This window comes from Pseudoliparis swirei, chromosome 6 (assembly GCF_029220125.1).
Source record: "Pseudoliparis swirei isolate HS2019 ecotype Mariana Trench chromosome 6, NWPU_hadal_v1, whole genome shotgun sequence".
Lineage (NCBI taxonomy): Eukaryota > Metazoa > Chordata > Actinopteri > Perciformes > Liparidae > Pseudoliparis > Pseudoliparis swirei.
Genome location: NC_079393.1, coordinates 3,944,438 through 4,015,311, shown reverse-complemented (window position 1 = coordinate 4,015,311; position 70,874 = coordinate 3,944,438). Strand labels below are relative to the sequence as shown.

General features: G+C 43.6%; 3 protein-coding genes across 4 annotated transcripts; all 3 read right to left on the bottom strand.

The window, feature by feature from the left end:
• Window positions 1-23,031: 23,031 nt before the first annotated feature.
• borcs5 (BLOC-1 related complex subunit 5) lies at window positions 23,032-27,145 on the bottom strand. Its single transcript, XM_056417865.1, has 4 exons — window positions 26,735-27,145; window positions 25,708-25,851; window positions 25,142-25,299; window positions 23,032-24,279 (listed from the first exon to the last, which is right to left on the bottom strand). The coding sequence occupies exons 1-4, from the start codon at window positions 26,790-26,792 to the stop codon at window positions 24,043-24,045; spliced, it is 597 nt and encodes a 198-aa protein (XP_056273840.1). The 5' UTR covers window positions 26,793-27,145; the 3' UTR covers window positions 23,032-24,042.
• A 1,353-nt stretch (window positions 27,146-28,498) lies between these two features.
• smc1b (structural maintenance of chromosomes 1B) lies at window positions 28,499-44,493 on the bottom strand. Its single transcript, XM_056416165.1, has 25 exons — window positions 44,385-44,493; window positions 43,864-44,052; window positions 43,226-43,338; window positions 42,399-42,602; window positions 39,358-39,596; window positions 38,883-39,141; window positions 37,846-37,986; window positions 37,226-37,308; window positions 36,884-37,091; window positions 35,875-36,060; window positions 35,543-35,734; window positions 34,416-34,562; window positions 33,993-34,130; window positions 33,753-33,869; window positions 33,551-33,657; window positions 33,021-33,162; window positions 32,719-32,864; window positions 32,139-32,292; window positions 31,778-31,876; window positions 31,514-31,670; window positions 31,214-31,368; window positions 30,479-30,630; window positions 29,669-29,738; window positions 28,659-28,769; window positions 28,499-28,576 (listed from the first exon to the last, which is right to left on the bottom strand). The coding sequence occupies exons 1-25, from the start codon at window positions 44,491-44,493 to the stop codon at window positions 28,499-28,501; spliced, it is 3,696 nt and encodes a 1,231-aa protein (XP_056272140.1).
• Window positions 44,494-45,313: 820 nt separating this feature from the next.
• LOC130195984 (carboxypeptidase A2-like) lies at window positions 45,314-58,691 on the bottom strand. Of its 2 annotated transcripts, none has more exons than XM_056417857.1 (12): window positions 58,675-58,691; window positions 54,534-54,808; window positions 51,941-52,022; window positions 51,334-51,468; window positions 51,158-51,256; window positions 50,925-51,026; window positions 50,740-50,841; window positions 49,705-49,815; window positions 49,533-49,623; window positions 48,686-48,885; window positions 48,501-48,585; window positions 45,314-45,612 (listed from the first exon to the last, which is right to left on the bottom strand). In XM_056417857.1, exons 2-12 carry the CDS (start codon window positions 54,596-54,598, stop codon window positions 45,425-45,427), a joined length of 1,260 nt encoding a protein of 419 aa, XP_056273832.1. In that variant the 5' UTR covers window positions 54,599-54,808; window positions 58,675-58,691; the 3' UTR covers window positions 45,314-45,424. The 2 variants fall into 2 exon arrangements, 1 of the variants encoding a protein (XP_056273832.1); XR_008832142.1 differs by lacking the exon at window positions 58,675-58,691 and adding an exon at window positions 47,827-47,982 and having other exon boundaries at window positions 45,527-45,612; window positions 54,534-54,890.
• Window positions 58,692-70,874: the final 12,183 nt, after the last annotated feature.

Below are 70,874 nucleotides of genomic sequence, written 5' to 3'. Positions count from 1 at the left end.
CAGAGGCCAGATTGGCGGAGGCCAGACAGTTGGAGGCCAGACAATTGAAGGCCAGACAGTTGGAGGCCAGACAGTTGGAGGCCAGATGGGCTGAGGCCAGATGGGTGGAGGCCAGACAGTTGGAGGCCAGACGGGCAGAGGCCAGATGGGCGGAGGCCAGATAGGCAGAGGCCAGACAGTTGAAGGCCAGACAATTGAAGGTCAGACAGTTGAAGGACAGACGGGCAGAGGCCAGACAGTTGGAGTCCAGATAGGCGGAGACCAGACGGTTAAAAGCCAGACGTTTGGAGGCCAGACAGTTGAAGGCCAGACGGGTGGAGGCCAGACAGTTGAAGGCCAGATGGGCGGAGGCCAGACAGTTGGAGGCCAGACAGTTGAAGGCCAGACGGGTGGAGGCCAGACAGTTGAAGGCCAGATGGGCGGAGGCCAGACAGTTGGAGGCCAGACAGTTGGAGGCCAGATGGGCGGAGGCCAGACAGTTGGAGGCCAGACAGTTGGAGGCCAGATGTGCAGAGGCCAGACAGTTGGAGGCCAGACAATTGAAGGCCAGACAGTTGGAGGCCAGATGGGCGGAGGCCAGACAGTTGGAGGCCAGACAGTTGGAGGCCAGATGGGCAGAGGCCAGATTGGCGGAGGCCAGACAGTTGGAGGCCAGACAATTGAAGGCCAGACAGTTGGAGGCCAGACAGTTGGAGGCCAGATGGGCTGAGGCCAGATGGGCGGAGGCCAGATGGGTGGAGGCCAGACAGTTGGAGGCCAGACGGGCGGAGGCCAGATGGGCGGAGGCCAGATAGGCGGAGGCCAGACAATTGAAGGTCAGACAGTTGAAGGACAGACGGGCAGAGGCCAGACAGTTGGAGTCCAGATAGGCGGAGACCAGACGGTTAAAAGCCAGACGTTTGGAGGCCAGACAGTTGAAGGCCAGATGGGCGGAGGCCAGACAGTTGGAGGCCAGACAGTTGAAGGCCAAAAGTCGCAAAAAGTACTAGTTGTATCATTTTAAAGGGAAATGAATAGTACCATGTCACTCTGCAGGAATGTTTAGTGACATTTAAAAACTTTTCAGATTTCAGGCGATACTATCTCAAAAGTCATCTCAAAATGTTTCTGCCGAATAAATGAAGCAGTTTATTCTCTCTATCGTGATTATGATATGAAATAACTTCATCCGACCGCGTGGAACCAATTTTATTTGAGGTTAACATGAGGGCGGTGCTATCACGCCAGCTGGGTCTACATTTCTGTGACTGGCAGCAGAAACATGCATAACGACTGACAGAGGCACTTTGCTTCAGGTGCACCGTTTCTTTAAGTTCAGCTCTCAGCCAATCACGATCCGGCATGGTCAAGATTTTGAAAACGGACAAAAAGAAGAAATATTGACATTCCCGTTCACAATGCCGACTTTTGCCCCAAAGGCTTTATTTAACTCAAAGATATTTTAGTGCTGCACGATTTTTTTAATTTTTTATACACATTTTTATTTCTCCAACCGAGTTCCGTGCTCACTCGATAAGTTTCCACATTAACACAACGACACTGATTTGTGAGGCGACCCGCTGCCGCACAAGTTGTTAAATGTGATTACTAGCCCCCCCCCCCCCTCGCATTGTTTCTGCTCCGCTATCGATCCTCCTCGTGAGATATTATCGCCCGGCTGCAGCGCTGAAACTTTAATATGAGCTCTCGGAAATTAGAAAGGACGGTGATTTAGGATTTTTGAGCTAAAAAAAGAGAGAAAAAAGCAAGAATAAAAACATCAGCGAACTGAGTCGTAGAAGATGTCGGGGGATATTTCTCTCTGGAGGTCATTCTAGGTAACGGCCATTTTCCGTTATTGATCGACTGCATCAAGCCCATAGCAATCACAGCGGAGGGGAGGCAGGTGAGGAGGAGCAGACGCAGGTTTCTATCAGGGATGTGGAGAAGGAGAGAGAGAGGATCTATATGAGAGGGATAAATCTCATATTTTCTTAATTCGATCACGGCCCGCGTCGGGGACACACATATCCCCCGGAGTTGTCCTTTACGGTGAGGAACAGAGAGAGAGGGAGAGAGTGATGGAGGTGCCCACAATAAATGTAATTTCGAATTTTAAAGGGTCCATTAATTCTTGTTCAGCACCTCCTCTGCCAGGAGGAGTTGTGATGGGGGTCACGAGGAGAGCGAGCATTAATAACCGCCGCCGCCTCACGTCCTGGATGTTGGCGACGGCGTCCACCGCGTTGACAGTGTACGACGCCATTAGGTGCCATTACAGGTCAAGACCCACGAAACCCCCCCCCCCCACTCCGGCTGACGGGGGAGCGACAGTAAATCAGTCTAATCCGGGGCGAGAGATGAAGGCAGGTTATTCCCACACCGCCGAGGGGATGGGGGGGGAGACGGGGGGGGATTTGTGTCACAAGCTGAGCTGCAGTTTACCAGCTTGAGTCTCGATGGGAGCTGTGATGGAGCTCAACTGTCACTCGGGAGGCCTGAGCCTCAAATCTCTGATCACCTGCCGTCTGAGCCGCCAACAACAACACGGACGCCGGGGGAGGGGGGGGGGGGGGGGGCAAGGCTTATTTGAGCAGGTCTCTCTCTCTCTTCCCTCTCTCTCTGTCTGCTCAGATCAGGATCATCAGCCGATGATGCAGTTACCCTCTTGGTCCATCACGCAGAGATCATCAGATGACCTCCTCCTCCTCCTCCTCCTTCCTCCTCCTTCCTCCTTCTCCTCCCTCCTCCTCCTCCAGCCCCAAACCGTCAATATTGAGATGCACAAGATGCCGCTCAGGCTGTCGGGGAGAGGCTGCGGCACGCCGTTCACACTTTGCACCGCGTCCCGCCGCGCAGCCGGCGTGAGCACCAACTACCAAGAGGGAGAGGAGCATGAAAATGGGTGGGAGTCGAGGAGGAGGAGGAGGAGGAGGGGATTCAACAAGACACAAACTCTGCAGAAGTTGTTTGCTCCTCATCGCAGGAGACGAGGAAAGAAGCAGATACAACTGGGAAATGTACACCCAGAGAGAGAGAGAGAGAGAAAGCGAAAGAGAGATAGAGCTTACCTGCTCGTGGCGCAGACGCACAAACGGATCCGTGGATTTTCTTTTCCTTCTTCTCCTCCGCAGCGCTCCGCTCACATAAATCACTTCCAGGACTCACGCAGAGGGAAGATAAGCGGCTCTCGGGGAAAGTGGAGTCAGCGCTGGCCGCAGGAGGAGGCAGGCAGCAGGGCGCTCGCTGCGGCGCCGCTATCTCTCATCCTCGTTCCTCCTCCTCCTCTGTCTCTTCCTCTGCTTTGATCTCTCTCTCTCTCTCTATCCAGCGGTGCCCCCCTCACTCTCCACCACAAGGTGTCACAAACAGAGTGAGTCTGCACCCACTGCCTCTTATTGGTTCTCACTTCTTTCTTCTCTAACCCTCCTCCCCTCCACCGCTCTCTCTCTCTCTCTCTCTCTCTCTTGGCAATGCATCACTGCAAAACTCGTCCACACTAGGTTTTCAAACGACGACCCACAAACAGCTTTCTTCAGGTCCTGTACAGCGGCAGAGCTCTCCTAAAACTCCTAAACAATAAGACAATGACTCAATCTGTTCTTCCTCTTCCTCCAGCCCCAGTGGCAAACATCTGGCTTAGAGAGAGGGGGAGGAGTTAACTCACAATGTTGCTGTTGTCTCTTAAGGGCAAAATAAAATAGGGATTTGATTGCGGGTCATATCTGTGAACCCAAAAGTCAAAGCGTAAATATTGTATAAACATTGAATGTGTAATCTTATGTTTTTAGGGTTGTTTTATTCGTCTGCTTCTCGGGACTTCAGATAAAAATAGCCTCTTGGCTAATAACTCTGGTACATTTACAGAAATGTTTTTAGTAATGTCCCTCATCAAATAAACCAAAGTAAAAAAAAAAAAATATATACATACTAGGGCTGTCAGCGTTAACGCGTTAATCTATGCGATTAATTTGGCCGCGATTAACACACTAAAATATTTTACCGCAATTAACGCAACTTTGTTTACTTCCGGTGTCGTTGACGTTGTTTCACTCCTCTGAGTGTCGAGCCGCGGCAGTCCGCCTCCTTCCTCCCGTCTTCCTCCATATTCACAGAGAAGCAGAGGGCGACGTGTCAGTGACGCGGGGCGGAAGGTAAAGGGGACTTTTTGTTGTTGTTGCTCCGCCCCGATGCGCGCGCAGACACGCCGGCATGGAGCTCTGCGGCGAGACGGAGAGCCGAGAAGAGTGACCGACACTAGAGACAGAATGACATGCTGCTGGAGAGACGATCTTGTTCTGCTGTTGTTCAGTGTTAAAGATGACAGGACCAATGGGGTCTCTAATACACCTTTGTTTACTAATCTGGATGTTTCACTGATATTAAATCCCTCGCTGACACTTTATAGGTAGAAGCCTCTTTGAAAACACAGCTCTGTGAAGTTTTGTCTTTAAAAAAGAATACAATTAAACAAGTGTCTAAAATACACGCTGTCTGAAGGGATTACTCGTTCATTTAGAAGATTTAGTCTTTAGAAGAGAAAAAAACTTCTAAATATGTGATTAATTAGTTAATTTTTTTTAATCGATTGACAGCCCTAATATATATATATATATACAACTGATACGTGAGCACGTTTACACTCGATTATCACTGCGAAAAGCGAAAATCCTGAAGAGAGAGGTCGGAGAAGCGGTGATAGGAGAGAAATATTATTTAGGTTTTTTTTATCGATTCGCGGCGTTTCGTATTTAAAAGTGCGAAGAAACAGAAACGCGACCTCCTCACAAACGAGGCGGCCCGAGAGACGCCAAAGGGCCGATGTCTGACCCCGGAGTGAGGACGCTCTGCTCTGGACACACCTGGGGCAGGTATTTCAAAATGATCCACCAGGATTAATCCTCCTGGATTGGATTAAATCCTGATCAGATCCCAAAAATGGGTATTTCAAAGCAAATCTGATCCTGAAGATTCAGATTCGGATTTGGTAATCCAATCCTGCCTTTTATCCGGATTAAACACTGCTGTTGGGTATTTCAAAACTTTGGTGGGAAATCTGGATCAGTTTGATCCTAAAAATCAGGATTACTCTGATCCCACCTCAGAGGTGGATTTGAGGGAGATTACATGAAAAGGTTGGACCAGCCGAAGTGTAACTGCTCCCAAAGTTCATTGTTTGATACAGATATAGCTAGACTGCTGTTTGATCAATGTTTATTTTCTTTGCACGTTCCTTTCTTTTTCAGAAAACAGTGAAAAATTTAAGTTTAAAAAAAAAATACTACGTATTCGTTGAAAATCAGTCAAATGTATTTATTAACATGCATTCAGCACACACACTTAATGTTCAAAACTATTACAACTTAACAATAGCCAAAGCTTAAACGGTTATGGCATTTGGAGCAGCTCTGTGTTAACGGTCTGTCTTCTCTTTCCACAAACATCTATAAAGAAAACGCATATTAAGGTTTTATCTCTTTTGTTGACAACTGTTTCCTAAAAATGCAACTTAATTGAGTTTATTTTGTATAGCCCATTCTCACAAATTACACATTTGCCTCAGAGGGCTTTACAAACTGTACAGACATCCCTGTCCTCACATCGGAGACATGTACAACACATTTTAAAATCTACACCCAATGCATTGCAAGTAAATGCTTTTACAGACACTAGCCTCTTTACGAGTTTGTTAGCTCCTTAACACAGAAGTCAATGGAGCAGCGTTAGCTCGCGTTAGCGCAAACTCGGCTTTATTTGACTTCGCCGAGCTCTCCTTTCAACTTTGTGCGGATTTACGTAATTTTTTAACTCTATATAGTGATTGCCTTTCATCTCGTTTTAGGACGCATCAACACTGACCAATATTATACTTAGATTTAGAGACAACAGTAGTGCCAGCTTCTCCTTTTTTCCGTAAAATGTTCGCTCCACTTCCGGTTACCTGTCTGTGATCCAGGGGGCGGGGCCGGATTTGGAAATCCCAATCTGCCGGTATCTGGATCACTCTGATCCAATCCCGCAAAGTTTTGAAATACCGGGATGGATCAGGTTGATCCGTGGCTGAGGAAAGGGGGATTTGGTTATCCGGATCATTCTGATCTGGATTACATGTTTTGAAATACCGGCCCCTGATGATTGAAAGGAGTTATTACCTTCGCATTCGAGAATGCGGAAGGTTAAGTTTTGATCGCTGTGTATTTGTGTATTTATTTGTATGCGTGTTATTCGCATAACTCAAAAAGCATTAAACCGAATCGCATCAAATTTGGTGGGATGATTGGTTATTATCCGGGGACCATTTGATTAGATTTTGCGATCGATCGGGTTAAAGGTCAAGGTCATGAAAAGGCTGCGGCGAAGGTATGCGCTCCACCGAGTGCCCGTTCTAGTTTTTCAATGTGTTGTTGAATATATTTTTTTTCCCCACATCTTTACCCCTCCTCAACCACGTTGGGGTCACCATCGAGACACGACCTGCGTCACAGGAGACAACACCTGACTCATCGAATGTGGACTGTGGGTATAAGATAACAATGACTGCCTATTTCACAGCAACACCTGTGCGTGACTCTGGATATGCATTTTTTCCTTCATATTCACTCTGGAGACCGTTTAACTATTTCAAATGACTTTCTTTGGGTGTGAAACACCTTAAGGGATCAGGGTGCTTCCGACAGAGTTGTTGATCTGAAGTCAGTTTTTGGGGGAACCTGCAAGGAAACGTTATTGTGGCTTAACACAGCGATTGCTCAGGTGTAGCGAGGAGGCGGGATTTGAACTCTCAACTCCTCTCTCTCTCTACGACAGCCATCTTGGAGTGGACGACATGTTGTAGCTCGTTTCATTTATACGCCGACCGTAACTCTAAAAAGCGAGCCCAGGCGGCCTCCTCGTTAGGAGGTAGATTTAATCCTAAAAATGTGTTTCGGAGCAGCTCTTTTCATTTTCAGAGGGAAATCACAATGGCTTGTTGAAAATGTCGCTAATGGCAGCCGTCAGGTATTTTTAATTAGTGTGTTTAAAACCCTCGAAACAGTACGAAGAATCCAAAAGCTTTCACCCTGCACGCATTTGTGTCCAGAATCTCTATAATTAAAGACATTTATTAAAAAATATAAAGCAGATGTACTTCGCTGCATGAGATGCAGAATCCATAATAATAATTTAAACTAACAGACTTCAATGATCAGTTCAAACTGGGTCTGCACGCCGAAAGAGGGCCAGGAGTCAAGTCGCCAATTTGCAATTATAATTAGCCTCCAAGTCCCTTTAAAATGTAGATTACATACATTATCCGTGCCCACGCCTGAAATTTGTTCTAATTCGGCGTGAAAAACAGAGATTGTGCTCGAGTGTTTTGAAAATGTGCTGCAGCTGTTCCACGATGTAAGTGGCCCTAAATCATTCAGACGCCGCCGCGTCACCCACACAGGGGCCCCCGCTGATACCGCGCTCCCGTTTGGCATTCGCTCGGTTCAAGAGCGGCAGCTTTGGATACGAACAGCCAATCGGAGAGGAGAACATCTGTTGTCTGCAGCCGTCTCATTGTCCTCTTGTTAGACGTTATTTGTGGGGGTTTTATACAACGCTCTGTCTGCTCGTCTGCAGAAAACACAGTCAAACAAAGACGGAGGGAGGTTTGGTGTCAAAGATTTGGATCTGGATATTGATGCATTCAATGATCTCTATTTATATATTTTTTAGTCATGAGATCATGGAGACTGGAGTATCAGATATCGAAAAAACATAATTTGTTTTTAGTCTGAGAGGAAGCTCGACCGCTGTAGATGTTGTCATAAAACCATTATTGCGCAATTATTATTGACTTGGAGCAGCTGTGTGATATTTTAATAGATTCACATCCTCCCTAAAAGATGAAAATCTGCTAGTTCTGGCGATCAATGAGGTCTTTGGGGAAATTGAACAAAGATTGTAGACATGTTAACACATTTATAATGCCCCCCCCCCCCCATAGAATACCCTGTTGTTAGATTTAATATCATTTGGCATTCTCGTTATATTTCTTAAAGGGGCAGTGTTTCGCATCTAGTGGCATCTAGTGGTGAGGTTGTGGATTGCACCCAAAATGAAGAGCGTCGGAGAACTACGGAGGCAAAACGTGAATCTCTCTCTCTCTAGTGTTTGGGTTGCAAACAATCTATAAATATATATATATATATATTAGGGCTGTGAAACAATTAAAAAATGTAATCAAATTAATCACAGGTTTCTGTGGATTAATCATGATTAATATATACCGATATTCTCGGTATATTTTTGTGAGAACATAAAGATTTATGACAAAAGACGGATATATACATTTATATACAATCTTGACGTTTACTAGAGTTTATTAGAGTATCAACTGAGATATCAGGAAAGAAACGCTAATAAACCTGAAGGCTGAAGTATCTGAAGTGTAAATCAGAGCGAGTTGATGTCACTGAATCCTGGCCAAGTCTTTGAGCAAAGGTTTGCTCTGGAGAGACGCCAGCAGGAATGTAACGCCAGAGCAACCTGTAGTTAATGTGCAAACCGCTTTACGGCCCTTAAACACGTTATTAAACTGTGATGTGATCTTAGCTATAAACCTTGTGACAACTCTCCAGCAACTTGACACTGTTTTTGTTTTTGTATTACAATTGTAATCGAAGTTGGACGTCACACAAGCCTCCGTGTCAAATAAAAAACAAAAAGGGAGATTATTATTATTACTCTCACTCCTAATGCACAAAATATTCATGCCATCTGTTTCCTGTTGTATTCTGGTGTCTTACGCCGGTCGCCAGCTGGTCTGCTATGTACAGGATAATGACAGAATAACTTTGTGCTGGTTTAGTGAATAACTTACTGACTTTTAAACTATTTATATTATATATATATACATATTATTGGGGGTTACCCAATATTGCTGATTTGCGCAGCTACTGACCGGTGGATGTTATATTATTATTATGTCATTTGGCCGGAGTGCGTTTGTATTTCTTAAAGGGGCAGTGTTTAGCATCTAGTGGCGAGGTTGTGGATTGCACCCAAAAGGAAGAGTGTCAGAGAGGCCTTCTCTCTCTCTCTCCCTCCCTCTCTCTCCTAACCCCCCCCCTCTTATTTCCTCCCCATAGAATACCCTATTGTTAAAATATTTTCTATCTTCTAAGCAGCCATAATTTCCAGTCCTCAGGGAAATGACCCAAAGACACTATATGAGCGTGATATAGATTTTTCTAGAGTGCACGCAGGTCGCCAGGTGTCTCTACAGGTGTGCGACGGGGGGGAATAAGCTCCTGCATCGAGGCGGCGCCGCTCGGCACCGAGAGTTAACGCGTCGATTGCGTCATCCGGCGCCTCAGGCGACATCGTGCGGTCCAGCCGAACAGAAAACAGGCTTCAGCGAACGCGGCGCCGACTCCAGATTCACCGCACGCCCGATTAAAGCCAACGTTTACTGGATCTCGTCTCGGGGAAATGTAGCTGTTGATTCAAATTTTCGACAATCTTCTTTTGGGGATCGACTTCATCGCCGCGACGATATGAGTGACAAGTCAGCTGACTAACGATTCACCGAGGGGAACGCAATAAAACATCCGGGGGGCGGGGTGAGCGTACTTTAGATATTCATGCCGAGCTAATTCATGAATAGATGAATAAATCAATGAGAAATTGATGAGGCGACTCAAGAGTCATCCGCGGGCGGCCGGTCTCTTGGCGTTGCGCCGCGTGACCTTCTTCTCCCAGATATGAATATGGATTTCCTGCCCGAACGCGTCAAAACACGTCTTAATGAACTGTTTTAGAAGTTCAAGTTGCTCTGACGGCAATTTGAGGTCGACGGAGGAGGAGGAGGATGAGGAGGAGGAGGGGGGGGGGGCTGCGGTTTGACTCCTGCAGATGATTGTTTCCTCCATCTGGAAGGCATTAAAAAGAAGATCCTCTCATATCCAGAGTCGGGACTTTGACTATAACTTAGCGCCAACGCCACGATCCGATGTGTTTCGCCTCGTTGGGTCATCGCTGAGAGGGTTTGAGTTTTTAAAGTTTGCTCTCCGACTTTCACATATATATATATATATATATATATATATATATATATATATATATATATATATATATATATATATATTTATATATCTATATTATAGATATAAATATATATAAATATAAATATATATATATACTCCGCTACGTTAATCTGACTTTTCTGTTCGCCGTATAAAATAATTTGTTCAAGATTAAAGGCGTCTGGTTGTGTCTCCTGGTCACATTCAAGAGGTACACAGAATAATGAAGATGCCATCTTAAAGAGTTCTACAAAGAACCTATAAAGGTGTCTCAAAGAACCTTTAAAAAAATTGTTCTTTAAGGCACCATATCTGGTTCCATGAAGAACCTTTCAAACCAGGGTTCTTTAAAGAACCATTCCCTTAAAGAGGTCTTTAAAGAACCTATAAAGGTGTCTCAAATGACCTTCAACAAATGGTTCTTCAGTAGTTGAGGGTTCTTCGTAGAACCACAAAGCTTTTGAAAGAACCATTATTTAGCTGTGAGTTTGAGTCGTTTCGTGCAGCAGCTCTACGGAGGAGACAGTTCACATCTAAAATGCGAAAGCTTCGGAAGTTTTTTTATTTAAATAACTATTTGAGGCCCTGAAGAGGTAAAGGAGTTTAGATGAATCTGGTGATCTTTGGAGGCGGGGCCTCGACCCCTCGGTCGGGAACCGCTGACTTCATTCTAAACGAGTCGGAACCTTCTCTACAGTAAATGTGCTTGTTGCGGTTTTAACAATCCACTAATGCAACACAAAGAAATAAACCAGTTAGCGGGGCGTGAGTAAAGTACATCTATCAGAAAACACTCAAGCGCTGACGTAGAATTTTAAAAGCAGGACGTCGGAGTATTTTTACCTCGCCGTATTGGTCGAGTGAAGCGCTGCACAACATCCATCCCCCGAGGCCATGCATGATTAATCCGGAGACCTGGAGGAATGAGAGCAGGTGATGATGCGAGGTAAAGAAAGTCAATACTTTCCCTCATCTGCTCCACGCGTCGTGACAGTTCCAATCGCGGGCGGAGCGCCGTGGATCACGGCGGCGGTTGAGGTTTTGGCGCTTTATACATCATCAACGCACCGAGCCCGCCGATCTATAAGCTTGTCAAAGAAAAACTTTGAATTGGAATTGATTCGCCCCTCGTCGTAATTTATTCACCCGTCTCGATTGTTTATCGGCGTGACGACGGGTTCGCATTGGGTTTGTTTTCCTTTTTGGGGGGTTATAATTCAGATTAAGGTGCGAACGAACGTTAAGTGCGTCTGGTGTTTTTCCATTTCCCTCCAAACTGATTTACGTTTTTGAAACGATGCTGTCGTTGTTCCAGCTAACGAACAACGCCAGGAGAGCTTTTTAAAAAACGATTCTAAAGGTCGACGTCGGGTTCCTTGAGTGAGTGACGGGGATCGAAAATGGAGACCGGCCACAAAATAACTAAACCCAACATGGCGGAGGGGCTGATGGCTCGTGTCACTGGGGGGGGAGAGAATGAGGAAGAAGAGCTACATTTATTATCTCACGCTGAGAATGTGAAACAGGATGACGCGGTACAGAGGAGGAGGAAGAAAAGGAGGAGGAAGAAGGAGGAGGAGGAGGAGGAGGAAGAGGAAGAAAAGAAGGAAGAGTAAAAAGAGGAGGAGGAAGATGAGGAAGAGGAGGGAGAAGAGGAGGAGGAGTAGGCAGGAGGAAGAAGAGTAAAAAGAGGAGTAGGAAGGAGGAGGAGGAAGAGGAGGAGAGAGGGATCCTGGATAAATGAGTCCTCGACTGAAAGATGGAAGGAAGTGATGATGGTTTACAAATTTTTTAAAAACCAAAGTGTCTGCTGAAGTTCGTGACACGTTGACTTTTAGATATTTGTCCCTCTCAGGTGTGACAGCCGCGGTGGAATCAGAGCCTCGGGTTCGAGGTCGTTACACGACGTCAGGGACGGAGGTGATGAAGAACGCTTCAGAGACCGTGTTCAAACTGCCGCGCGCTTCATCAGCAAAACATCCAAGAGGTTCAAATGTTACTCTGTTCACTTTATTTGTCTATTTATAAAAATAAAAAATGCAAAGTTTACAACAACAAAAAAATAGATAAAATCCTAAACTCAATTTGAATTCTTTAACGGGCAGAAAAGGCCTGTGATGTTCTTAATTGTTTCCTTTTTCTTCTTCTTTTTCTACTCGCGGGTAACAACTGTAACCACGCCCACTTCGCCGGTCGCTGTATTTTCTAACGACCGGCGCCATCATCCGTTACACGCCCGAGCGACGGCGTGAAGGGTAGCCATTACCGTCAGCCTCGTCGGCGTGGAAACAGGTGAACGCGGAGTTGTGACATGAGCTGAAGGGAAAAACTCTGTCCAAAGACCCCCCCCCCCTCTGCGCCCCCCCCTTCCCCAGATGAGGTCTGAATATTTCATAAGCGATCATTTGATTTGAAGGGGTTGCAGGAGCTCCCAGCGTGACTATTGAATATTCAGTGAACTGCGACTCCGTTTTAAACCCGTTGGAACGAGATGAAAGGCGCCATCGAGGGGGGGGGGGGGCAATTAATATATCTCTTAATTGATGGAAATGGTCTCGGCCAATAGGAGAGCAGGGAGGGAACTCCGGGTTAGAGGTTGTTTTAGTGGCTTTTAATCCAAAAAATACATATATAAATAAATATATTTATATAAATATAAATATAGAAATACATTTATTTATATAAATATATATAAATAAATGTATTTATAGAAATATATATATATAAATAAATATGAATACATATTTATATATATAAATATACATAAATAAATATGAATAAATATATATATAAATAGAAATATATATATATATATTAAAAGACTAATGAGGCCGACGGTGTTGCCAATCATTACGAATGCAGGTGTTTTATTGGCTGTTCCAGAATACAGATTCTCATGCAGGTGTTTTATTGGCTGAGGTGCTTTTTACGACGCGCATCGGCTTCCTGTCCCGACGTCGCCGTCAGCCAAACCGTGAGAAGACGTTTTTGTTTTTCACGTCGGACGTTGCTCAGACGTCTCAGGGGAACGTTTTCTACTCGACTCGAGAGACGTGACGGGAAACACGGGGAGGCTCAATGAAAGGTTCCCGGGCCTGGACTCCAACCAGCGGTGCTGCGATTAACGGTGGGTCCTCAAACCCGTCCCTGATTAACTGCTGTTGTAAACCTAATGGATCTTTGTTTCCTATATATTTAAGTTAATTAGAACAATAGGCTTGATGTAATTTGTTGTGATAATCCATACGGAGGATCCTGAGGACATGAAATGCAAATACAAAGTGTTTTTATTTAAGCATTTGCTTCTTTGACGAGCACTAGCCTCCTAAACTAAAGCAAAACAAACATGCACTCACTCTGTCACATATTCGCATAGTTATTCTGACACCTGCTACTTTTGTTATGTACTCACATATTTTATTGTCTTGTTTTGTGTCAGGCTGTACATTGTTTTTTGTTGTTGTTTTCTTAATGGCACATTGACATTGAGGTGCACCATGCCTGATAAATAACTAAACATCACGTGACAGTGAACCGACAGGGGAACATCGAAATAAATAAATGCTTAAATAAATGTATAAATGCTTAAATAAATGTATACATAAATAAATGGTTAAATAAATGTATAAATAAATAAATACAGGAATGAATAAATATAAGTTATAAATCAACAGGACATCATTAAATAAATATATTTTTACATTTCTGTATTTCTTCATTTATTTATTTCTCTATTTATGTGTCCACACGTATTTCTTCATTTATTTATGTGTGACATTTACGTGTCCGTATATTCAAATGAGTGTATTTATACATTTATTCTTGTATTTATTTATTCATACATTTATTTATTTATTCCTGTATTTATTTATACATTTATTTTTTATTCTTGTATTTATTCATGCATTTATTTATTTATACTTAAGTCATTTTAAGTCCTCCACATCGTTGGTCATGTGATGCAAAGAAAAAAAAGGATAAATGACGTTTTAAAAAAAGGGCCCTTGAACAGGCACGTGCACAGATAGAGCCCTAGTGGTGCTCAAGCACCAGCCCTTTTGCCCTGGATGAGTAAAGAGCCCTTTTTGCTGGAGCCACTTTTTTCATTCATCAGTATTTATCTCCCCCCAAATGTGTTTTAATATCCGACGGGGCATTTATTTGAGTTCTTGGGAGAATTTCGCCCCGACATGCTCCGCGGGGCTCACGACCCCCCCCCCCCGCCTTCCCCTCCCCCCGCCCCTCCCTCCTCCTCCACTTGGTGCTCGCGCAGTGCTCCTCGCGCCACCAAACGGCTGCACCTCCTTCTCCTCTGACGCGCAGCATCAGACACACAGATCATGACGTTGTTTTGTGATAAATCGACCACAACATTAGCGCTGCTGAAAACATGACGTCACAACTGGTCCGACGTTTCCTAAACAAAAATTACAAACAAAAACTCACGAAATCCGTGATTTCAAAGCCTTGCAGCTGCTTACTGACGTTAATTATGTTTAGAGAATAGAGAGAGGGAGAGAGAGAGAGAGAGAGAGAGAAAAGAGAGAGAGAAGAGAGAGAGAAAAGAGAGAGAGAGATAATTCTTATTTTGTTCTCTTTAACAGGGGCTAGTCTAGGATTTGCGTGGCCAGACTGAAAAAAAAATCATAAGGCCTCTCTTAGCAGTGGTCCTTAGTTTGAGGACCACTGCTCTTGGCTGTTGATGTCTATCAATATCGCTCATTTTTAAAATGAGGTCAGAGGGCAATACGGATCCGTATCAGACCAGCGAGGAGGGCAATACGTGGCTGGCATGACGACCCATGAGCCAATCAGAATGCTTGTACTGTTGTTGCTATATAATAATTCATCTTTATTCATAAAGAAAATGTAAACTAGCTGTCTGATGCTGCCCAGAGGAAACGCAGGTCGAGGACAGCATCATCAGTGTATTGCTGCTTATGCTTCAACTCTGTCAGAATTTTTTTTGGCAATGGGTGCCCTTTTTTTTGGTTTGAGCACCTGCCCCCCAAAATGTCTGTGCACGTGCCTGCCCTTGAAGTATCCATCCGTCCGTAACCTTGACGACGAAAACGTCAAATGCTGCGCGGCAGCTTTTAAAGATGATTCAGAAACACAGACAGAAGAGTGTCGTGTTCCCCCCCCACCAGACGGCTCTGTGGTGGAGTGAGTCAAACTGGAGAGAAACAGAGCGCAGACTTTAGAACTCTAACTTCACCAAAAACATTTCTGGTAAGTGCTAAAAAATAAAATGGAGATAAAATGCAGATGAGCTGCTGAGTCATGAAAGATAAACGGAATGAACATGCAGTCATTAACATTTATTACAATAATTTAACAGCTCAGACCGTCAGTGGCACTTGACACCCATAAATGAAGACGTCAATCACGATTCTATTTATTAAAAAAAAAGGGATAAATAGGCTCTAATGTGTTTTGGCTCTGTAGACGTTACTCAATCGGGAGTAAATCGTCTTCTTGGGGACTATTTTCATGAACACACATTTAGGCTCTCGTGGGTATTTTCAATGGCAGGAAAATGAAAACCGCCCGTCTTCTATAACCGTTTTTAGTGTTTTACAATAGTTTTACTTTGGTGATTTTATGTGTTTGTAAAAGGATAACTTTCTATCCTATCGATGCACACTTGTGTGATTTTAGAGTTAAATGTTTAACAAGACGTTCTGCTTTCACCTCTTCACACATGGGAATGTGCTGTTGAATACTATTTGTGAGAAATATGTTTGTAAGTAAAAATATGTGCTGTATATGGTTTTATTGTGACCTGGTTCTAAATTCAGTGATTTCTTTCGCCCTCCTGTTTACCCCCAATAAACTAACATCTTTTACCGTCGAGGTCAGTTGGACTGCAGCCATTTAAACCTCCAGAAAATTATTCTAATTCCAATTAGTTCCCGTGTTTAAGCGTCAGGTGCGTAATGTGTGTTTGTTGATACCTAAATAGACCTTAAATAAAACAGTGTGTAGAAGGCTGCTGTGTGAACTTGTACATGTTTGCCCCTCCCCCGCGTCATGTGTGAACTATCTGTGGTTTGCTGGTTATGTTAGGGCCCAAAACCTTTTGGAAGATATTAAAAATTGCATTTTATAGTTATAATGATCTCAATATCATCCAAAACAACCCAAACCTATAAAATAGGTCTATACAGTGTTGATATCTCAGCCTGGGGTCAGATTGACCCCAAAGAACACCGATGTGCACGAGTGTGTTCAGGACGTTGAAAACATATCATCATGTTCATTTCATGTTTACCCAGTCGTCCTCTTTAAATAAGGAAAAGTCGTAAAATATGAGGCAGAAAACATGATGTCAATCATATGTTTTGAGACTTTAAACATCGAATGGGGTCAAATTGACCCCAAAGGCAACAGGAGGGTTAGACCGTCTTTCACTCAGAAGTTGAATAACTAATTCTCAAGCATTTCATTCCAGGTTGGAATTGAATACGCGACTGCTAGTAACGCCATTTTATTACCTTCGCATTGAAAATGCGGAAAGTTATGTTTTGATCGCCGTGTGTTTATTTATTTATGTGTATGCGTGTTACTCGCATAACTCAAAAAGTATTAAACCGAATCGCATGAAATTGGGTGGGATGATTGGTTATTATCCGGGGACCAGTTGATTCGATTTTGGCATCGATCGGGTCAAAGGTCAAGGTCATGAAAAGGTCAACATCTTCTTTTTACCATAGCGCAGTCAATTTGTATCCAATTGGCATGCAACTAATGCCAACATGTTCATAATTCAATGCCCCATCTTGTGATATGCGACGGTATGCGCTCTACCGAGTGCCCGTTCTAGTTTCATCTCTGTTTGTTTTCACACAAAAAAAGATCCTGCGATGCAATAAAAACATTGTTTGTTAACAAGATGCAAGATGGAGGGATTTTAGTGTGTTTTCACATTAATTGCATTTTTTATAATTATCTGGATCGTATCGTGGTTCTCGATTCTTTCGGGCCGAGACGAATCCTTCAATGACGCAACTCGACGTTTCCGCGCGACAACGCGGGGGTAAAAACGCTCTCCGCTCCGCATTTAAACGCCGTGCCGCGCAACAGGAACGCAGAAGCTGTGACGCCGCCGGGCGTTCATCAGAGTTTAGGAAGCGGACCGACACGCGGTCCTCTTCCAACCTCGAGGGTCCTCCAAAAAGCTTTTTTCCGCCGGCGTACGCCGACTCAGCGGCCCGCCGCGCGCCTCTGGAACAAAGCGTTTGGCTCAGCCTCTTATCTGGTCATCAATGTGAAGAGACCACTCCACATAATTGATATAGGATGGGATGTTTAGTTTTTTTGTGTGTTCTCTCCCATAAACACACATACACACACACACAAAGCTGGAGCATTGCTGCAAAGTGGAGACTTAGTTAGAATTTGCATATGAATATCGGCGAATGATGAATTCCTCCCACGGGTTATTGTCTGAAGCCGTGCACGTGTTCCCTGTGTCTCGTGGGAGAGGCGGCGCCATTGTGCCTCATCGGGGAGCGTTAAAGAAATAAGAGAATCTTTTGTCAAACGGGTACTTTGTCTCTTTACACACGCTGCAGGTCGTCTCGCCGGTTCTCAAACCAACTTTACAAACTGTGAGAAGTGAATCTGAAAAAGGTCGGACCGTCACGTGAATTATTATCCACATAACCCGGAAACCTCTCTCTACCTCTACCTCTCTCTCTCTCTACCTCTCTCTCTCTACCTCTCTCTCTCCACCACTTACTGCAGATCCTTCTGCCCACTGCAATAATAACACTACATAATAGACAATCACTCAGCTGTCACACCGTTACACTATTGTTTTGTTTGCTTTGTTCGTTAATTAAATGTAATATTCTGCATTTCTCTAATTACTCTATTCTTTTTTCCTTTTCTTTGTGAATTTTTATTTAGATTTCTTATGCTGACCTGTACGCATAAATGCTGCGGCAGCGGAAAAACATCCCTTTATGGGATGAATAAAGCATCCATCCACCCATCCATCCATCCACTCATGCATCCATCCATCCACCCACCCATCCATTTATCCATGCATGCATCCATCCACCCACCTACCCACCCATCCATCCACCCACCTACCCACTCACCCACCCACCCATCATCATCCCCATTATAAAACAGGACGGCGCCTCTCGAAAGGGTTCGAGAGAATAATTATGAAACAGATGGAAGGTCTGGAAACGTTCAGGATTGTAATTCACAAGTGGAGAGAAACAGCCCACTGAAACCCCCTGGTCCGGGTGCCGGTGCCAGAAGTGCTTCGTGTAAAACGGGTCTGGATCTCTTCTCCCGAACAAACGGACCGCTCTTCGAGGTCGACCCGACTCTCGCAGAACAAGTGCATCCAGAGTTCAAGTACCTCGTCGGTTCGACTGTGGCCGACACGTAAAGAAGCATTCAACATTTTATGGCAGCAGCACACACACACTCTCTCACACACACACACACTCACACACACAGACACACACACCCCTCTCCACACACATTATGAGGCAATGTCACCTCTCTTCCAGACTGTAATGAGCTGCTGTTTGTTTGGCTGCAGGCCGTCCCTCCGACGCGGCGCTGTCACTCAGCGGCGCCCCCCGGTGGCTCCGAATCGCCGCCTGAGCCTCAGCGGCTGCTCCGAGTTCTCCAGCAGCCTCCGGTTATCTCTCGTCTTAACCCGAATGGCTTCATCTCCTCCTCTTTTATTGCCGCCGCTAAAACCTTGTATCCAGCCAGGGCATCTTCGTATTTACACAAACGGCCCGGGCGTGTCACACACACATCAAACACACATATATTAATATTGCAACAGCTGCATCTGCAATGATAATATGATGTGCTGCTGGCAGGCTTCGCTAGTTGGGGGCAGAGTGCCATGCTCAAGGGCACATACGTTCCAGCTTCTGACCCTCAACCAGACAGCCTGGAGGGGTGCAGTTTAAACTGAGTTTAATGTGTTTAATCAATTGTTAAAAGACCAACGTTGAGTAAAACAAGTACAATTCAATGCTTTTAAACATGCTTTGATGGCTTGGATATAACTACTCTGTTTGCTCAAACATGTACTGGCAAAAAAAAAGCATCTTTGTTATGACATTCGATGTTCCAGATTTGCACTCGACCGCCCACGCACAGTTTGCCGCTAATTCGCGACGACAGAGTGCATCCGCGTGGGCGCGTATCGTACCGTCATTACGCAACACCTGAGCGGTAAACGGCTTAACGGGTCGGTCGGTAGAAGAAAAGGTGAGGTTTTATTTCTTCTTATAGCCGGAGCGAGTGTTTACGTTGAGTTTATTTTTTATGTCGAGTGCACATCTTTTGTGTGTTCTCCTGTTCAAAGATCCTCTTAGGAGGCTCGTGAGCTTTCGACCCACTTCATTTGGCAATTGAACAACAATCCGAAGAGGAGGGAGAGAAGGTCAAAGGTCAGACCATCAACTTCGAGCTTCAGATGTGTGAGCTGTTTAAATGCTTAAATAAATGTATAAATAAATACAGGAATAAATAAATGCTTAAATTAATGTAAGAATAAATACAGGAATACATTAATAAATGCTTAAATAAATGTATGAATAAATAAATGCTTAAATAAATGTATGAATAAATACAGGAATACATGAATAAATGCTTTAAATAAATGTAATAATAAATACAGGAATACATAAATAAATGCTTAAATGAATGTATAAATAAATACAGGAATAAATAAATGTATACATAAATAAATACAGGAATAAATAAATAAATGCTTATATAAATGTATGAATAAATACAGGAATACATTAATAAATGCTTCAATAAATGTATGAATAAATACAGGAATAAAGAAAGAAATGCTTATATAAATGTATGAATAAATACAGGAATAAATAAATAAATGTTTTAATAAATACAGGAATAAATAAATAAATGCTTGAATAAATGTATGAATAAATACATGAATAAATAAATAAATGATCCAATAAATGGATGAAAAAATACAGGAATAAATAAATAAATGCTTCAATAAATGTATGAATAAATACAGGAATAAATAAATGCTTAAATAAATGGATAAATAAATACAGGAATAAATTAATGCTAAGTCGTTTTCCTTTCCTCCATACTAAGAGTCTCAGTGTCTCTGAAGCCTCTCAAGCTGTTTCTGACGGGGTGTACTCATCCCTTTAAAAAGCATTTAATATCTTCGGCCCTTGTCCAGATGTTTGCTGCTTGAGCAGATTCTTTTAAAACCACTACGAACACCACGAGAGGAGTGGTACCTCACGGAGAGGCCCGGTACGCTGTAGCGGCGCCATGTCCTTGACAGCGCCGCTGTGCATTGAAGCAACAAAGTGCTTCATTAAAGATCCCCCGATAGATCTGGTCTGAGGGGGAGGGATAAGGTGGGGTGGGCGGGGGGCGGGGGGTGTTATCTACCGGGTATCCATCACTGGAGGTGACTGGGTGTCAAATGAAATAGCAGTGCTGGGTAATTTTACAGGATGAAAGTCAATACAGTCGATGCGGGCAATCATCTGGGGAAGGTCTCACACTTTTTCCTCAAGACACTCGCTGCTACTGTATGCATACACACACACATATATATATATATATCGATAGATATTTATTAATTTATATATTTATAAATGTATATATATATATAGATGTATATTATATATATACATACATATTATATATAAATATATATACATACATATATATATAAATATATAAATTATTGACGCTGTCCGTGGTGCTGAAGTAGCAGATGGATTTGTAATTGTATTCTCAGAGTCTGTTTGACTTAATATATAATATTTTCTATGCTAAGCAAAACGGCTGCAGATCTATATTCAGTGTACACAAAAACAAACAACCTCCCAAAACGTTAAACTTTTTCTTTGCAAAGATTGGCTTCTAGCAAGGGACTGAGAAGAAACATTTGGTCTATAAAAGATCATAAAAAAGTTTACAAATATTGGGTATTAAAGTTATTCAGTTTACCGTCAAGCGTTAAAAACAACAACGAAGAAACAAGCGGCAGCGACCAATCGATAAACGGACCAACCTGAAGTCAAATCACATGAATAATGAACATTAAAAAAGAAAATCATCATCACCAACGGGAAGCTGGACCAACCGCATGTGTGTCATCACTTATTTTCTCTTCTAACCTCAGACGGAGGTGTGAGAAGTACGATTTAAACTCTGATGTGACTCAAAAGTTTTTATATTGAGTGTGATGTGATGTGTTGTGTCTGGAAACTAAAAAAAAAAAGCCACTCTTCAAATCGCAGAAAAACAACCGGCGTAGATTTTGAGTTTTACCCAAAAAGATGACACGGATAAGAGGCTCAGACTTACTTTCATGTTTCCAATTTTGAGCGAGCAAAACAGGAGCATAAAAAATTTAAAAAAGGAGAGCAAACCAGCTTTTGATTTATATTCAAATGAGAAGTATACAGGAGGAAATTGGATTTCTCTTTCATTTCAGAGAATGAATTTCCTGGTGGCGGATCGCATTGTATCATCTCGTGGCGTTAATATGCAGCTCGGAGCGTCGGGAGATTTTTTGTATTTTTTTCTTCATTACAAAAGACTCGGGAGGAACTTTTACACCTCAGAATGCAGCGATCATTTACATCTCTGGCCCAATGTTCAAACAATACCCCCAAAGGCCATTTAAGAATAGTTTTAATTTACACATAAAAGACGACAACGCATCAAAAGGAGTCCCGAAGAAAACGTCGTTTTTTACGTCCCTTACGTAAACGAACTGGGCTAATTCTGCTCCTCAAAGCCAGCCGGGCCTGAGGGGGGGGGCTTTGAGTTCAGCGTGTTACACCGAGCAAAGCATTCTGGGAAAAATCCCTGAATGCCTAATTGTGATTTGGTGTTTGATGCATACTTGCTGGACTCACGACGTACATGTGGCTCGAGGACATCGCTGATGACATCATACGGATCGGTTTTCACAGAGAAAGAGAGTTGGGGGGAAAAAAAGCAGTCATTCCCAAAATGACATGGCACCCAAGGGTGCTTTAGCGACTGGCCATAAGTATGGCAATGCAAGTAAATAAATAAATAAATAAAAGTATCAAGATAGAAGTGGTAAGTTATGTGCATTTGTCCAACAGCCAATCACATGACGGCTCAGAGTTGTGTGTAGGGCTGATTATTGATTTATATGCAGATTATTATTATTTATTTCGCCAATTGTTTTTTTTATACAATTTTTTTTGTAAAAAGTGATATCCTCAAAATACTTTGTTTGGTATTTATTAGCAAATTCACCTAAATGACAAGTTGGAAGCGGCATGTGTGCATTTAAAATGTAAATAAATGATCAAAACAGATGTTGATTCGTGTTGCAGCTCGTATCTTTAGGGTTTGAGTCCCGTGACCCCAAACGCCCTGCAGCATGAAACAGCTGTTTGGAGACTTAACCTTAAAATCCATCAGGAAGCCACGAGTTGATTTATCGCCCACGCCACCTAGTGGTGGCTTTACAGAAGCACACAAACAAGACCACTGCAATCAATCTAATATTTTTCTTCATTTAAATAGTCTTGTCTTTATTATTGAAATACTGCAAACTGACTTTAGTAGTTTAAGTGTTTGTTCACCCAAATTAGTAAAAAAATAAAAAAGACCTGTTCTCAGAGTCAGAGGAATTTAGCCATGCAAAAATAGATTACATTTAATTTGTTTAGAGGTTTCTGCTCCCACCAAACACAACAAAGGTGATCATAATCTTATTTTGTGAAGTGTGTGGTGCTCGCAGTATCCACAACAATGTCCTGGTTACTTTTTAAAAATGGTGTTGACTCCTTATGTGTGCATACATTTTGATGATTAAAAAAAAATTATATTCTATTATTTTACACACATATTGTAAAGTATTGTTTTGTTTGTTGACGCCAAAACTTGGTAAAATACTGTTATTACATGTTATTTGTCTGCCCGATAAAGTTTTTGGTTACAGTGAAACATTTCTCCAAAAGATGTTTGTCAATTCTTGTAATTATTTTATTTCAGTGTAAAAAGATGTCAGTCAGAATCCTGGACAAATGAAACCAAAACAGATGAAATGCATCTTGTAAGAGAATTTTTTCAGAATTTGGTTGAACTGACCTTAAACCTACTGAGCTCAGGATACAGAAACAAATATTCAGCAGAGGAAGCCGTGACGTTCACGTCATCAGAGACCAGAAGCTGTGACTGACTGGCCATATTTATTGTTTAGGAAAACAGAGGACTTGAGACCCTTTGGCACGTATGAGACACACACAGACAACACACACTCAACACACCTTTGTACAATCCAAATAAATAAAAAGTCTTCATCACAATAGTTCATGAGGATATTTCTCATTTCATTCCCGCGTGTAATCCAAAGCTGATAATCCGTCCCGGTTCTTTCCCCTCGCGAGTCTCTCCATCATAATATTCCCAAAAAATGGCATAAAAACGATATTGTTCAGAAAAAATTAAAAGCAGTCCATCTGCATGCTGGGAGCGGGAGGAATATCAGGGTCACAGAAGACAAATATTCAATCCATAATCAATCCACGGCGCCAACAGGAGGCGAGCGGCTTGATGCTCCTGCAGGTTTGCGCCAGAAAAATCCACTCGCACACATTTGAGTCCTGCAGGACGAGTTTTTAAAAACACACACGGAGTTCATTCTTACTCCATCAGAAGTGTGTGTGTGTGTTCCCCGGGAAGGGTGAGGAAGGTGTGTGTGCCTGGAAGGTTGCCAGTTAGATAGAGATGTAATGACCTCCGAGCCCTTTGCAGTCGGGGCTCGTGAGGTGGTCAGGTGTGTGTGTGCGTGCGTGTGCATGTGTGTGTGTTGAGCAAAATATGCAATGGTAAGTATAAAGTCACATGCTCACACATTGACACCTCCCTGAAAACAAAACAAACATCTTTACAAGCTCCACCCCCCCCCCCCCCCCGCAGCTGGACAGACCTGCACTTCCTCGTGGCCCTGAAGGGCCCGCTGCGGCGACTACTTGCTGCTGGCAGAGTCCCCGTCGGGCCTCATGCTGAAGGGCTCCAGGCGCTCGCTCTCCGGCAGCATGTTGTTGAGGCGCTCCATCAGCGGCACCGTCTGGTCGATGCCCATCTGGATGCGCCGCAGGATCATGGACATCTCGTTGACCTTCTGGATCTGCTCGGCGTACTTGGCGTAGCGCTTCTGCCGCTCCTGCATGATGCTGAACAAGGTTTCCACGGACAGGTCCATCTGGAGGGAGACGAGACGGAGAGGCAAGACTGACTTTTTGCCGAGTCATCTTCAAACAGCGCGTACTAATTCTCCATCAGCAACACCGGAGGCATGAATATGATTAATGTGATGGAGAAACGCACAGAGCAAGCATCTCTCAACACATCAGGAACATTTTAATTGAAGGAATAAGAAGCGTTGAGGCGAAATCCTAACGGTACCAACTGCCTGAGGAATTTGGAGTTCATTGAAAAAACTTCTTCACATATTATATATATATATTATATATATATCGTGGGGCATTTCAAATGTGTTTTATTTTCCATTTTCTTTCCAATTAAATTAATCACTCATTTATTATAAAATGTCCCAAAATAATTTTCACAATTTCCACAGCCAAAGTGAATGTCCTGAAATAGTTTGCTTTGTCCAATAAAATATATTCATTAGTAAATATTATAAAACAAAAAAGAATTAGCAGACATTTTTTACCTGATAATTACTGAAAATGTATAAAGATTTTTCACCCTCTTCATACAGACACACACACAGACATATATATATTTAAATACATATATTTAAATACATAAATATATTTAAATACACATATATATATTTAAATACATAAATATATTTAAATAATATATATACACACATATATATATATACACACACACACACATTAAACACTTTGAAAATCACTCAAATATTTACAAAACTTGTTCATTTTCTAATTAGCGAAAACTTTCTGCACAACTTGAAATGATCCGAGATAAATAAGAGATGTAAGAGGATTCTTTTGTTTCACTATCACTCATATGGTTGTTTTGGGATAGAGAAATGAGAAACTCTGCATGGTTAGTCCACCCCGCTGCCTCACCTCTTTGATCCTCTTCACCAGGGCATTCTGGTCGAAGGCCACGGCCTCGGCGCACTGGTGCAGGTGGTCCTGGTAGCGGAGGCAGAGCTGCAGAACCTGAGCCGCGTCGAGCCGCTCCAGACAAACACTGCTGGGCGACGTCTGGCCACTCAGCATGCCTGTGGAGCGCAGAAGGCAGAACGGACTCACACGGGCATGTTGGGACACTTGACAATTATTTGTATTTAGTGACGCAAAGGATGTGACAGGATTCACCCTCTGGCATTTCAGGAGTGTGCATCATTACACACATTTTAACACGGTGCTAATGGGACACAGCAACGAGTCCATGAGGGTGTATTTTCACACTTAACCCCAAATTGCTCCCGTAACCCTAAACTGGGCCTATGGCGTGTGAATGGGCAGGTGGTGCCGACCATCAGTGTATGAATGGGTGTTAGTGGGTGAATGACAGGTAGTGTCAAAGCGCTGTGAAAGGTCTTTAGACAAGTACAATAGTCTTCCATCAGAAAAAATATGGTATACATCTATTAATTCATTCGCTGGAAGACTCGTAAACAAGTTACCTTTTAAAAGTGGCTGAAATGTGGGTATCTCTTGAAGTTTGATGACATCTGGGTCGTTGTGGATGTTCCGCATCGACTGGGTCCCCTGAGCCACGACGACGATGTCATCCATCTTTGCTTTCTGCTTCGCTGGAGACGGCACCACTGCAACGACACAATTACTGTGAATACCGACAGGAAAGGAAGCAGTTACTTCACATCAGCTCACGTGTTGCCGTCACATCACCGGCTGGTAAATATGAGGTTTTAAGCACTTTTTTTAATCCAAAGAAGTAGTCACAATGTAAAAACACACCATAACAATATGCATTATTTGACTTCAATAAAGTAACATAGTAGTTATAAGTATTATTTAGTTAATATAAGCACAATAACATAACTTTTACATGTAACTGGCAAGTAAATAGAAGTAACTTCGAGATGTATATTAACCATAAAATGAGATTTTAAAAAGAAAGAAATAGTCAGAGTAAGGTTACTTTAGTGAATTTAACCCTCCTGTTACATTTGGGGTCAATTTGACCCCATTCAATGTTTGACGTCTCTAAAAAAATGACTAACATTATTTTTTTTGCTTCATATTTCATGACTTTTCCAAATTTATTGGGGACAACTGGGAAAACATAAAATTGATTTGATTTGATGAATGATGATATGTTTTCAATATCCTGCACACAACTTGTACGCATCAATTTGACCCCAGGCTGTTTTTCACTGTGTAAAACATATAAGAAATATCAACTTTTTTATATATTTAAAGGGCTATTTAGGTAGTCAACAAACAAAAAGAAAGTACCTGACATTTAAACTTGGGAAACAATATTAATTCTAATCATTTTCTGGAGGTTTTAATTGCTGGGGTCAAAAAGGGTAAAAGATGTGAGTAAATTTGAAGGTAACAGGAGGTTTAATCACATTATATTACCTTGCATCCCTCATAAGCTAAGATTCTCCTCCACTGTAGTTCACTTCTCTATGCACATCACTAACTCACGTATTCTCTTTAATGTGCCAGGAGTGGTCTTACCCGCAGAGCTGTAGTCGGAGTGTTTGTGCTCCGCGTCTCCGCTCTGCTCGGCTCCCATGATGCTAGCGGTTAGCTTCAGTCAACGATACCGGAAACTCAACAAATAAGCGATAAAGTTCAATTAACCGAATCCAGCGAACCCCTTCAAACGACCTCCCGCGCGCTCACGACGAGGCAACCGCACCCCCCTAAAAGGTTGCTGTTGTTGTTGTTTGTCGTTGTTGTTGGCTCGGGAGGTTTTATGCTAGCTCGCTACGTTAGCTGACGTCGGTCAGCTCGCACGTGAGCAGAGCTTCACGTGAAGTCACGTGACAGCCGCGCAGGCTTCTAGAGTGAAGCCGAGTGGAACCGAGTGAAAGCTTTTAAAGTGAAGAGCCAAAGATGTTTACGTGACGCGACAGAAATGCTCCATACGAGGGGCAACACTTCCGTAAATATTGACCACGTGGTCCTCCTCCCGCGCGCGTTGATTGGAGCGCTACCGCCCCCTACCGGTGGCAGAAAATAAACACAACACTGCAAAAAATGACTCATAGGGGGAAGAAGTAGTCAAGGTTTTTACTCCAATAATTACAAGTATAAATACAACAATGTCTCGAAGCTTGGCAAGAGAAATACAAGTTGAGGGTATTTGTTAGTGGTATGTAAAAATACTTTGACCTAAAGAGGTTTAGTTTACGTTATCAACATGATTCAGATAATAACATTTATGCTAAATACTTAGATACTATACAAACTGCTTATATTTTGCAGGAATATACTCAGTTAAGAGCATTTCTCTCAATTAAAAGACGCATATGTTGTTCATATGGTTGATATGATTTGAGTATATTAATATTATGTGTTTACGTATATATATGTATATGTATGCATCCAGTATATATACATGTTGTTAATTTAAGAAATGGATTACTTGTTTTTTATTTTATTTCTAACTCATTTTGAAAGTGTTTGCACATATGTATCACTCTTGGTTATCTGTGTTGTAATGAACACTAAATAATAATAATAATTATAATAATATTAATAATTATAAAACTACTCGTTCTGCATTAAAAATATCACTTAAGTAAAGTCAGCAAAACATTTCACAAGTAAAATGCCAAACAAAAGAAAATGAAAAATGAAGTAAAAAATGTACATGAATTTTATTTTTAAATAGTTGCCTATTAATATACATAAGTAGTATTTCAGAGCTCAACTTGTAACAGAGTATTTTTAAATAGTTGTTATTTTTACTTAGACCATATTTCCTCCGACACATCTTTTAAATGGGCAACACTTTAAAACGTGTTAGTGTAACAATAACAAAACAACACAAAACAACAGACATCTTTAACTCTGTAGATTTAATGAACAGGACAAACGCTGTGATTAAAAGCACAACTGAAATACATAAAACACTTTGAGTAACAAAAACAAGTAATATGCCGACACGTGGAAGTAGCACGGACACAAACAACAACGAGGATTATCTCGTTCTCTTTTACCGAATTAATGAACGAGCCAGTTTGTGGAAGTAAAGCGGTCTTTGTATCTTGTTATAGACAACAGAATTATACTGACAACACTTAAAAGGAATCTATAAACACAAAACAGGCTCATAAACGGACAACAATCTCTTTAATGCAACAGCCTGAAACCGAACACAGTGATGAATGCGATGATAAGATGACTGGAGCCTCTGAGAACACGTGGAACGGACGAAGAAGGGAAGTGAGAGAGACGTACGTACGAGGGGCTTCCGCGCTACACCAGTCCCGTCTAGTCGCTGTCCTCCACGGCCAGAGGGTAGGGGCGCAGGTCCAGGGTCAGCATGCGGCTGCACATGCATTCTTCAAACTGCGAAGGAGAGAGCGCCGCATCGTCACAACGCGGAGACGCCAACGACTTCTCCCTCATCTTGTTGTGTGATAAGCGTTACGTCGGAGTAGACTCCCAGCAGAGCGTCGGCCTTGGAGAAGAACTCCTCCTTCAGGGAGATGACGATGATCTGCATGTTCTCCTGGGACTCCTCTCTGATGAAGCTGGTCACCTGGACGCCGACAAGACACGGAGGGACGCAAGAAATGAGGCAGCGTTCCTGTGCAGTGGGTTTGTGCGTCATGATGCTGTGCACAACACAAATAACGTTAAGAGGAAAACTCTTTTCAAGCCTTCTGTCTGCAGGTTTTGTTATTCTGGAAGTCCAAAGAACACAAAGGTACAACTGTGCCCAGACGAAACAACGCAGCAGTTCATATCAATGTGTGGGTATGAATAATGTGGTTTATTTGTGTTATCAGCTCATTTGTTCGTTGATGTAATCTATTTATTTATCTTTTACAATATGAAATGTCAGAAAAAGTGTATAACGGCCGCCGCAATTCTCCTTAAAAGGAGCTCGGCAGGTTTTTCTTTATCGAGCTGAGATCAAACTAGATCATTGCACATCCTCTTGGCTCGATTTTCAGGCTTTTGAAAAATCTATCCTCGTAAAGAGGGCGTTCTATTGGCTGTTGGCACGCCCCTTTGTCAAACGCCGGATTTAAAGGCTAAACTATGAGCAACATGTCGCCGATGGGAGTGTTTGCAAAGGAAGACAATACGGCGGTTCCAGTAGATTTGCCGCCGGAGCATCCAGATGTTTAAAACCAGCGACTGTGGCGCGTGTGAAGCGTTGCATTAGTCGTGCTCCTCTGGCGTCGAGGAGAGCTGCAGGAGGCCAGCCTCAACTCAACCTCAAGATGTTCTACACTGTCCGAGGAATGGTCCAAAACTCAAAAGTATTCCACCAAATAGACAAAGCAAATCCTCACATTGGAGAGCAAGGAATCAAAGCATATTAGCATTTCTTATGAATGCATAACTTGCATAGTACATGGCTCGTTTTGCATTGTTTCAGCTCCATTGGAGACATTGATTGTAAACCCTGGGACGCAGAGGGAGCCGCACCTTGCTTATGTTCGTGTTGTCCAGCGCTGCATCCACCTCGTCCAAGATGAAGAAGGGAGCAGGACGGAAGCTGAAGGAGAAAACACAAACCGGGTTAAAGTGTACGGACTCGGCGACCCAGAGTTCGTGGGTCACATGTTGGAGCCACGGCCATTAAAAACTAACATAAGTATTAGAAAAGAGGAGATGCAGTTCATTTCCTAAGGAGAGATTCCCAGTGTCTCTGCATAAAGTTAATGGGTGTGAACGAGGAGAGGATCGAGCCTCTACTTTAATAGTCCATTCATCAGTTTAAAAACTAGCCGTTACGAGTTAAGCACCCAGAGTCTGCCGGTGTTTCCCCCTGGAAAAGTTTCTGAAAGATGTTTCGTGGCGTGTCAACAGCTGTGCTCATTATTTTTTGCTCTCTTTTCTTTTCTTTATAGCTGAGAGACGTAATTATCCAGCTGTCCAGCTTACAGATTTCGTTAAATGATTTGGGGGAAATAGGATCTTGGCGATTCAATCCGTCAGTACAGATTTATTAATTGTTATTTGGTGCTTTTCATGTGCAATATTTTGTACCTTGAGTTGATGCTTCTACACCAAGCACAGTTTCCCCTATTATAATGTCATTTGAATGCATTTGCCCAATATAATAAATCACTAATGTGCCTCTGAGGGCGTTGCGATCTGTACAGTGCTCCACCTCCTCTGTCCTTGGGACCCTCGGATCGGAAAAACATCACCAAGGAACTCTTGGATGGGGGAGCACATGACGTAATCTCCTGTCTTGTATTTGTATGGTCTAGTCTGACGTGAGCGGGTCACCTGTGGATGGCAAACACCAGGGCGAGGGCGGCGATGGCCTTCTCTCCCCCGGACAGGTTGTCCATGGACATGAAGCGTTTCCCCGGCGCCACGCAGTTGTAGTTGATGCCTCCGAGGTACGGCTCGTCTGGGTTCTCAGGGCTCAGGATGGCCTGCGACACAAATGGCAGGATCTCGTCATTCAAGTCCAGGTGGTAAAGAGAACTATGTGTAGTTTTACTTGTAATACTGTAATGTGGAGTAAATCACATCTGGAGAGCACAGAAACCCGACGGGTTGGTTCAGTAAAAAAAAAGTGGGTTATAAGATGATCCTTTTTTACTTATTTTCTCCTCAACTTTGACCCGCGAGGCTAAAATAAGGGTGCGGTTGATTTGGGGGATTTATTTTCATCCCCAGAAATAAACACGCTGAATGCACGAGAACACGCACTTCCCCTGCTGAACCGTTTATTACCGGAGGTCGTTTCGAGAGTTTCTACCGATTAATTAGCGGCGGTGTCTTGTTTAAGATTTAATACTACTTTTTTATTTTTATTAAATAGATGTGAATTTATAGTCTGCATTTTACGGTTAAGCTGAGTACATTAAAAAGTACTTTTAAACAAACATGCATGTGGGGGAGGAGAAGAAAAACGACTCAACAACCAAAAATAAACCCAATGAAACCAGAGAACGCCGAGTGTGTGTGTGTGCGTGTGTGTATGTGTGTGTGGTTGAGGTTGCGCCGCCTCACCTGGGCGCTGTTGTTCCTGCAGATTCTTTTATAGATCTGATCGATCACGACACACACGTGTTCGAAGCACCGGTTGAAGAGGTCCAGGCGCCGGTCTTTGACTTGCTCGAACTCCCGGCTGCATTTTCTGGCAGCTTGGGTGCTGGCATCGAACGCTGAGCGAGGGACGGGAAACACCGGTGACTCGGCAGTTACGGGTCCTTTAGCTATCGCGCTGCAACTTAAGTCTTATAGCATTTAGACGGATCTTGTAGAGGAGATGTTTGACGTATAAAACATTCATTAACGTCGAGACCGTACCGTCGGTGACGCCCTGTAGCATATCCTTCACCTCCCTCATCTTGGCCAGAGCCTTCAGGTTTGGCACCGTGGTGCGATGCAGCACTCCCTCTACGGAGGAGAGGGACTCCCTCAGCCTCTCCAAGAAGGCCTCCGCCTCCTTCTCCATCTCCAGACCCTGTACACACACACACACACACACACACACACACGTCATATAGATGTGTTTCACAGGAACAGACGACAGTGAGAGGAGGTTATGACGATGAGGCTTGATGTCCTGACCCTGAGTTCTGCGTCCAGGTCAGAGTAGTCGATGACGAGTCCCGCCTCTCTCTCGAAGATGGTCAAGGTGGTCGACGTGCTTTCTGATTCAGTCTCCAGCTGCACAGCGGAGAGAAAATCCGCCGTCGGGTTCGACCGACGCCAAAAGCGCGTCAAGTCACTTTATTACTTTTTTTTTCTGTCTCTCAAAAACCAGCAGTGGTCTCAGACATTATTACTCCAGTGTGAGCAGGTTTCTGACGCTTCTTTTATTACAAAATCTGATGATTCAAACTTTAAATTAACGTCTGGTGCTTTTTCCCCCCCGAAAGCTGCGGGCGTCGTAATGGTTATCGCAAAAGAGAAAAGAACGGTGACTTACCTGCACCTGGCTGACTTCATCCAGGTTCCCCGACAGCAGCGCGATGGGCAGACTCTGGATCTTGCAGGCCAGCAGCATGTTGTGCCTGAACAGGCGCTTCTGCTCCAGGGCCGACTCGGCGGACATCACCTCCCGCTGAAGCTTCGCCAGCTCTCTGTGAGTGGGGGGGCGGATTGGGGGAAGAGAGAGAAACACTCAAAAGCCAGAGAGTAGATCGAAATGTTATCTGGCCCTGGAGGCGAGGGATGATGGCAGAACATCTCTCCACCGCCAGGAATAGAGAGCAGAGACGGATCCTATGAGTTTAATTGATTTTGAATTCAGTCATATCGTCTCATCCTCGAGTCTTATTGCCACATCCTCTTTCAAGCGACTTCCAAAACATCGTTTCCCAGAAGAGAGCCAGAACCCTTTGGCCACGTTGACGTTCTCGCACGACAAAGACGTCCGAGTTCATATTCATTTATGTTCATATTAATATAACCGTTGTTTACATTGTGTTTCGTGCCGCTCTAATGGATAGATGGATTAGCGATAGAAAACGAGCCGTTAGTGACGCGGTCGGCAGTGCCGGGGTTACTTGTTGGTCTCCTTGAGGCTCTGGGTCTTCTGGTCCAGCTCCGCTTTGGCAGCGGCCACCTGGCTCTTCTTCGACAGCAGCTGGTCGTTCAGCTCCAGCTGTTTGTTCTGACCGTCCTCCACCGCTGACAGCAGCTTCTCCTCATCCTTGAGGGGAGGAAGGGGGGAGGGGTGGAAACATGAGGGTTGAAAAAGTCTTTATTTCACACCAGCAAACTGAAACGTCCCCAAACTCAGGAGGAATAATTCAAGCCGTCCTTCTGGACCCATTTGACCCGTCCGACGGTTGGTTGAGTCGACTACCTCCCTCTGCTCGGCCATGGTTTTCTCCCCCTTGTCGATGGTTTCCTCCATCTTTCGGAGGTTATTTTTCTGCTGTGTCAGCTGCTCTTGTTCGTACTCCAGCCGTGCGTTCAAGCGGGTGCACTGACTCTCAAACTCCAGCCTGAGAAGAGAGCCACGTCGCAGTGTTTATGGAGTGAAACTCAACGTCTTAAAAAAAAAAATTTATTTGAGGTAACACAAGCGCTAAATCTCTTTAATCGAGTCTGTGCGTCGCTTAAAAGAATAAAGAATAAACAACCCATGAAATAGTAATCTCACGTTATGCATTGAAATGCATTATTATTGAGTGAGTCTCAGACAGATGTTTGTCGATGTCCCGGGAAATTAAACACAAAGAAGGAGATCGATGGAAAACAAAACTACGTCTTGTGTTTTGCGATCGTTTGGTAATCAAAGATCTGATTAATTCTGCTTTCCACTCCGAGCTCATCGGGGATTGGCTGGTGAAGGTTCACGTGATGAAGATGGCGCCGCGTGGGTTCTCCTACCGCTTCCTGTCGAGCTCCGTCTGCTGCTTCAGGTGCTCCTGCTCGTATTCTCCGATGCGGTCGACGCCGATCTCGGCGCAGAAGTCAAAAAACACCGTGTCCTCGATCTAAAACGCCACATTCAATGTAAAGTATCACGAAAGACAAGGTGATGGAGATACACCACGGCCAGGTCGGATTGGCTGTCGCTGAGGTGCAGTACCTGGTCGATCTGGTCTCTGAGGCTCTTCATCTCCGCCTCCTTCAACTCCACGCTCTCCTGCTGCATCCGGATCTGAGAGTCCAGGTTTGTCAGTTCGCTCTCCAGACGAGAAATCTCCTGAAAGCCAGACGGCGGGACACGTTTAGCTTCCCGCGTCCCGACCACCCGGTACCACGCGTTGTACATCTCGTGACCCGCCGGCCTAAGAACGCGGTGTCGGTCGTGAGGCCCTCCCCTTACCGCGTGGCAGTGAGGGATGTTTTTCTTCTGAATGTTATCCCTGTCTGCGTTGGAGTATTTGAGGCGGGTCTGAGCGCCCTGAGCCTGAGCCACCGTCTGCTTCAGGTCAGAGTCCTTCCGCTTCAGCTTCATCAAATCCTGCCGAGACACGGGGAGTCAAAGGTACCTGTGAGTTAATGACGCCTGAAAGGTGATCAGCCCGTCTGTGAGTCCGGTTCTTGACAATATAATCCAGCCATCAATACACAGTATGTTTACGACATGATGTATAGCAATAACACAAACAGTGTTGAGTCATGTGTCACAGGGCAGGACATGAACCTAAGCAATTTACGTCAAATAAACCTTTACATGGTACGATTAGCCGAAATATGTGACATGTCGTAGAGCATCCTCCTCCTCCTCCTCCTCCTCATGACTTACGCGCATCTCTGCCATCAGCTGGTCCTTGCGCGCCTTCAGCCGCAGCATGTCCTTCTCGTCCCAGCACCGGGCTTTGGTCCGGAGGGAACTGGAGCCTCCGGAGATCACGCCGGCCTTGGTGAACAGCGTCCCGTCCAGCGCCACCGTCTACCGGGCACACATCGGGTTAGCAACACTTCAGGCGGGGAGCAGATTCGGGGCTGCGGGTGGTGATGTTAAGAGAAGCCGGTTTGGATTTTGGGAGATTCGTACTGATGCCTCTTTCGAGTAATTATCTGTTGACCTTTTCACCTGCATCATTTGTTATTTGAACCGGCATAATGTATTTTATATTGGAACAACTACTGGATGAAGCCGTGAGAGACAACATACACCGTTCTGTAACGCTGCATTCGGGTTCCGACACAATTTCCATTTGATTTCCCCTTTCCAGACGGAAATGTCCAATTGTTGCAAGCTACTGCAGCTCATGCAAATAAATTCAACGGACATCATTCTTGCTACCAACAACGCCACTGCCCTGTTGAGACTCCGCCCACTGTTGAGACTCCGCCTACTCCTCCTCTCTACCTCCATCTGCCTGATGGATCGTGGAGGTCTCCATCGTGGAATATGCCTACTATGAACTATTCATACTCTGTCACATTCATTGAATGTATTTTAACTCTAAATCTGTCCTTCTGTACACATTACATCTATTGTCCTGTCCATCCTGGAGAGGGATCCTCCTCTGTTGCTCTCCTGAAGGTTTCTTCCCTTTTTTCCACCTGAAGGGTTATTTGGGAGTTTTTCCTGATCCGATGTGAGGTCAAAGGGCAGGGATGTCTATGTGTACAGATTGTAAAACACTCTGAGACACATTTGTAATTTGTGAAATTGGGCTATACAAATAAACTGAATTGAATTGAATTCTCAGCTGCGACGCTGAAACACGGCAATGTGTTCCATCTTCTGTTCATCCTGAGCCCCAACAGTAACCGACGGGTTGCTCATATTCAGAGCGACCATTGACTTTGTGTCTCGTGCTTCTTGCCTTTCATTTGATCGGATTAATCTCTCTCATATCGTGGTGAATACCTTCGTCTCCACACTCTGCTCACCTGAATACTTAACCCCAGAGGGCTTACCTTGAGGCGCACGGGTCCGTCAAAGGCCACGGTCCGCGCTTCTTTGATGGTCTCGCACACCAGCGCGTTGCCGCAGACGAACTGCACCACCTTCCTGAGCTGAGCGGAGCCGCTGGCGTTGTTGACCTGCACGACGTCGACCACCATCTTGGCGCCGGGCACCTCCCTCAGCCGCTCGTTCAGGGGACTCACCTGGGCACATGCAAGGTTGGGACGGCTATCACATACGCTGTGTTTATACTGAATGTTTGTACTGGGGGGAAAAACACACATCACCTTCTAAACTATTTTTTTTGGTGCATTTTCAGCCGTCTAAAGAAATAATTACGTACGTCCAGGTAGTCGATGGGCAGGAAGGTCTCGCGCTCGGCTCCCTCTTCCTTGATGAACGAGATGCAGTCACGAGCCACTTTCTCTGTGGACACCACGATGGCGTTCATGAAGCGGCCAAACACCTTGATGACAGCCAGCTGGTACTTCTTATGGACGGGGCTGCACAAGTCGGACAGGCGACCAAACTGGGACAGAAAAATATGAAGAAACGGTTTAAGAGTCATTTCCACGGAGAAAGTTAAAGGCTTTATGAACCTCACAAATAGTGAATATTCACTGATATTTATAAACAATGATGTGCTCCACAAGGTTAAACCATAATACTATATGAATGCTCTCGAAAGCAGCAGCTAGACATTATGAGTTCAGCTTGAAGACAGACAAGGGACTTGAAATGATTAAGATCTGCATTACAAACGACTCGCGTGTGGATTTATAGCCGCTGTAAATTTTAACGACGCTTGAAGGGAAAAAAAGTATTTTGATTTATAGAGATTATATGAAGGGATTCATTACCATCTCCCGGGGAAACTGAACTGAGCGTGAGAGGTGTACGATATGAAGGAGTCTCCAAGGCGCTGATCTTGAACTGAATTGTGTGAGATAGACTTATTACCTTCGCATTGAAAATGCAGAAGGTTATGTTTTGATCGCCGTGTATTTATTTATTTATTTGTATGCGTGTTACTCGCATAACTCAAAAAGTATTAAACCGAATCGCATGAAATTTGGTGGGATTGGTTATTATCCGGGGACCATTTGATTAGATTTGATCGGGTCAAAGGTCAAGGTCATGAAAAGGTCAACATCTTCTTTTTACCATAGCGCGGTCAATTTCTATCCAATTGGCATGCAACTAATGCCAACATGTTCATAATTCAATGCCCAATCTTGTGATATGCGAAGGTATGCGCTCTACCGAGTGCCCGTTCTAGTTTAGTTTTCTTCTTCTTTTTCTCCGGCCTGTCATCTCTACTCTCTCTCTCCGTGTGCTCGTCTGTCTCTTACCACCGTTTCTGGGAAGCGACTGCGCAGCCGGTCCAGCAGCTCGTTGCGTCGCTGCTGGCATCGGCTCTCCTGGCTGTCCAGGTGGGCGTTGCCCAGCTCCTCCATCACCTGGCCCAGCTCCTCCTTCAGCTCCTCGCTGCGCTGGCGGCCTCGCTGCAGCTCCGCGCCGAGGCTCTCCTCCAGCCGACGGTACTCTTCGAGGGACGACCTGAAACGCCCCCCAGTGACTCTGTAACGTTTGCTGGGATTTCCATCCGGGGTGTTTACCTCTCGAGTTCGGGGAGTGTACGACGCGTCGTCGATAAATAAGCGTAAAGTTCCATCCACAGCTCCCTGACGTACGTGCAGGTCTTGGTGTACTCTTCCAGCTTCTCTGCTCTGCGTACCAAGTCTTCCAGCTGAGTCTGGTTGCTCCTGATGGTGACCTACAGCGGACCACATTCAAAGAGAAACTAAAGCGACGGTAATTATTGTTGGGTTTTGATTTATTCCGACAGGTGATTTCAGGATAAAAAGGACCAAAAACCCCGCTGCACACAACAGGGTTCTTACACATTTTGACCAATGGTTTTCCATGACTTTTAACCAAATTTCCATGACCAAACTGAAATCTCGGGAGACATGAAAAATGTAGAAAATGTTGCGTATTGATTGCGGACGCCGGCTTATATTTTGAGCGTCTTTCTTTAAAAAATATATTCATTATTTCAAACTCGGCGTAAATGAACATGTGATTATAACAAATTTCCATGACTTTTCCAAAACTTTTATGATTTAAGTTTTTCCCCCATGACTTTTCCAGGCCTGGAAATGACCATTTTAAAATTCCATGACTTTTCCAGGTTTTCCATGACCTGAACCCTGACACAACCTGCTGGACACCGAGCGGAAGACGGCCGGACATTTCCCTCAGGAGACCAAAAACAGAGCGACAGTAACGGGACGTGTGCCACTGGCGGTACCTCCACTTCCTTCTTGCGGCGCTGGTCGAAAGCCATCTTCTCGCTGTCCGCTCTCACCTCCCAGTGCAGCCGCTCTGCCTGCTGGTTGAGGACCGCCCCCTGCCTCCGGGCCATTTCCTTCAGCTCTTTGTATCGCTCCAGCTGGAGCGGGAAACAAAGGAGTCACGGTACTTGAGATTTAGCGGGAACAACACCAGGGAATTTCAAGCATTCCTTTTAATACCGTTTGTATACTTGTTTTTGTTTATTGCAAAAAAAACGACATTTTACAAGATTATATTTAAACACAATAATGATGTTATCAGGGTTCAGACGCATGTTGACCTCATGGATTTCCAGGACTTCAAACCAAGTTTCCATGACCAAACATTTTGTGAAATCTCGGTGAATACATGACCAAGTGAGAAAATCTAGTAAAGTAAAATGTAGTATTTAAAACCAACTAATGAGAATTCCAAAACATAACATTTTGGGAAAAGTCATGGACATTTCTCATATTCATATGTTCATACTGCGTAAATGAAGATATGAATATAACAAGTTTCCGTGACTTTTCCAAAACTTTTGAGATTTTATTTTTTTCAATGACTTTTCCAGGCCTGAAAATAAGCGTATTAAAATTCCATGACTTTTCCAGGTTTTCCATGACCGTACGAACCCTGTGTTATTGACCATCACCCGATGCACATGTGTGCCCTCTTAGCCAAGCAGGACTTACAGCTGAATGGGATGCCATTAGTCATCGATGGGACGCCATTAGTCATCCAAAGAAAGACTTGAATACAAAATATACATTACGGAATTCATGAAACTGTCATTGTTTTTTTCTCTTGTGATCTAACGGTGTCTGCAGTTCGGTTATGTGGTTCATTTTAATAAACCAAACATTGATTTACAATCTCTGATTCGTGGCTGTTTAATATGCATTTATATGCAAGACAAGCTTTGGTGGATGGATTAGATTAAACCAGATAAAGTTTATGTTGTGGATATTTAACTTTCTGTTCAAGATAAATGCACAAGAACAAAACCCCCACCTGATGCTCATCCAGCTCGATGTCTCTCCTCAGCGAGGCTCCCTTCTTCTGCTGCTGCTTCTCGTAGTTCCTCCAGGTGCTCTCCAGTTCAAAGATCTCCTGCCGCTCTTCCGCTAGCTCCTGCTCTTTAATCGCGATCAGCTTCTGGCTCTTCCTCAGGGCATCGCGGACCTCCCCCGCCTTCTTTGTGTGATGGGAGGCGTTCACTTTGGCTTTGATGTACTGGGATCGACACTGGGACAGGACGTGCTCCTGGGCACTGGGTGGCAGAGGGAGATGGGACTTAAGAGTTCATTCAAGTCGTTGGCACAGACCACCAATCCATACAACATATATGCCAGATCCATTCGGGCTAAACTGGAGACTTCTCAAACACATCCCTGCATCGAAAAACAGCTGATGAGGGAAGTTTATCCGTTAGCTATACTTTAGGGTCGTTTCTGATGTACTGGTTCAATATTAAATCCACACAAACCGGATCTCCTTCTCTATGTGCTGCTGCTCTCTGGTGAGACGTCCATGTTCCTTCTTGAAGGTTTTGACCGCCTGCTCCTCCTTCCCCAGTGTGCTGTTCTTTGCAGCTGCAGCCAGCTGCTTCTCCCTCAGGATGTCGCTCAGAACGTTGATGCACTTTTCGTTCCAGAAGAGCTCAGACAGGCTCAGCTGCAGGCGGTTTTGGTGAAGGTCGTCCACCAGCGTCTGGTACTTCTGGGCCTGGTAAAGTGTGAATGAATTGATAAAGAGAAACTAAGGCCACAGTTCAGTTGATGCTGAATAGATCATTATTATGAACCTCAATGGAGAACGCTTGGGCCACGTCCCAGAATGGAGGTGAGAATAAAGCATCACAACAAGAACATTCAAATAAATCAAGAGCCAAGTTGATAACGGTTGATGCTCTCACATCAAACAAAGCCTCTACACAATTATTTTTTTTTTTTTTTTTTTTTTTTTTTATTTTTATTTTTTTTTTATTTTTTATTTTTATTTGCTTATGTTCATTGATTTTGGTATTGATGATAAAATGTGAATTTTTATTTTATAATTTTACTTATGTTTCATCAAATATCAAATTATCATATCATATTAATATTTTTGAAATAATAAAAAAATAATTGAATAAATAAATAAAAAAAAATCAGAACTTCAAAAACAGAAAAGAATCAGAACAGTTTTATTGCCAGGAATTTTTTTTTTTTTTTTTTTTTTTTTTTTTTTGAACAACAACAACTTTCAATCAACACAACACAAAACAACACAACACATGACACAACAACAACACAAATAATGGTGTAAGTGTTTGGGTGTGTGGGTGTAGTGTGGTGTTGAAGTGAAGTGAGAGAAGGAGGAGGGAGGAGGGAGGGGAGGAGGGAGAGAGGAGAGGAGGGAAGGGAGGGGGAGGAGGAAGAGGAGAGAGAGGAGGAGGAGAGAGGAAGGTGGTGGGAGTCAGTGGGTCAGGGGTGTGGTCAGTGAGTTCCGGCCCGGGGCCCCCCGCCGCCTTCGTCGGTGGGTGGTCTGTGGCGGTGGGGCTTGGGTGGGACCCCCCAGGGGGTCCTCATGGAGGAGGGGGGAGTGTCCAGGGTCAGGGGGGTGGGGGGTCAGGACAATCTGACAGCACAGGTTTTTCCACAACTACCTCCATCACTTGTTGTGTGTAGTTCAACACTATGAACTGGTTTGACAGGGGTTCAGCCTTTACTAAATGGTCGACATTTGCAAAAAAAATTAGACACAGTATTTACATTTTCACATTTTTCATCAACCATCGACTTTTTTTTTTTTTTTTTTTTTTTTTTTTTTTGTTTTGTTTTTTGTTGTTGCTTTTGTTGTTCTACACCTACCCACCACTATAGTTAGCGGTAATGCCTGACTTGGTCCACCTTTACATTAACTCCAGAAGAAGAAGAAGAAAAGAAGAAGAAGAAGAAGAAAGGCTGGGCTGTGTGTGGGGTGTGGGGGTGAAATGAGGCGCAGGCGCAGGAGACAAATGACATGGCTGGCGCGAGGTCAGAGAGAGAGAGATCAGAGGGGATCTCACCACCCCCCGTCGGCCCCGAATCTGAATCTGACTCTCAGGGTCGACTCAGTGTCTCACCCTACCCTATAGACTGATGCTACGTAAACGATTGGGAGCGGGCGAGGTTTTTTGAGATTTAGTATAAGAAGGAAAGTTGACACAACATCCGGTTTTGCAAAGTTAGCGTAAAGAACGAAAACAACATCCGTTTATCAAAATAAGAATATACACAAATCATACATAACATATATAAAGTAAACAATGAACTGATTTTTGTATCTTTAGAGATCGTTTCTGAGATTTAGCTTAAATTATGCTAACATTAGAACATTTTACAGTTTATAAGTTAGTCAAAAGTATGTTAAGAAAAATGTATATAGATTTAGTATCAGTTTTTCCCAGGAAATGAATGATGAAATGTGCACCATATCTGAAATCCTACAACAACAATCAATCAAACAAAAACAATCAATCAATTATAATTTTTTCAAAAGTCCTAAATGTTTAAAGAAATTAAAAAAATCTTTAATTTTGTGTTTTTTTTTTTATATATGTTATATTCCATCCTCCAGTCAGCAATATGCTACAACAAATAAATAAAAAGAATCATTCAATCAATGATCGGTATTATATGATCGGTAGATAGAGACTTCAGTGAGTGATGATCGGCACCAAAAACCTGATCGGTGCATCTCTAGAAACCAACAAATGTTTTGGACATCGAAGTGCAAACATACACAGCTCAAGGTATGTTTTTTCTTAAAATATGTTGGCAAAAGAGGCATAATTATATATTGTCATATTATGTATCAGTAATACAAAAAAAAAATGAAAAAAAATTTTTACTGTTTTATACTGCTTTTCCTTTTTAGAGAATAGAGAAAAATTTGGGGAGGCGAGAGAGAGGGGGGAGGGGGGGGGGGGTGGTGTGAGTGAGTGCTTACCGCCGTGTGTGTGGATGTGCATGGGCAGCCAGCAGCAGCTGCTGATCACTCTCACTCAATATCGACTGCAAGAATAGGATGTGAAAATTTTTTTTTTTGCGCCTAACATTTTTTTATTTTAGGGGCCACACTACTCCAAAAAAAAAGTCTCTCTGCCTGCTTTGAGGAACGACTGTCCAAAGATGTATGCTGTTATCCCAAATGACTATCACCTATATGAGAGCAGTATGTAAAAACAGCTAGACTCTTTTGACTTGATCCTTGGTCGGACGAACGACCTCGTTTTGTTTCGTGTTCACCTCTAGTGAACTGAAAGACCTTCTGTGAGGAGTTTTTCTATTTGTTGAGACCCTTTGTGTTGTTTTCGGAGAGAAAGTTAAAGCCCCTCATTCTGGAAGCAGAAACAGCAGCACAAGGGACCGTTTCATAGTCGCACCGTGTCCTCCAGATTGGGAAATGAATAAAAGCCATCTGCTCTATTTGTCTAAAATAACTGCATGTGTGTTGACGTTGGGGATTTGGGGAACAAGCCACCGTGGCTGGGTGTGGCTTTACCTCTATTTTCTCGTGTGAAACCAGTTTCCTCTCGACGGTAGCAGACCTCTTCTTGTTGAAGTGGAACTGTGTATCCTCTTTCGCCTTCAGCAGGGCCTTCTTCTTCATCTCATACTCTGCAGCGCACTCTCTCGACTGACTGATCCACTCGAACATCTTGGTCCTCTCCTTTGGGTTCTTCAGAGCTATGGACTCCACCGCCCCCTGGTGGTGAGAATAATGAACACGACTTGTTTTTAAGGCATTATTACTACCAGGCGTTATAATAGTAATAAGTCCCTACATAAGTCTTTAACAGAAATTAGTGCGTTTGGGATTCCATATGATTGATACCCTACAGGTTTAATAAATTACATAATTTAACTTCAAATATGGACTGTGTGTGTACTGTGTATATACTGTAACACTGTTGTTTGGTGAGATCTTTGCACTATTGTTTTGTTAGTTAATTTCATATTATTAAATTGTTTTTGTTATATTGACCATTATTCATATTTAATATTACTTTACTTGTATCTATAAATGCTGCTGTAGCGAAACAATGTCCCCTTGCTGGATTAATAAAGTAAATATCTATATTTCTGTCTCTATCTCTGTCCTCCATAATGTAGTACTATGTGTAATATGTACTGAGGTGTCCTGTATCCGGCCTCGATATCTTTCAATCATGTATTTTTGTGCTTTAGTGCCCATAACAAGGTTTTTTTTATAGCAGGAAAGCATTAATACAATGAGTACATCTGCTCATCTGTCTATTCTACACCACAGCATGTTTTTGTGTGGGCCTACGCCGATGTTTACAACCCGTGTTTATAACAGTGTTTTACCTGGAACACCACACAGTTTCGAGCTTTGGTCACAATGCCGATCTTCTCCAACTCCTCGATGTATTTGGTCAGGGTCACATGAGCGCCATTGATGCAATACTCGGAGGAGTCGCCTACAAAACACAGGAAAGGGAGTTATAAGAGACTAAAGGATTAAACTACCGTCCTTATCGCTAGTTGACAATACTGGGAGCAGCAGGGAAGACATGTTAATAGAATAAAACTATAAATAACTGAATTGTGCAGACCTGTAATCTACCTAACATAGACAATACATATATGGAGTAATTGTATCTACGAGAATATAATTACATTACATGTCATTTAGCAGACGCTTTTATCCAAAGCGACTTACAATAAGAGCATCAACCTAGAGTACAAACTAAGAACAAGAATACAGAAAGTAACATTTCCTCAACATAGTCGAACTATAAAAGTACCATAAAGCCATTTAAGTGCCACTGAAGTGCTAATCTGTGTTTCAATCCAGATATAGTCGGAAAAGATGTGTTTTGAGTATATTACATATATATATATTTTTTTTTTTTTGTTTTGTTGCCAAACTGCCCTGCCATTGAAGCACCAACGCTTTCTCAACAGGTTAACTACTCAACAATAAATAATACTAAGCTGAATACCGTTGACGCTCCGGGAGAAGACGGTCTCCCGGTCCTCGTGGTCGCAGCACCGCAGGGCGACGCGGACCGCGTCCCGGACCGGCCGCCCGATGTGGGCTCCGTGGACCAGGTCCCGAAGGTGATTCACCCGCAGGGAGGCGACCCGCTCCCCCATGGCGAAGCTCAGGGCGTCCATCACGTTGGACTTGCCTAGTGTGTGTGTGTGCGGGGGTTTTAGCCGTTGGCTTTTAAAGGAGCCGTTACGCACTTATTGGTTGGTGTTTTAGCTTCGGTTGCTAAGCTAGCCTTAATATAAGGTTAGCAAAAACACAATTACATGTTTTACCCAAACAAACACTTCTATTCAGTCAATTATGAATTTAGCTAAAAGAAGATTAATATACAAAAAAAAGGTTCACCGTTGTATTTCAGCTGACAACTTTAATATTAACTCAACTAATGAGCTGACGCGCCATTAGCATCGGAAGCTAACGTTAGCTCGCTCGATATTTAACCTACATTGACATAAAAAGTTCACTTACCAGAACCATTTGTCCCAATTATGCAATTAAATCGCACGAACGGACCGATGACGTTTTTCCCCCGCCATGACTTGAAGTTTTCAATATCAATTTGTTTGAGATAGCCCATTTTAAGTCCACTTTAGTGGCAGCAAGTTACTCGGCTGGTTTAAAGTGCGAGGGGGCGAAGTTCAGTGGCGGGAAGCGCAACTTCCCCTTTTAGATGGAGAAACATGTTTTTAGCTGATTCCAGATCAGTTGTTGTGACGTTACTATATTTAGTCACAGTTACACATCAAACTAATCGTAATGTAATCCTTACTCTAATGTGTTAATTGAGGAATAACACTGTATAAATGCTCTGTTACAAGTACAAGTATACAAATATAATTATTGAAATATACTTCAAGTACTATAAGTAAAACTACTCATGATGCAGAATGGCTAATTTCAGAATAAAACATGATATAATTAAATTATAGTAATTTATGCATTACTATGTACTTTATATATACTGCTGGGCACTTTAATCCATAATAATAATTAAAAATCTACTACATTGTAATTATTGATCTGAAAAATAAGTTGTAACGCTTTCAATTTAATGTAGTGGAGTAAAAAGTACAATATTTCCTCCTTCAATGTAGTGGAGTGAAAGAACAAGTAACTAAGCTAAGCTTTCATTCCCCTATACCTTTTACACCACTATCATAACTTAAACATTATCTTTGCATATTTTGATTATTGATTTTTAGAATTACTAAAACAATTAGCTCCACCTTAACCAGCTGCAACATTAAAAAGGTTAATGTACACAGTATATTCATTTGATAATTATATTCCAGTGATAAAATACATATATAAATGAGCCATACTTCATAATGAGTATTCTCCACATGCATCAAGAATTGAAGTCAGAAAGATAAAAAAGAAGAAGCGTTGAAACACAGACAGGTAAAATAATGACGATTTTATTGTCAGATGTCAAACAGTACTTCTGTCGTCGATTGATTTTAAAGTGCATTCCTCTTTCCACCGGTCCCGGGGATCAATAAGGATGATCAATAAGGATGATCACGGACGTGCTCCATGATGTGTTTCAGGGCCAGCCAGGTCTCGGAGGCGGTGGGGATGATCTGATTGGCTGGCAGGATGAAACCATAGCGACCGGTGTCCCTCAGCTCGAAGGCAAAGGAGTACTTGATGCCGAGGTTGTAGGCCCAGTCGATGCTGCCGCCGCTGGCTTGATCTGAGAGGAAGAGGGAGAGGAAGAGGAAGAGAAACAGGAAGAGGATGCGAGCCAATCAGATCGCCGCGATTTTTTGACAATTCAGTTAGTTTTTTCGCAGTATTAGTTCATTTTTATTTGTTATAATTATATACTATATCATGTCAAATCAAAGCTGTGTAACTCTGACATTTGAATTTTGAGGAATTGGTTACATGATTGAGATATTGATGAATAAAATGAAGTGCGGGGAGAAAACATGTTTTGGCTTTTGGAGTAATTTACTGTTTATAACTTGTTTACAAATTAGCAAGACACTGAATTTAGGTGAAAAAGATCTCTATTTTATTAATTTTTTTCGATGGAAAAATGTGATTATTTAGCAGGAATTTAATGTTGATTTTTTTTAGAGCTGTCAATCGAGTAAAAAAAATTAACTAATTAATCGCACATTTTGAAATCGCGATTAATCGCGATTAATCGCAATTAAAAGTTAAAAGTTCATTCTTTTTAAAGACAAAACTTCACACAGAGCTGTGTTTTCAAAGAGGCTCTTACATATACAGTGCCAGCGAGGTATTTAATATCGTGGATGATAAATTGTTTCTTCAGTGAAACATCAGATTAGTAAAAAAAAAAGTATATTGAGACCCCATTGGTCCTGTCATCTTTAACACTGAACAAAGCAGAACCAGTGGCCTTGATAACTGACTGACATTCAAATATGTCACGTTAACCCTCTGGAGGCTGGGCTCATTTTATGCATTTTACAAAAACAAAAAAAAAATCACCGTTTAACCCTTGTGTTGCCTTCGGGTCATTTTGACCCGAATCAATATTACACCCTCCTGCCGCCTTCGGGTTAATTTGACCCCATTCAATGTTTAATGTCGGTGTTCTTTCGGTAGTCAACAAACAAACATAAAGTGCCTCACACTTAAACTTGGAAAACAATATTAATTCTAATAATTTTCTGGAGGTTTTAATTGCTGGCGTCAAATTGAACCCAAAGGGTAAAATATGTTAGTAAATATAAAGGTAACAGGAGGGTGAAACATTGAATCGGGTCAAAATGACCCAAAGGCGGGGGGAGGGTTAAATATTTAATCGGGTCAAAATGACCCGAAGGCAACACAAGGGTTAAAAGTGTTTCCCTTCTTTTTAAAGACAAAACTTCACACAGAGCTGTGTTTTCAAAGAGGCTCCTACATATACAGTGCCAGCGAGGTATTTAATATCGTGGATGATAAATTGTTTCTTCAGTGAAACATCAGATTAGTAAAAAAAAAAAATATATTGAGACCCCATTGGTCCTGTCATCTTCAACATTGAACACAGCAGAACCAGTGGCCTTGATAACTGACTGACATTCAAATATGTCACGTTAACCCTCTGGAGGCTGGGCTCATTTTATGCATTTTACAAAAAAATTTAAATTCACCGTTTAACCCTTGTGTTGCCTTCGGGTCATTTTGACCCGAATCAATATTACACCCTCCTGCCGCCTTCGGGTTAATTTGACCCCATTCAATGTTTAATGTCGGTGTTCTTTCGGTAGTCAACAAACAAACATAAAGTGCCTCACACTTAAACTTGGAAAACAATATTAATTCTAATAATTTTCTGGAGGTTTTAATTGCTGGCGTCAAATTGAACCCAAAGGGTAAAATATGTTAGTAAATATAAAGGTAAGAGGAGGGTGAAACATTGAATCGGGTCAAAATGACCCAAAGGCGGGGGGAGGGTTAAATATTTAATCGGGTCAAAATGACCCGAAGGCAACACAAGGGTTAAAAGTGTTTCCTTTCTTTTAAAGACAAAACTTCACACAGAGCTGTGTTTTCAAAGAGGCTCCTACATATACAGTGCCAGCGAGGTATTTAATATCGTGGATGATAAATTGTTTCTTCAGTGAAACATCAGATTAGTAAAAAAAATGAGGTATATTGAGACCCCATTGGTCCTGTCATCTTTAACATTGAACAGCAGCAGAACCAGTGGCCTTGGTAACTGACTGACATTCACATATGTCACGTTAACCCTCTGGAGGCTGGGGGCATTTTATACATTTTACAAAATAAATTAAATTCACCGTTTAAAGTCTTTTGCATGTGACACACCCCCACGTGTTATACATCAAACATTCCAGAACAATCTCAGCTCTGAAATGAGCCTCATTGTCCTCGCGCCGTGTTCTCTGGTTCTCTGACTGACAGGCTGCTAAATGAGCCTTACCTGTGAGGTGGGAGGTCCTTTGTGATTTATTGAGTGTTCATTGTTTTTTTTCCCCCGAAATGTTGACAGACAAACGGATTGACCAATCACGTTGAAGGTTTCGTGTGTTGCGTTCTTTCCGCGCCGCGTCACCCGACACGTCGCCCCTCCGTTCCTCTGTGTATCAGAGGGGGAGACGGGAGGAAGGAGGAGCAGGAGGAAACCCGACTGATTCATCCACGAGTTAAACTGATTTCTGCTCCTTATTTTCGCGGAGAAATGATTGTTTTAAAAACGGAAACAGTGTCAAACCGTACTGCCGCGGTTTAAAAAATAAAAAATAAAAAAAATAAAACATTTGCGTTAATTGCGTTAAAATATTTTAGTGCGTTAACGCGGCCAAATTAATCGCATAGATTAACGCGTTAACGCTGACATCCCTATTTTTTTTTAATCCTTTTTTTTCAAATAATTTGGGTAAATATTTTTATTTTACATCATACACTTAAAACACTTATAAAATGTCTTATTTTTGGTAGAAAGAGTTGCACTTTAGCGAGAGTCAAGCACACGACATGGAGGGGGTGAAATCTGTTCATTTAAATGTGAAATAAAAATAACGTTGTCTCTAATCTAATCCAGCCCAAATTAAAAAAAGGTGCATAGAAATTGCAAAGAAATAAAAAGCGACTCACAGATGATGTTGCAGATGCTTCCGACCTTGTATCTGGTGCCATGGAGGGACGAGAGCTTCTGAACGGCTGCTCTGCCCACAGAGTCCTGTTAGCAACAACAACAACAACAAGGACCACAACACTGTGTTACTGCTCGGTATATAATATATATAATAATAATATAGTAGATATTTTGCCCTCCTTACCAGCTCCCGCTGATGCAGGGCGTTCTTGCAGTCGTAGCCGTAGGGGTACATGAGCAGCTGGGAGTAGGCGTGGACGGAGATGAAGGCCTTGAAGTTGCCGTGGCTACGGATCAGCTCCACCACGTTCTTCACCTCGACCTCAGAGTGAGCCGAGGGGCCGTGGAAGGAGTCGGAGCACGGGTTCCTGCTGGCCCCGGGGCCTTGGAGGCAAAGGGACGACATGGTTACCGTAACCATGGTGACCAATGGGGGTCCAGGACTTTAAACCAAATGTTCATGACCGACATTTTTTAGATTAGATAAAAGAATAAACATTTATGTCTTTTCAGTTACGGTGCGTTCACTTGCAGCGTGGAGAAATCTGCGAGTATTGAGAGCGTATGCCGGCTTATATTCTGACAGTCATTCATTTAAAAGCATATTTAATTATTTAAAACTCAGCGTAAATGAACATATGAATATAACTAATTTCCAAGACATTTCCAAAATTTAGGGGATTTTTTTCTTCTTCCAGAACTTTTCCAGGCCTGTAAAAAACCATTTACAAATTCACACAACATGTCATATTGTGTTATACGTTCAAAATAATGAATTTTATTCCCAAAATGACCGTATGGTGATATACGAGGCTGCAGCTTGTAGCTGAGCTGTTTCTCATATTTCCTCCTAGTGGACAAAATATTGGAAACATTTAACCGTATGAGCAACAGCTCCACATTAGAGTGCATCAACTATACCTTAAATTCACTTCCATACGTCATCATATTCTTCTCTCAGAACATTTTCTTGTGTAGAAAATAGAAAACTGTGAAGGGGGAGGAACCTAAAGGTGAGTGAGGTCACTGACCTCCGAAGCTTGCGTCCCAGTTCCTGTTGGGGTCGACTCCGCGGCACGCGGAGCCCGGGTTCACGGAGCGCGTCTTACGCCACATCCGGTTCTGCACGACAGAACACAGACACAGTCAGCAGAGCACGGGGCTTCTGGGTAATCTCTTTCGCGGGGGGGGGGGGGGGCCTACGTTGGAGTGTGTGTAGGCGTAGCCGTCGGGGTTGGCCAGCAGCAGCATGTAGACGTCCACGGTGTCCAGGAGGGACGTCACTGAGGCGTCCACGCCGTAGTCGGCGGCAATCTAAGCAAGAACGAGGCTTTTATTTTGTAGTAATGACATTCTCGGAGGTAACGATGTCTGCAACAGTAGAGGAGGAATAAAAGATGGTTCCGGGTCGGCCAGCTGTCTGTGTCCGTGAACTTGTTGTGTTGCTTTTGTCTCTACGTGTTCGTTCTATGTTTCTATCGGCCCCCTTGAAACATTTGTTTTTCGAGTATTTGTATATATATTAATTTCTTGTCAACTTACACATCATTATAATGAATATGTATATGTATCATCAGGGCTGTCACTAAAGATTGTTTACATCATCTGTTAGTCTGCTGATAAAGGAAGAAAATAGGCCTCACGGTGGTGTCTTTGGATTCCTCGTTTTGTCCAGCTAACTGTTTTACTTTGACAATCCCCCAAAAAGTCCATTTACAATGAAATATGAGCAAGAAAAGCACCTTGAAAGGTTTAAAAGTCATCTCAGCTCTATTTATCATTTAGAAACCTATGGAAAGATCTTCTTCTTTTTTTGGGACAGTTTTCTGTCTGCAGCCTCTGAAAGGACAGCAAACACTGTATATATACACATACATATATTTATATATATACATATAAATATATATATATATAAAAGTATATATATATGTAATAATATATATATATATATATATATATATATACACAGTGTACTTTGTACAGTGAACTGCCGACATTAGAAACAAAATCAAAGTGGAGGAAAACAAACTCCCACTTTGTGTGTAAAATAAAATAATAATTAACAAGGCAGAGAACAACATCAACAACAAAATAAATCTTCTCCAGTGGAGAAAAAGGGGGCGGAGTCCACCTGAATGCCCCAGGTGAGTTTTTTCAAAAGAGTAAAAACAAGAAGAGATAAAAAATAATATATATATATATAAATATATATATATAGTATTTTTCACCCCGCTGTACCTTGTTGGCAGTCCACACTCCGGTGGCCTGGGACACCCACTCTCTGGAGTGGATGCCCGTGTCCATCCAGATGGCAGGATGCTTGTTTCCTCCGGTGCTGAACTATAAAAACACACAACACAATTATTTGTGTTCAAAATAACTGCATGAAAAGATATATTAGTGTAATAAAGGTCACATCCCACCTTGAGCACGTACATGGGCCGGTTCTCGTACGACCTCCCGATCTCCTGCTTGGTGACGAGTTTGGGGTGCTGAGCCACCAGAGAGTCCATCCAGCTGTGGATCTGGAGGGTCATCCAGGTGAGGAAGGTGAACACACAGAAATAATACTTTAACTATAATGATACTCGTATGATTATGCGTTCAGACGACTGCGTGTTGGTCACGGATCAATACTCCGGTACCCGAGCCTCACCGTCTCCAGCGGATGATACGCTCCGAAGTTGAAGCTCCCGCCGCTGGGCTCCTTCCTCTGGTTCTCCAGCATCTCAGCTTTCTCCTCGTCCAGGAGCTCCTGAACGCCACGCGGGGAAACACAGAGGTGAACTCGATCAGCGGGGGAGGAGGAGGAGGAGGAGGGCGGGTACCAACCTGCAGGTCGTCCACGATGACGGCGTACGGGACGGCGTGGGCGGCGAGGAGCTCCGTCACGGCGCTCACGGCGGAGCGAGGGACCCGGAGGTCCACGGGGAGGTCGGTGGAGACGGGGCGGAGCCAGAAGTCCAGCTGAGGGAAAGGGGAGGAGTCACAGGATACTTTTTATTTGTTATTTATATTTATACTATTCACATTTAACACGTAAGCCTTTGATGTGTTTCATGATTTATTTATTCTTATTTATTTATCATCTCCAAAAAACTATTTTGAGTTATAATAGAAGTTTTACAAGAGTGTTAAATCACTAATGTATACAGTATGTCCCGATTAAAAATCTGAATCCAGTCGACTGAAACGTCTTAAATTCTGATCTAGCAAAGATTAATGTCTGATAATATTAAATAGAATAATACAGAATACAATAAGAGTTTTAAATGTTGTGTTTCTGACTTTCTGACCCCGTCAACCTTTAACCACGAAAACTCTCAAGTGGATTATTTAAAGTTAAAGATGGATTTGCCTTCTGTGTGTGTGTGTATGTACGTGTGTGTGTGTACATGTATGTATGTGTGTACGTGTGTGTTTACATGTGTGTGTGTACCTCCCACTCCTCTTGAGCCTCCAGCGCCTGCAGGACTTGCAGCTGCTCCTCAGACCTCACGTTGACCCTGATGACCTGATGCCTGCAACGCCCAACGTTCATACTCAAGGTTTACGGCCGGCAGAGAGAGAGAGAGAGAGAGAGAGAGAGAGAGAGAGCGAGAGAGAGAGAGCTCATCCACCGCTCGCCGATATGAGAAGCGGTTATCCCCTCCTCCCACCCTGTTCCCTTTAATTCACTGTAATTATGATTTAATCTTTCCCTAAGCAGAAAGCTGAAGCAGTTGAATACTCATGTAGTTCAAAGCCCCAACGGGAGGGAAATAAAACAATAAAACCCATAATCAAATCTCTAAATAATTGTATTAAATTGTGAAGGCTGCGTTCTTTTGCTGAACTAAATGAACAGAGTTAATCTCAAAGTACTCGCACGTTGATTCTGGTCTGACGGTTGTTCATCTAGAATTCCACAAACTTCACTTTCCACCTTCATTAAATGTCATTTTTATTTCTGCGAAGAGTTAACACATCGTTTTGGGTTCATTTATCCATCAGAATCGGTGGTTGGGGGATCACAAATGTTGATTATGGTTCTTTTCATCACGTCGATGGCAGATATTGGTATTCTTGGATCAGAAGGAAAAAGATTCACTGACGAGCAACAACAAAATTCAGGTTTCAGGTGTTCTGGTGCCTTACAGTCAGAACTAGAAATCTTCCGAAACCTATGAAAAATAATAAATAATAATAAACTCCATATTTTTGTTCACGTTTTAAACTTCAAATAATTTCTCTACGTTAACGTATGGCAAGTCACTGCGGTCACAAAGATTAGCGTGGTTAGCGTTTTCTCTTCCGGAACCCCATTCAAATGAATGGGACAATTTCTCTCCTTTTTTTTGCCATTTTTGGGGGTTAAGCGTCGGTCTGATCTCTTAGAAAAGATTTAACTATTCCCGATCAGACCGCACGTTTTGATGTATTTTGACGTATTTGCGACGTACGCTCTGGGAGCCTTAGTCGTTTCACGTTTTTTTCCCATAGGCGTTGCGAATTTTTTGCCGTTTTCCGCGTTTTTTTCTCTCGAAGAATTGGTGAGGCAAATCTTTTTATGACTTAAATGCACACGATTCCCGATCAGGCCGCACGTTTTGATGTATTTTTAATACATAGGCGACCTACGCTGCGAGCTGTACGCTCGGACAAAGTTCTGACGGAAGATGAAGAATAGGAAGATAAGCAAGTCGAATAACAGTTTGTATATTTATATATATATTTATATATATAAATATATATACAGATATATATATGGATATAAATATAAACAATATATATATATGAATATATATATATGTATATAAATATATACATATATACAAAATATATATATATAAATATACAACAAATATATATATTTATAAATATAAAAATTAGGGTTGTTAGCGTTAACGCGTTAATCTATGCGATTAATTTGGCCGTGTTAACGCACTAAAAATATTGTAACGCAATTAACGCAACTTTGTTTACTTCCGGTGTTCGTTGAAGTTTTTACACTCAAACCGAGTGTCAAACCGCGGCAGTACGGTTTGACACTGTTTCCGTTTTTAAAACAATTATTTCTCCGCGAAAATAAGGAGCAGAAATCAGTTTAACTCGTGGATGAATCAGTCGGGTTTCCTCCTGCTCCTCCTTCCTCCCGTCTCCCCCTCTGATACACAGAGGAACGGAGGGGCGACGTGTCGGGTGACGCGGCGCGGAAAGAACGCGACACACGAAACCTTCAACGTGATTGGTCAATCCGTTTGTCTGTCAACATCTTGGGGAAAAAACAACCAATGATCACTCAGTAAATCACAAGGACCTCCCACCACAGGTGAGGCTCTATAGCAGCCTGTCAGTCAGAGAGCAGAGAACACGGCACCAGGACAACTGAGCCTCATTGAATAGAGCTGAGATTGTTCTGGAATGTTTGATGTAGAACACGTGGGTATGTGTCATATGAAAACGCCTTTAAAAGGTGAATTTACATTTTTTTTTTAATGGAGAAAATGTCCTCAGTCTCCAGAGGGTGAACAGGACATATTTGAATGTCAGTCAGTTCCCAAGGCCACTGGTTCTGCTGCTGTTCAGTGGTAAAGATGACAGGACCAATGGGGTCTCAATATACTTTTTTTTTTTACTAATCTGATGTTTCACTGAAGAAACAATTTATCATCCACAATATTAAATACCTCGCTGGCACTTTATAGGTAGGAGCATCTTTGAAAACACAGCTCTGTGTGAAGTTTAGTCTTTAAAAAGAATGAACTTTTAACTTTTAACTTTTAATCGCGATTAATGAATTTCAAAATGTGCGATTAATTAGTTAATTTTTTTTAATCGATTGACAGCCCTAATAAAAATATATACATATATAAATATAAATATATATATATTTGTAAAACAAATAGGGTGAATTGTGCCAGAGGAAAGGTGTATAATAGACGCCCCTGGCTGGCTTGAAGTATGAGTGTCCTGCTACATGAAGACCTTTAATGACGTCCGTGTCCTCTCTACTCATTTCAGTGTGTAAAGCTCAGGAATCCTATCCTCACCCAGTGAAGAGCTTCTCGGCGTCGGCCGCAGCCACGAGCGCCAGCAGCAGCCAGAGGCCTCTCATGTCGTCCGAGTGTCTGAGCGTCCGGACTGTGAGTTTCCCGCCTCTTTAAAAACCCACCTGGTGGCAGGTGGTCCTGTTCCCACGTCCTCAGACGAGCACACGAGCGCTGCTGACTGGAAACAACGTTATTTTTGAGCGGCGAACGGGCGACTCAGCGTCGTCGTTATCGGAGCGGCGCTCAGCTGCAGATAGCGGCGGCTTCCCTCCATTCTGTGCCAGAGGGGGGAGAATAAGTGCATCAAAAACTATCCTAAAATAAAAATTTACAAAGAAAGTGAATGTATGAAAATATATATTGTTATGTGGTTGAAAACTAAATAAAAAAAGGGAGTTAAAAAAAAGAAGAAGATATTTTGTGCTCTTGTGAAGCTAATTCCAGATAATGTAAGTATTCCTGTTATTCTACTTAACTGTGTATTGCGTGTGTGAGTAAATAATATTTGAGATTCACAAGTCAGCTAAAAAGTGTTCTAATGATCGTTCACTTTTAAATGATGACGTGACATTTTCTTTTAAAAACCTCTCGAAAAAAGAAAATTGGAGATGCATTTGTGTCCCTTCTGCTCCCAAACCGACCCCAAAACATCAAAGAGGCGACCTGCGTTTACATTTTAAATGTTCATATAAAAACTTCTATCTTGCCAAGCTTTTCTTTTTTTTAACAGCACTGTATGAGGATCCCCACGTCGGCCTTTTAAAATACCTTTTAATTAATTCAAACACTTTACATTTGATTTAATTTTCATTTTAAATGTAAAATGTTTTATTCCTCTTTTGAAATTGTGCAAAAGTGCAAAAAGCATATAGAAGGATTAATTTTAATTTTGTATTTATTCTTTTTTAAATGTTCAGCACTGTGAGCTAACAGTCTGTTTGTAATGTGCGATATAAATAAAGATGATCTGTATTATTATAAAAGGCTTTTTTTTACATTTCGCCCCCATAATGAGGTCATTAGATCATTAACCCTACGAGCCAATCAGAGGCCGAGTAGGGCGGGTCCCCCAGCCAATGGCTGTGAGAGGTGATAACGAGTCTTGAATAATTCTGGTTAAAGCTGCCCACGTGCACCTCAAGAGAAACATTCATGTAACAAGACACGAAGGCATTTCAAACATTAGTGCGCATGTGCACACTGTGGCCACTAGATGGCGGCACACGACCAAACGTCTTTAACCACAAGGCGAGACGCCACGCCCCCTTTATGGATAAAAACACCAAATTATTGATGACCAAGAGAGGTGTTATTGGAGTGGGTGAGTACGAGTAAGTGGGGGAGACACCTGGAGATGTACACTATAAAACCTGAGCTCAGATTATTGGTCATTTACTGGATTTATTGATTGAAAAATTACTTTTTTATATCTGATTAATTGTTTCGAGTCACTTTTCAAGCAAAAAAAATCAAACAATAACCGGTAGCCGCTTCCTAAATGAGTGTTTTCCTTCTTCTCTCAGTTTGACATCGTTGCAAACTGAATATATTCAGATGTTCCAACAAGACGTTTAAAAACATCCCCAAAGAGTTACGACGCAGGTTAATCCACAATGACAATACTCTACATGTGATATTATTAAATGGAATTACAGCTCAAAAGTATATATCTTGTTTCTACATATCCATGTGGAGCTTAAGTATTATTATCAATATGTATCTGATGCAAACAAGTGAGCTTTACCCCAACTTCATGATGTAATGAAAGACGAGCTCCGGATCCACCACCCTGTTTCATGACTACAGAGGATGGGGCGGGGGGGGGGGGCTTTGTGTGCAATATCTGCTGGTTGACATATCGAAAATGTACACCACACTGCCTCCGGCTTCCATCAGATGCTGCTAGTGAGTGGGGGGGATTAAACGTTCAATCCCCCCCCCCCCCCACTCACTAGCTTGTTCCACATGACTTCCTCCTCCGCCAATCTATAAATAGATCCATTTACATCGCATTTTCATGGCTGAGGCGAGCTGTAAATTAATCATTTGCCGCTCGTCTCGTTCGCTGAAACACGATCGAACTTCTTCTTCTTCTTCTTCTTCTTCTTCTTCTTCTTCTTCTTCTTCTTCTTCTGTTGCCGTTCCCGGAGGTTAAGACGTTGACCACGTGCCGGTGACATCATCGCGTTTATGTTCAGCCACAGATGTACTTTCAGGCCTTTGGTCTCTTTTTTTGGGGCGTTCTAAACGCTGGGGTCGGTTTAACGTGAGCGATCATCGCTAAGCCCCGCCCCCTCGAATGCGATCACAATCAGGTCGTCTTCATTTTCACGCTGGTTTTGTGGATTTTGGACAGAGACGCTCTGTGTAACGAGTTTCCCCCACAAAAAATGTGATACATACATGCATTTATATGCATTTATATGCATTTAAATACATATAAATGCATATTTAAATGCATTTAAATGTGAATTTATGTGCATTTCTATGCAGTTGGTGACGGCGTGGGCTCCATGGCAGCTCTCACATCGAGACAGGAAGTAGAGAGACGGGTCGAGGATTAAGCTCTCGCCTCCTTCAGAGAGTTAAGGAAACAGCCGGTTGAGAAGGAAGCTGTAACAAGATGGGTGAGAAAGGTAAAGAAGGTCAGGAGCAACAGCCTGGAGACGGGGTCAAGAGGTCAGAGGTCATCAAGGTGAGATCCTGATGAGGTGAAAGAGGAACACGGCTGACTGTTAAAAAGGGCGTTTACAGTGATGAGTATACAGACTGATCCTGAGACAGTCACGTCTCCATGGCGACGTCACATCAGCCCTCACAGAACCGGCCCTCACAGAACCGGCCTTCACAGAACCAGCCCTGCACAGAACCAGCCCTCTACAGAACCAGCCCTCCACAGAACCAGCCCCCACAGAACCAGCCCTGCACAGAACCAGCCCTGCACAGAACCAGCCCTCTACAGAACCAGCCCCCACAGAACCAGCCCCCACAGAACCAGCCCTCACAGAACCAGCCCTCACAGAACCAGCCCTGCACAGAACCAGCCCTCTACAGAACCAGCCCCCACAGAACCAGCCCTCTACAGAACCAGCCCTCACAGAACCAGCCCTCTACAGAACCAGCCCTCTACAGAACCAGCCCCCACAGAACCAGCCCTCACAGAACCAGCCCTCTACAGAACCAACCCTCTACAGAACCAGCCCTCTACAGAACCAGCCCCCACAGAACCAGCCCTCACAGAACCAACCCTCTACAGAACCAGCCCCCACAGAACCAGCCCTCACAGAACCAGCCCTCACAGAACCAGCCCTCTACAGAACCAACCCTCTACAGAACTGGCCCTCACAGAACCAGCCCTCACAGAACCAGCCCTCTACAGAACCAACCCTCTACAGAACCAGCCCCCACAGAACCAGCCCTCCACAGAACCAGCCCTCTACAGAACCAGCCCTCACAGAACCAACCCTCTACAGAACCAGCCCTCACAGAACCATCCCTCCACAGAACCAGCCCTCCACAGAACCAGCCCTCACAGAACCATCCCTCAACAGAACCAGCCCTCACAGAACCAGCCCTCTACAGAACCATCCCTCCACAGAACCAGCCCTCACAGAACCAGCCCTCTACAGAACCAGCCCTCTACAGAACCGGCCCTCCAGCTCCGCCCCGTCCGGGGGGCTGACTCTGCATTATTGCGTCACGCCTCCAGATTTATTCATTATGTAAGAAGTCTAAAAATAGCCGACCCAGCCGGGGACCCTCGGCCCGCGGTGGAAATAGAAGGCGGCGCCAAGCGGGTCGGGTTATATTTAGCAACGCGCCGGCGCCCGCCGCCAGGAATAGCACGGCGAGGTATTTACATCTTCATCCTCCGACTCGGCCTCGTGCTCGCAGGAACGTCTCCATCCCTCTGAGCGGAGTGGACAGCCGTGTGTGTGTGTGTGTGTGTGTGTGTGTGTGTGTGTGTGTGTGTGTGTGTGTGTGTGTGTGTGTGTGTGTGTGTGTGTGTGTGTGTGTGTGTGTGTGTGTGTGTGTGTGTGTGTGTGTGTGTGTGTGTGTGTGTGTGTGTGCGTGCGTGCGTGCGTGCGTGCGTGCGTGCTGGAGGCTTTCTGAGGTGCACATCATAAAAATTGTTACACACCTTTCCTTCTTCCATTACTCGTCTCCGCCTGATTCAGCAGCGTGCGAGGGCATCCGGCATTAGACGAGCTTGTAAAGGAGGAGCGAGGGAAATAAAACTCGAGTCCCCCCCCCCTCCTCCCCCCCCCACAGCGACTAGAGTGATATTAGAATCGTGCTGAGCTCGTTCCCGTCTGCTTTATTGCTTTAGCGGCCGGCGGTCAGCGCGGAGAGGAGCGAGCGATTCCCCGAGAGCTGCGTTTAAAAAACATAAAGGAAGACGTTTTTCTTTTGTGGTGAGACGAGATGACGAAGAGGATGATGACGAAGAGGATGATGAGCTACGCGACGTTAATTCATCCGTTTTATGAGAAGAGACGTAGAAGGAGAGTTTGAGCCTTGATTTAGTTCCAGATGTACGTTTCATTGCTGAATTAGTGTCGAATAGACACTTTATAGAGGGTTGTGTTGAGCTTGTAGTACCATATTGCCCCACTAGAGAGCTTGTAGTTCCATATTACCCCACTAGAGAGCTTGTAGTTCCATATTACCCCACTAGAGAGCTTGTAGTTCCATATTACCCCACTAGAGAGCTTGTAGTACCATATTACCCCACTAGAGAGCTTGTAGTACCATATAGATAGATAGATAGATATATACTTTATTAATCCCCAAGGGGAAATTTGTCGAGCCAGTAGCAGCAACACACAAGAATAAAAAAACAAAACACAAAATATAAGAAGGGTTAGGGTGATCTGGCAAGAGGTGAACTGTTGTAGAGCCTCATAGCCGTCGGCAGGAATGTTCTCCTGTATCTGTCCTTGTGGCAGCGGAGCGTGAGGAGACGTCTGGAGAAAGTACTCCTCTGTCCCTGTAGGAGGTGGTGGAGAGGGTGGTCCGGGTTGTCCAATATGGACACCAGTTTCTTCAACGTCCTCCTCTCCACCACCTGTTCCAGGTGCTCCAGCTGGCAGCCGATGATGGAGCCAGCCTTCCTAACCAGTTTGTTAAGACGGCTGGTGTCACCGGCTCCGATGCTGCTCCTCTAGCAGACAATGGCAAAGTGCAGCACACTGGCCACAACCGACTGGTAGAATAACTCCAGCATCTTGCTGCACACGTTGAAGGATCCAAGCTTTCTCAGGAAAAAGAGTCGACTCATCCCCTTCTTGTACACAGCGTTGATGTTGGCCTTCCAGTTCAGTCGGCTGTCGATGGAGACGCCCAGGTACTTGTACTCCTCCACCATGTCCACGTCCACTCCCAGGACACTCAGAGGTGTAGGAGCTGTCGCCTTCCTCCTGAAGTCCACCACCATCTCTCTGGTCTTGGCCACGTTCAGCCGCAGGTGGTTCTCATCGGCCCACTTTACAAAGTCACTCACCACTGCCCTGTACTCCTCCTCCCGTCCATCCCTAATACACCCGACCACTGCAGAGTCATCAGAGTACTTCTGCAGATGGCATGACTCCGTGTTGTACTGGAAGTCACTGGTGTACAGGGTGAAGAGGAAGGAAGACAGAACAGTTCCCTGTGGGGCTCAACATCACTGACCACCGTTCCAGACAGCACACGCCCATTCTGACAAACTGTGGTCTGCCTGTGAGGTAGTCAGTGATCCAGGAGATGGTGGACGCGTCCACACCGGCCACCCGCAGCTTCTCACTCAGCAGCAGTGGCTGGATGGTGTTAAATGCACTGGAGAAGTCAAAGAAAGTGACTCTCACAGAGACACCGGTTCCATCCAGGTGCGACTGAGCTCGTTGCAGCAGGTAGATGATGGCGTCGTCCACTCCCACATGAGGCTGGTAAGCAAATTGCAGAGGGTCCAACGACGATTTCACCTGCGGCCGGAGGCGGGCCAAGACCAGCCTCTCCAGCACCTTCATCACATGGGAGGTGAGGGCGACCGGTCGGTAGTCATTGAGGCCAGATGGTGCTGACTTCTTTGGGACAGGGACCAGGCACAACGTCTTCCACAGCACCGGGACTTCCCCCAGCCTCAGGCTGAGGTTGAAGAGGCGCTGCAGGACACCAGACAGCTGGGTGGCGCAGGTCTTTAGGACCCTGGGGCTGATGCCATCAGGACCTTCAGCTCTGCGCTGGTGTAGTTTCTCCAGCTGTCTTCTCACCTGGTCAGTCGTCACAGAGAGAGGGGAGGTGGAGGAGCCCATTGTTATTGAGGGCTCGGTGGATGTGCAGCTCAGCAGGGGGACAGAGGGGGAGGTGTTTGGGAGGTGTGATGTGGAGGAGACAGGAGGGCTGTGAACTGAACCTATTGAAAAACAGTTGAGCTGGTTGGCCCTCTCCAGGAGCCCCTGGCTGTCTCCTCCCACCTTGAAGCCAGTTATCTGCTTCATGCAAGACCACACCTCCCTTGTGTTGTTCAGCTGGAGTTTGGCCTCCAGCTTCCTCCTGTAGGAGTCCTTGCCTCCTGAGCTTCACCTTTAGGTTGCGCTGGGCTTTCTCAGCTCATCCCTGTCTCCAGACCTGAAAGCAGCTTTCTTCATGTTAAGAAGCGCCTTCAGGTCCCTGGTGATCCAGGGCTTGTTGTTGGGGAAGCAGCGCACAGTCCGTGATGGGATGGTGGTGTGTTCACAGAACTTGATGTATTCCGTGATGCAGTCGGTCATACTGTTGATGTCCTCCCGTGCGGTCCACACAACACATCCCAGTCCGTTGACTCAAGCAGTCCTGTAGAGCGTCGTTAGCCTCCAGAGACCACCTCCTCACAGTCCTGGTGGTCACCGCAGCCTCTTCACCAGAGGAACATACCTGGGTGTCAGCCGGACCAGGTCATGATCAGACCTGCCGAGGGGAAGGGCAGTGGCGCTGTATGCGTCCTTAGTATTAGCATACAGCAAGTCCAGAGTTTTATTGTTCCTTGTTGGGCAGTCTATGTATTGATGGAAGGTTGGCAGAGCTTTTTCCAATGTGGTGTGGTTAAAGTCACCAGTGATAGCCATGAATGCTCCAGGCTGATGATTCAGCAGAGCAGACACAGTGGAGTGGATGGTGTCCACAGCTTCCTCAGCGTCAGCTGATGGCGGCACGTACACGACAACCACAATGGCGGACGTGAACTCTCTCGGCAAATAGTACGGGCGCATCCCCACGGCCAACAGTTCAATGTTCGGGCTACAGAAGCGCCCCTTCACGCACACATGGTCCGGATGGCACCACCGTTCATTCACATAAACAGCGATCCCGCCCCCCCTCTTCTTACCGCTCTGTGTAGCGTCTCTGTCAGCCCGAACAGTCCTGAAGCCGGGCAAAGACGCGCTGTGATCCGGATAGTCCGCGTGTAGCCACGTCTCAGTGAAGCACAAGAGACTGCTCTCACGGAAGATCCTCTCAGACATTACCAGCGCCGAGCTCATCCGTCTTATTCGCCAAAGACTTCACGTTCCCCGTTATGATCGACGGTACCGAGGGTTTGTATCTCCTCGTTTTAGCCCTCCGCTTGACACCCGATCTGCAACCGCGAGCCCTTCTCCGTAGCTCCAGCGGGATCACAGGTCTTTCTCCAGGCAGAAGCTGCGGCCTGCACAGCGCGATCAGCTGAGCGAGTAGACGACGGACCCGTCATTGTTTTGCTGTGGCTCTCCGATACTCACGACAAAGTGAACAAAAGCCACAGTAGAATTATCGAAAAAAGTAGTTATGGTCCAGTGTCCGACCGTAACTAAGACAAACGTGAAAGAAAAGAAAAAGAAAAAGAGAGGAAAAGTGCAAAAAAAGACAATAAAATAAAAGCAAAACGCCACTACTGAAACAAGCAGCCGTTGGCACAGCGCCATACACAGAGTGTGTAGTACCATATTGCCCCACTAGAGAGCTTGTAGTTCCATATTACCCCACTAGAGAGCTTGTAGTACCATATTACCCCACTAGAGAGCATGTAGTACCATATTACCCCACTAGAGAGCTTGTAGTACCATATTACCCCACTAGAGAGCATGTAGTACCATATTACCCCACTAGAGAGCGTGTAGTACCATATTACCCCACTAGAGAGCTTGTAGTTCCATATTACCCCACTAGAGAGCTTGTAGTACCATATTACCCCACTAGAGAGCATGTAGTACCATATTACCGCACTAGAGTGCTTGCAGTACCATATTACCCCACTAGAGAGTTGTAGTACCATATTACCCACTAGAGAGCTTGGTACCATATTACCCCACTAGAGAGCGTGTAGTACCATATTCCCACTAGAGCGTGTGTACCATATTACCCACTAGAGAGCGTGTAGTACCATATTACCCCACTAGAGAGCTTGTAGTACCATATTACCCACTAGAGAGCTTGTAGTACCATATTACCCACTAGAGAGCGTGTAGTACCATATTACCCCACTAGAGAGCGTGCAGTACCATATTACCCCACTAGAGAGCGTGTAGTACCATATTACCCCACTAGAGAGCTTGTAGTACCATATTACCCACTAGAGAGCTTGTAGTACCATATTACCCCACTAGAGAGCTTGTAGGCACATGTATGATAATGGGCCACACAAAATAAACCAGATTGAATTGAGCGGTACGAACGTCGTCGGCGCAGCAGGAAGCTGTGAGTCCACCTGAGGGGGCGTTCCCGTGTGACTCCAGATGTTCCCGTGTGACTCCAGATGTTCCCGTGTGACGCCCGGTTGCCGCTGTCAGGTAGAAGCACCAGAGAACACCTGGTTTTTAAATGTGTCTAATTTTTTAAAAACACGTACGTGCAAAGTTTTTCTGCCGACGGTGGAGAAATACTTTGAAACTGAAATGTTCTGACGGGTCACGCTCGTTATTTAAGAGCTCCTTCACCTGACAGGAGAATACAACATACAGCTCTTTAAAACACATCAGTGTGTATGTGGAGGAGCTTTGACCCGTGGTTTTTGTCTTTTTGCAGCATTTGTTGATATGAAAAACAAACATGTAGAATAAAAACCAGCCGTACCGAATGCACCGAGATTCAGGCCAGAAGCCACGTTGGAGGCGTGTTGAGGAAGAGGAGCGTTGTGAGAGGAGACGCTCGCTTTGAGGAGGTGCAACGGCGTGAAGAAATCTATTCCAGGGCTCTCATTGGTGTCATCATCCAGGAGACAGACAGACAGGCAGACAGACAGACAGACAGACAGACAGGCAGACAGACACAGACAGACACAGACAGACAGGCAGACACACAGACACAGGTGCCCGTCAACTGAGAGTCCACCCGGGGAGGGTTCTGTCGGTTCATCATCATAATAATAAAAAAACTAAATAATAATATTAATAATAATATTAATAAATGCATTCCATTTTTACAGATTTTTCAAAGTAATATATACATACTAATTAACTGGAGAGATTTCTGTCGGTTAATAATAATAATTTAAAATAAATAAATAATAAAATAATAAAATAATAAAATAATAATGATAAAATCATAATAATATTAATAATGCATTCCATTTATACAGTGTTTTTCAAAGTAATATATACATACTAATTAACTGGAGAGGTTTCTGTCGGTTAATAATAATAATAATCATAATAATAATCATAATAATAATAAGATCATAATAATAATATTAATAATGCATTCCATTTATACAGCGTTTTTCAAAGTTATATATATACATACTAATTAACCGGAGAGGTTTCTGTCTGTTAATAATAATAATAATTCTAAAAAAATAAATAATAAAAATAATAATAATAATCATAATAATAATACAATAATATTAATATTAATAATGCATTCCATTTATACAGTGTTTTTCAAAGTAATATATATACATACTAATTAACAGGAGAGGTTTCTGTCGGTTAATAATAGTAATAATAATGATAATAATAATAATGCATTACATTTATACATTGATTTTTGAAGTAATATATACATAAGAATTAAAACATCCTAGAACAGGGGTATTCAACTAAAATGTTAAGAGGTCCAGTTAGAGAAATTTTCTTGAAGCAAAGGTCCAGAAGATCATAATGTCTAACTATTTAGTGTGATATATATAGCCTGGTAGTTGTATCAACATCTGCATGTAATCAATACCTTTCAAATCAAATGAATTCAGTACGATTAAAACACTTTTTAACAATATTTATTATCATGTAACATAGAACTGGACTGCAGATATGTATAATGTTCTCATGAACTAAATAAAAATAGGGCTGCATTTTAAAATAAAATAAATACAAAATGAAAATTGTGCATGTAATAATAAATAATAATAATCAAATAAAGTGCTTAACTTCAGAAAAATTAAATAAAGGGAGGAAAAGCTTAAATTTCCCCATTTGTTTCACAGTCTCAAACAATTTGACAGATAATAAATCTCAACACATCTTAACAATTGAACAGTTTTAGAGCATCACTCTTGCATCCCACTCCCCCACTTGTTTGCTCAGTGTGAGAATTGAGCTCTAGCTTGTCCTGCCAGGACTTTAAACCTGGGCTTGAATGGAGTCAGGGCTATCCTCATGCACATGTGGAGGTGCTCATTGGTGAGCCTCGAACGATATTTATTTTTGATGATATTCATCGTGGAGAAAGCTGCCTCGCAGTTGTAGGTGGAGCCAAACATGGTCAAGATGTATATGGCAACTTTCCTCAGACCTGGAAAAGCTGTCTCAGGGACCGTTTGGAGACAGAAAGTGGAAGGGTCAGTTCTTAGAAACTGCTCTTTCAGGGACACATCTGCTTGGAGATCAACCAGTTGCATCTGGAGAGGCCCAGGATTTACCCATTTAAAGTGCTGTGTGACTTCCTTTGAGAACCCCCTGACATCAGTGATGATAAATGGGTTCTGAATGAACATGGTGAGCTGCTGTCCAAAGCTGAAGCTGTCAAAACGGTTGCTGAAGTTTACGATCAGCTTATCAATGAAGTCAACAAAGAAGCCGCATCTCTCTGTCCCTGAACCTGTTCCTGCACTGCTGGGGAGTGTGCACAGTCTCCCTGCAGGTCTTCCTTGAACAACTCAAGTTTCTTTTGAAAGGAGCGGACAGCGGTCATCAGTTCACAAATTGAATTGTCCTTGCCTTGTAGCCTCAAATTCAGTTCATTCAGATGTGCAGTGATATCAACCAAAAAGGCCACATTATCCATCTGTTTATCATTTCCTAAAAGAGAAAACTGTGTTGCTTTCTGATGTGTTAGCTCTGCCAAAAGATGCTACTTCCTCCTGATGGACCAAAAGCGCTAAGACCCTCCCTTTGCTGAGCCATCTCACATTATTGTGCAGCAAAGATTATCAGCATTGGCATCAACTTCTCTGAGGAATTCCCTCAGCATGCGATGCTGGGTGGAAGAGGATGCCCTGAGAAAATTGATCATTTTCATCATTGTATTCATCACTTCAGCATGCTCATCTGACAGGGAGGCACAGAGGACAGATTGATGAATGATGCAATGGTAAGCTATGAGCTCTGGATTGTCCTCTTTCAGTCTTGCTACAGCTCCTTTCTCTCTCCCTATCATAGCAGGGGCTCCATCTGTGGCTATTGAAACCACTTGTGTTGGTTCTATTCCTCTCTTCGTTAACATCTCCTTAATGGCCAGGTAGATATCTTCTCCTCTTGTACTGGTCTGAAGGGGAGTGACACCTAACAGGTCTTCACAGAATGCTTTCTGGTCTGTGTTGAAAAACCTGACGTACACTAACAGCTGAGCATTGTCACAGATGTCAGTGGACTCATCCACAGCTAAGCCTACACATGGTGCCTTATGTATGGCTTCATTTAGCTGGGTTAGCACATCCTGAGTTAATATTTCACTTTTCTTTGTGGCAGATGATGCTGACATGGGTATTTGCTTTATCTTATCACAAAGCTCTTGTTTTGGTTTTCCGTCAAGCAGGGCTCTCAAGTCTCACGCATTGAGCGTGAGACAGTCTCATCTCCTCCTCCTCCCACACATCGAATTCCTCGCTGAAAACCTCTTTAATGCTTGAATGCAGGGGTGCACAATACGCCGAGCGATTGTTCCACTGCAGAGCTCCGACGCGGTCTGCGCGCATTGGGATGGCAAAAAAATAGTCACTTCCCGTCAACAACTTGTAGAATAGTCACCCCCCCCAGCTGTATCGGGTGCTGATGCAAATCTCACGCTTGCCTGTCTTCAAAACTTGAGAGCCCTGCGTCAAGTAATGTTTCAGCGACGACACTCATGCATTCTTTGACAAGCCCTCCATCAGTAAATGGCTTTTTGTGTTGCCCCAAAATCCAAGCAACTCTGAGGGAACACTCATGAGCACGTTGTTGGGCAGTGAACGTGTGGCTCAGGATCCTGGTGGACTGTTCATATTGGGCTGTGAGACCACTTATTTTCTGTGATCTCACTTCGGATTTGAGTGGGTATGTTTGTTCAAAACCTTTATGTTTTGTCTCATAATGGCGTTTCACATTGCCACTTTTAATAAGTGCCACGGTTTCTGAACATATAAGACACACTGGTTTTGTGCTCCCTGTGGGAAGTATGAACAGAAATGAGTCTGTCCATTCCGGATTAAATGCTCTATTTTCGCTGTCAACTTTTCTTTTTTTGGAGAGCGACATTTGTTCCTTATGTTTCTCTCCCTTTCTCTGTCTCACTCGCCTTTTTCTCAACTTTCTCCGGCGCAGTTGTCCGTTTCTCTCCCTTTCGCTGTCTCACTCGCCTTTTTCTCAACTTTCTCCGGCGCAGTCGTCCGTTTCTCTCCCTTTGTTTTCTACATGTATCGCTTTCTTTTTCTTTCTACCGTCTTTTCAAGTGTAACCTGCCTCTACTTTCTCATCTGTCTGCGTAGCGCTGTCTGTTGAGACGTAATGTTTACCGCCGAGAATGCATAGATTTGATTGGCTGAGTGGTATCACGTGGGATGGCTTAACTCGCATGCAATTGGTCTGTGCGTTTCCGCATCCGCTAAACCACTACCGTAAAGACTGCAAAAGCTGCGCCGCGCCGCCGGGTAAAAAAATTAAAACACCCCGTCAGGTTTTAAATCATAACCTTCTGTTTTGGCTGGCGGTCCGGGTCCGGATGGGACGGCCTCTGGGTCCGGACCCGGACCGCGGTCCGCCAGTTAGTGACCTGTGTCCTAGAAGCTATACAATATAAATAAATAAAATTACAATAAAAACAATAGATGAAAGCAATAACAACGTAGAGCTCACAATCACACATTCAAAGCCGGTGTGAACAGCTGGGTTTTGATTTGTGATTTTTTTTTAATGCAAAAAGGGTCGGTGCAGTCTGGGATGAGTTCCATAGGGGGGGGCAGAAATAGAGAGGGCTCCGTCATGCTAACACACTAACATGTTAAAGACCAGAGGTCCTTCAGATACACAACGGGTTTAATTTGAGATTATTCTCTATGAGTGATCACCCAAAAACAACAACAAAAACAGTTTAATATGAATATTTATTTAAAGACTTCAATTCTTACAGAAACAGTCATTTTAAATCTTTAGTGGCTTCCATGAGAACAGTAAAACCTGTGCTGCCTGACTATCAATCACCCCAATAACTGGATATTAAGTACACACTAGTCATCAATGGTTGTGTCATCACAGCATCGAGCAGAAGACGCGAGTCGCTGTGTTCGAGAGCTGATGAAGAGGAGATTCATGACATCTTGGGGGTGAAATGCAGATTAAGAGTAACTTTAAAGACGGCCGCTTGACGACGTCCTGCTCAGCTCACTGATTGGTCGAGAGCGAGGCAGCCCCCCCCCTCTGGTTATTCACATCCCTCCGCCACCGGGTTAGAGAGAACAACGCTATGACAGGATGTCTGATGAGTGGCTGTGCACGAGCGCACCAAACGAAGAAGAAGAAGAAAGGGACAAGTCCTCAGAAGAAGTCCCACAAAAATGGAGACTTTTAAGGCAAAAGAGTCTAAAATAACGTGAAGATGTCATGTTACAGTTATTTTGAACCCCAGCGATGCATCTCTGATAGAAACAAAACTCTACACATGCAGAAGAAGAGTAGAACAGGATCTAAATCACGAGCATTCCATTAAACCACTTGGTTAATAATATACGCGGTACAGTAACGCGTGGCGTCCCATGCATGCCGCCGCACGGCGTGGAGGCCACGGTGAGCGTGGGGGGGGGGGGCGACGAGGTGTAGACCCACGTCGTTTCCTCGCCTCGTGAAGTCTCCTTCACAATAAAAGCTTTTCTGATTGTCACTCCGACACCGGAGGAACAGCGGTTTCACACGTCACTGAACCCACGGGGGCTTCGAGCTGAGGCTCCGCCCACTTCACTGTTTCTAGGGCTGAACCCACGGGGGCTTCATGCTGAGGCTCCGCCCACTTCACTGTTTCTAGGGCTGAACGCCGTAAAATGTCCCGTCTGTAAGACCACTGTTCCTCTGAGAGAAGAAGCAGCTTAATCTGCCCTCCACCCCGGCCTTGTTATGTAACATGCATGTTTCATATATAAATACATGTACTGGAAGTACAGTGTGTGTGTGTGTGTGTGAGATGAAGTTGACATTGTGTCGTGATAAATAAATTAAAAGGCTCCGCCTTGTGTTTCAGGAGGAGAGTCCTCTCCAGAAAACAGAGTATATACAGAATACATATATATATATATAAATAATTATATATACATACATAAATATTTCTATATATATATATGTATACACATATATATAAATACATATATATATATATATATATAAAAGGACTATTCCTGCCTGATCTGAGCTGGCTCAGTCCGGTGTATACCAGACCTGAGGCCAGTGCTACATTGTGCAATCCGCCATTAAACGACCCTGAAGAGTACAAAATCTACCGGACCCCCCCCCCCCCCCCTTTCGGACCCCTCGTGGGAGAGCGCGTGATGTTTGGAGGAGGGTTGCATCGGGCGCTCCTCACACAGGAGGCGAGGGTGGAGAACACGGTGGTGATCACAGGAAGCAGGAAGTAGTTTGGGTACTTTAATAACGGGGGTCGACGTCATAATCACACCCATGTCAAGTCACAGGAGGGCATCTTTAAACTATACGGTGAAGAACATTCGCATTACGCTTTACTCGCGTGAGTTTACTCGCATTACCATTTGTGGCTTTTCGCTTTACTCGCGCGAGGGGCGGGGCTTAGAGGAAGCGTGGCTTATCTATGTGGCTTTACTTAAGTTAGCATTTCCCCGATCCACTGTGGACGAACTAACCACGAGTTCTGCTTCATACTTTTTGTGGACACACAAACGTCGGAATAAATATATTTTTATATATATAAATAAATATATAAATATATCTATTTATATATAAACTAGTGCTGTGAAAAATAACGCATTAACGCGTTATGATTAAATTACAGGATTAATTAGTTAAATTTTTTAACGCATTTAACGCATGCGCAGAATGAGCTTCCAATACGTCTGTTGTTGGTCGTCTCTCCAGCAGCGTGTCATTCTGTCTCTAGTGTCGCGTTAACACGACTCCGATCTCCGTCTCGCCCCCCCCCCCCCATATATCTATATCAATATATATAAATATATATTTATACATAACACAGTTCGGTGACTTTCACCGACTACGTCTGAATAGTTAGATTCACCAACGGCGAAGCATCTCGACGCTGATTGGCTTTCGCATCTCGTCGTCGGGCGGATTAATTTTTTTCGCCAAACTTGAGGCGAATATTCGCAAACACGCAATTCTCGCCAAACGGCACCCAGCGAAAATGCGTCCATCGCAGCCGCCGCTGATGTAAAAAAGTGTTAGTTTGTATTTCACCAAAGTCTCAGGATGAGTTGATAAAATGACTGATTGCGTCACTTCTAGTAAATATTCTAATCACAGCGTGTAACTGATATTGATTATTTTAAGCGCTGCAGTGCATTGCTCCCGTGCTGCGTTCAAGTGCTTCTCCAAACTGTTCTCCATCCACATCCGGAGGATAAGCGCCTCACGACAAGCCCTCTTCACAACACGTGAACCCTTGAACAATGCATTACAGTTGACAGGATGTTGCTACGTACCGCACTTTAAAAACACCATCACCTAAACCGTTAGCTTATAAAAAATACAGGCCTGTTGTTCATGATTTAAATATGAATAACCGATGTATAAACACGAATAAGGCCTGTTAGTCATGATTTAAATATGATTACAGGCCTCGGTAGAAAAATGTAATCCTTACATCAGCAGTCAAGAAGCAGCATCACGTATGTACAGAATATCCACCAGGACACAAGGAAACAAAGGCAGACATTTGTACAGTGTATAAATATCTGAGAAC

Coding starts and splice junctions, on each gene's coding strand:
- LOC130195984 (XM_056417857.1), bottom strand. CDS start 54,598: ATGAGAGGCCTCTGGCTGCTGCTGGCGCTCGTGGCTGCGGCCGACGCC. Junction 51,027..51,157: donor CGTATCATCCGCTGGAGACG/GTGAGGCTCGGG, acceptor ATGACCCTCCAG/ATCCACAGCTGGATGGACTC. Junction 49,624..49,704: donor ACGCCTACACACACTCCAAC/GTAGGCCCCCCC, acceptor TCTGTCGTGCAG/AACCGGATGTGGCGTAAGAC.
- borcs5 (XM_056417865.1), bottom strand. CDS start 26,792: ATGGGAGCCGAGCAGAGCGGAGACGCGGAGCACAAACACTCCGACTAC. Junction 25,300..25,707: donor ATTTCAGCCACTTTTAAAAG/GTAACTTGTTTA, acceptor TGCGCTCCACAG/GCATGCTGAGTGGCCAGACG. Junction 24,280..25,141: donor TGGTGAAGAGGATCAAAGAG/GTGAGGCAGCGG, acceptor GTCTCCCTCCAG/ATGGACCTGTCCGTGGAAAC.
- smc1b (XM_056416165.1), bottom strand. CDS start 44,493: ATGGGCTATCTCAAACAAATTGATATTGAAAACTTCAAGTCATGGCGG. Junction 34,563..35,542: donor ACGGACCCGTGCGCCTCAAG/GTAAGCCCTCTG, acceptor TGTGCCCGGTAG/ACGGTGGCGCTGGACGGGAC. Junction 28,770..29,668: donor ACAACACGAACATAAGCAAG/GTGCGGCTCCCT, acceptor GTCGGCGTCCAG/GTGACCAGCTTCATCAGAGA.